Here is a 52,541-nt window from a genome sequence, read left to right on the forward strand (position 1 = left end):
GTGGGATGGTGGCCAGAGAGCGGGGATTTCCTGCAGGGATATGCAGGAGCAGATGCTTTGTGGACTTAGGGCCTGCTGAGCTGGGCTTACACAGACCTCGATAACAGGGAAGATGGGTCAGTGCCTCAACGCCTTCATCGCTTTGCTTCACAGTTGGGTGGCTAGGAGGCAATGAAGGATCTCATAACTGAGCCTCCAGGCAGAAAGCCCTCTGCTGGAATTTCACCTTTTGCTGCGGGGAAGGCAGTCCACAGAGCTCCCGATGTGCATGGCCACCCTTCTGCCTTGGCACCTCCTCCTGGCCAAGGCCTCTGATATGCCAAGGTTTTTGGTCCAGCTGGTGCCTGAGAATATCAGCCAACACAGGAGACATGCGAATGGCCCAGCAGAGACAGATCAGAGAAGCTTCTGAGCACAGAAATGTGTCCCACTGTTGCCGTGGCCCAGTGGGGATGGAGGGGGTAACTGCTCTTGCACAGAGCCTTTCCAGAGCAGAGCTGGGATCTGGCAGTGGTACAACCTTAAAGGCTCAGGAAAGCTGCCCTAGGCTTAAAGGAGACAAGGAACCACAGAGCAGCCACGGGTATTTGGGCACTGGGTGCTCTCCCAGAGCTGCAGCGGCCCATGGGGGTGCTGGGTTCACAGAGAGTGGGGACTCCTTTGTGTTGGTTGCTACCAATCCTAACTTGTGCATTACCTCAGCCCTGCGTGCCTGGACAGCACCTGGGCCATGCCAGGTGCTGAAGGACTGTATGAGGCGCCTGTCAGCCTGTGCCCATGTGTGCTGGCCATGGACCTTAGACTGGGTAATGGAGGGGAGGGGAAGTGGGGATGAAATTGTGGTATTGTTGACTCCATATGCCCACTCCTCAACCCTTTGGAGCCATCCTCTATTCGAGCCTCATCCCCAGCACAGCTCAATCCAGAGCTAGAGGAGATCCCTTCCCAGAGTGCCAGAGGGGCTGCTGACCTCATCCATTGGCAGCCATGGGCTCCTCACACAGGGCTTGGTCTCCCCATTCACAGAATGTGATCCAGGAAGCAGTGCTTCAGGCCCATCTAGGAAGATATACAGCAAGGCTGAAGGAATGGTGGCCATCTGCTGTGAAGTAGCCAAGAATATCTTCCTCAACTCCAAGGACAGGGCAAAAAAGACAACCCAGGGCAGTGAGTCCTACCCTTCCCATCTTCTGGGAATGAGGAAGGGTCCTCTTTTGCGCCCAAGCTAATTCTCCCCAAGAAGCCACCTTTTGTCATAACCAGACTGGAAGACTTGCCACAGAAGAAGGAGGACTCGGAGGCCCAGGCTTGAATGCAGCACAACTTTAATGAGTCTAAAGAAGAGAAGGAGGTGGCTCACAGAGAGCACCTGAAGCCACGACTGTCTGCCTGCCCACTCTGCAGAGGGAGAGACGCCAACAGGTCCCCGCTAGGCTGGTGTTGAGAGACAGCAACAGGAAAGGAAGGAGAGAGAGGAGAGTGGAAGAAGGAAACAATGGCCCAAAGCTCTACATAGAATGCCCTGAATCTCTGCCTCCTCTCCAGCAGCACGTTCTGAGGTCTTTGGAGGATCTTGCCAGGGGAAGCTGCCAGCAGATTTAGCAGGGTTGACACCTGTTGCCGCAGTAGCGCTGGTGATGCAGGAGAGGTCACAGCACCCAGAGTTGATGGGCACTCCGTCACGGCTGAGGATGCTGCCAACAGCAGCGGAGGTGGAGGAGCCCACAACGGTGTTCTGTGGGAAGGAGCTGAGGATGGGGCCGGGCAGGGTCACCACCACGGGGGAGGGCTCAATGACGACTATGGAGTTCTGGCACTGCCTGACGCAGGGCTCATTGCAGCTGTTGGCCAGCGGGGTTGGGCCACAGGGCTGGCAGGGCTGGCACTGGTTGTAGCAGGACATTTCTCTGGGCCAGAGGTACACCTGGGAGAGAGGGTAGAGACTAATTAGAGCACAGGTACATGTGAGGAGCAGTTTGTCGCGAGTCCAACACCCCACTGTGAGCATGTGAAAGGCGCCTGCAGTGAGGGAAAAGGGTTTCTTGGCCTCATCCGGACATGGTACTGCAAAGTGCCACCAGCCCCAAGGTGGCTGATGACTATCTCTTAAAAGAAGAGCCTCCTCAGGCAAGTCCCAGACACTCGCTGTTGCCCTTCTCCCCCCCCCCCAAGACAAGCAGCGCCACAACCCAGCACAGGATGGAGGAGCACGCATCTGCATGACCAGAAAAAGGGCGTGGGGAAAGGGCTTCAGACTCACCTGCTTCCCAAGGAGAAGGAGACAAGAGAAGTGGATGAGAGAGCGAGGAGTCGCACTGGCTTTTATGGTGGCCCTGACCTGCCCCAGGCCCAGAGGCAGCTTCTACGGAAGTGGCAATCTTCTAAGGTGCTCGTGACGAACAGAAATCATCTCAGCTAATGACATGGGCTGGGTGGTTGTTCTCCCCAACACTGCCTATTCATTTCCTGGCTCTTGCCATACCCATTCCCTCACAGAGGCGGCTTCTGAGTGCTGGGATTGAGAGGCCCCAGGATTTCCGGGGCAAGAATGTGTCAGTGCCGGCAAAAGACTCAGCTCAGGTGCCGGATAGGTGCAGGGCAGGCAAGTGATGTTGGCCTGGGGCACGCTCGTGGGGTTGCCTGTGGCTGCATTGACAGGAAGGGGCCCAGCTGCTCCCAGCCCTGCAATTCCTGGCTGGTCGCCCAAGGGCTTTCCTTGCGTGAGGACATGCTGTGTCTTTCTCTTTCCCTCCCTCAAACACAGCTGGGGCAGAGGAAGCAGCAGTCCACCATGTGCTTCCATTGAGCACACGTACCCTGGGGTACAATACTAACATTTCCGTAGCTTGCTTCAAAACAGCATATGCACACCTAGAGCTTTATAATAATATCAGCTTCTTGCAGTCTAGAGAAAAGTGTAATTTAGAAGTTAAAGGCACTGCTCTAAATGCAACAAACAGAGGGAAGACCAATTTTGAGGCACTGAGGGATCGATCTGAGTGACAGATGTCATCTACCTGGACGTGTACAAAGCATTTGACACTATCCCACATGACATCCTTGTCTCTAAATTGGAGAGACATGGATTCCACAGATGGACCACTCGGTGGATAAGGAATTGGCTGGACGGTCGCACTCAAAGAGTTGTGGTCAACAGCTCAATGTCCAAGTGGAGATCAGTGACGAGTGGCGTTCCTCAGGGGTCGGTACTGGGACCGGCGCTGTTTAACATCTTTGTCGACGGCACGGACAGTGGGATCGAGTGCACCCTCAGCAAGTTTGCCAACGACACCAAGCTGTGTGGTGCAGTCGACACGGTGGAGGAAAGGGATGCCATCCAGAGGGAGTGCCTGGGAAAAGCTGTTCCCAGCCTTTTGGCCTTGGATGAGATGCAGGAGACTTAGCTTCAGGGCCCCATGGTCTGGGGAAGGCGAGGGAACTCCCGCATCAGCTGGCATCACCACACAGGGGAAACCGTCACCGACCGGTTTGGCTCTGAAAAGCTTTTCCTTAAAAGCAAGCATCCTTGCAAAATGATTTGGCATTTGCCCAATGAAGTCTTTCATCTGGAGAAGCTGCAGCCACATGCTCTGACTGCTCTAATGTGATTCCTGACAGGTCCAGTTGGCTGTTGTCAGTCTTTCCAGGCTGCCCCCAGTCTCCCTTTCCCAGGACACTTACTTTCCTGGAAACACCGCTACCACATTTGTTGTCCCCTGTAACCTCAAAGCTTTTACATGAGTCATGACCCTGGGAAACAGCTCAGCCCCTCGAGGCTGCCTGAAGGCAGCATGGAAAGAGTTGGCCAGGGTTCGAGGTCCAGTGAGACCTGAGTGCTGTGTCCCCGTCTGCGTCCCCATAGACAACGAGGGGCTGAGAGTGTGACTGAGGAACTGCTGGGGACCTCCCTGCCAGAGCAGGGATGGGGCAATCTAAGCAGGACAGATGCACAGGCAACATTGTTAAGACAAGTCTTATGTTAAGTCTGGACAGAGACCGTCCACAGAGAGGAGGAGGCCAAAGAGGTTGGCAGCTTCCTCCTGACGACAGATTAAGGTAAAAGAGAGTTGAAAAGCTGAAGTGCCCATCAGATTCCTCCCTGATGCCTTCAGTCTGCCATCCCAAGCTTTCCATTGTTACTGCTGGTTTCCCTTCCTTCCCAGGCAGCAGGTCATCCAAGGACAGCAGAGTGCATCCCCTGCTCCAGGGGCACCATGAAGCAGAGACCTTTTGTTTTGTTTATGTGTCCAGACTCTTCTCAGTAGTGCCCACTGGCAGGATGAGAGGCAATGGGCAAAAAACAACCCAAATAACATTCCATCTGAACACAAAGAAAAAACTTTTTGCTGTGAGGGATGTCAAACACCGGAACAGGTTGTTCAGAGAAGTCATGGAGTCTTCCTCTGTGGAGACAGACAAAACCTGTCTGGACGTAGTTGTAGACAACATGGTCTAACTGAGCTGGAGGGCATTTGGGCCTCTCCCCACAATCGATGAACCCTCAAGGCTGTCAACCCCAAAGAGGTTGGCAACTTCCTCCTGAGGGCAGCTTAAGGTACAAGCGAGTTGAAAAGCTGAAGTGCAGCCTGCCTGCCCGGGAAGACACAGCCACTGACTGTTGGCACGAGCCATGAGGGAAGGAAAGAGGAGCACAGGGCACATACTCACAGGAGCCCTTGGGGGACAAGCCAAGGATTGCAGGCCTGGGAGCACTGGGGCTCTTCCTGTCAGCAGGATGAAAAAAGAAACCCACCAGAGTGCCCCAGGCAGACATCACCTGCCTCCACTGGACCCCTCTGGCACTTAGTCCATGTCTTCTGCCCACTCTGAGGCATGCTTGTCCCGGAAATCCTGGGGCCTCTCATCCCAGCACTCATGAGGAGCATCCGTGCGGGAATGGGCATGACATAACCAGGAAATGCAAAGGCAGCATAGAGGGACACAGCAACACATCCCTGGGATGTTTCCGTTCATTCGGAGCAGGCAGGAAAATTGTAGCTTATGCAGCACTGCCTTTGGGCCTCAGGCAGTCTAGAGGCCAGTATAAAAGCCAGACCAACTGGTCGCTCTCTCAACCACTTCCATCACCGCCTCCTCCTTGGGAAACAGGTGAGTTGGAACCCCCTTTTCTCCTCCGCCTCCTCCTCTAGGACGGACTCTTGCCTTCCACGACATCCCAGGTGATACCTGCTCCTTGGTCTTCTGTTAGTGTTCTGTGATCATGATCGTGGGAGAGAGCAGAGGCGAGATGGTCTGTCATGGAGATAGGCTGGGGCTGGGCTGGGGTAGCTTCTTGGCTATAGGCTAGGCAGGAGGATCCCTGGGCCTGGCTGCTGTCTGAAGAACCCTGCTGGGCTCAGGCAAAGAAGCCCTTGTTCCCCCCTGCACAGCCTCTACCTCCCCACCCAGCAGGTGCCTTGGCTTCCTGTTGGTGGGGTTGCAGGCTCTTCCTCAGTTACCCCTGTGCTCTGCTTCCCCCTGTCCTCTCTCCCAGGTTCACCTCCACCTTTGAGACATGTCCTGCTACAACCAGTGCCAGCCCTGCCAGCCCTGCGGCCCGACCCCGCTGGCCAACAGCTGCAATGAGCCCTGCGTCAGGCAGTGCCAGAACTCCATAGTCGTCATTGAGCCCTCCCCCGTGGTGGTGACCCTGCCCGGCCCCATCCTCAGCTCCTTCCCACAGAACACCGTTGTGGGCTCCTCCACCTCCGCTGCTGTTGGCAGCATCCTCAGCCGTGACGGAGTGCCCATCAACTCTGGGTGCTGTGACCTCTCCTGCATCACCAGCCGTTACTGTGGCAGCAGAAGGTGCCCCCCTTGCTAAAGCCACTGGTGACAGCTTGGACAAGCACCCCCAGGAATCCAGACCTAGATTGTCAACTGAGAGCAGAGCTCCTGGCCATCGATTTCAGAGAGGCTGAGCATCCAGTGCTGCCCTTCAAAGGAGGGCAGCTGGGGCTCTCTGAAAACATGGCCGAAGTCTAACTCCATGGCCTTCCACCCTCTTCCATCTCTGTCTTGTCTTCTGTTCTTCTGGGCCGCAAAACCCCCGGAGCCAACCTGAGGCATCTGCTGACCCCTCTCAGGACAGGCAGATGGATGCCTTGAGGGATCTCCACCGTGGGCAATGGGCACAGACTTTCTGCAGCTGCTGGTGCTCTCCCTGCACTGGCAGCCTCCTCTAGAACTGACCTTGTTTCCCACGTCAGAGTCATTAAAGTTTTCCGCATCACATCCTCTGCCTCCACGTAATCCTTTTCTGGTGTCCTTGTCTCGTGTTTCCAAGGAAGAAAGGCATTGCCTTGGGTGGTGGGGGGGAAGGTGCGGGCACAAGCAGACCTTTCATCATTGCCAGGGGAAGGGGAGGGTGGGACAGAGGATAATGGGTCCCTTCCAGTCACTGTTCCTTGGAGCTAAGGAAGACATACTCAGCTGCTCCTAAGCCTGTAGCAATCAGTCCCTGCATTCTGGCATCAGGCGTTTGACACGGTCCCCCACAACATCCCTCTGTCTCAATTGCAGAGAGATGAGTTTGATGGGTGGACTGTTCAATGGATGAGGAACTGGTTGTATGATCACCTCCAGAGGGTAGTGGTCAACGGCTCAATGCCCAGATGGAGATCAGTGACAATTGGTGCCTCTCCGGAGTCCATACAGGGACCAGTACTGTTTAACTCAGCAGGTTATTTCATGTGTTCTGCCTGCACTTCTCAGTGACTGCTTCGAGTCCACAGCAGCAATATTGAGTATCATAGAATCATAGAAAGGCTTGTGTTGGAAGGGACCTTAAAGATCAACTGGTTCCAACCCCCCTGCCATGGGCAGGGACACCCTCCACTAGACCAGCTTGCCCAAAGCCCCATCCAACCTGCCCTTGCACACTGCCAGGGATCCAGGGGCAGCCACAGCTTCTCTGGGCAACCTGTGCCAGGGCCTCACCACCCTCACAGGGAAGAATTTCTTCCTAACATCTAATCTAAATCTACTCTCCTTCAGTTTAAAGCCCTTACCCCTTGTCCTATCACTACATGCCCTCGTAAAATATATTAGAAGATAAGGAAGAAGTGTTTGGACTAATGACTATAAATGACTATAAAACCTAGAGGCAGGGATAGATGGTGGGACAGCATGGCCCACACAGTGACGGATCCTGGGCTTCCAGGCGTCATGAGCAGGGTGTCTGCAGTCCTTCTACCATATTCTGTATCTTTAAGAGAAAGTGTGGTCTGAACAGTAATGGAGTCTGACAACACATAATCCAAATTCTATTGAGGCAATAAAACAGATAATCAACAACATGCCTCTATGGTGACCCGATCACTGGTAGTAAACACATAAGCAATGCCATGGCTCTGGTGGACTGTCAGGGATACTGAATGTCCAAGTCACCTGACAGCAACAGTAAATCTCACAAATATTTCTTGAATGCGGGCAAGAGTTCCACAGTCCCTTGGCTCCACCAAGGGTAGCGTGACTTGAGAGAATACCTTACATGGATAATGTGGGCCACATCCTGCTTATGCTGCCAATGCTGGTGAAGCACAGGGTGTCAGTAGGCACTATGTTAGAAAGATATAGGATAGGATGGGATGGGATAGGATGGGATAGGACAGGATAGTTTTCTGTCAGGGACCTACGATGATCATCTAGTCCAACTGCCTGACCACTTTAGGGCTGACCAAAAGTTAAATCATGGTATTAAAGGCATTGTCCAAATTGGGAACTGCAGCGCACAGACCTTCTGTGCATGACCTATCAAGCTAGAAACTCATTTTTACACTGCCTGACTGTGTATCCAGCTATCCCTCACTTTATCAGCTCACTCATTCCGCCCATTGTCCACCTCACTTTCTATAATCTAGAAAACGCTGATCCATGTCTCTGTACAATCTTATATTGCAGGCTGATGTCAATCCTGATACATAAGTCTGCCAGATCATACTGCTTTCAACAGCATCTCACAAGGGTCTGAGTTTTTTCCATATCAACTAATGACCTGTAGTTTCTCATTCAGAGGAAGACATAAACTTTCCTGCTTCTCATTCTGCTTGTGCTTCTTACCAAATATTTTTATAATATGCCACATTATCTGCCAATGCCTGGTACTTCAGCATATCATCTTTTTAGCACCGAACTAGCTTTCTTTGTACGGCTTAGAGGACTTCATCAATTCCTATATATGTATACCTCTTTTTCACAGAATGCTAGAATCATAGGATGGTTTGGGTTGGAAGGCACCTTTAAATACCACCTTGTCCAAACACTCTGCCACGAGCAGGGACATCTTTCATCACATCAGCTGCTCAAAGCTCCATCCAACCTGATTTTGTTTTAGTCGATATTTCTAGAAGAGAAGGTCTATATGGTCACTACTTTCTTCCTCTAAACATCTATGTAAGAACAATACATCAAAAGGAACTTGCAGACATTAAAAAAAGTGTGGAGTCTGAGGGCTCCTTTTATGCCCAATCGTTCTTACATGGAAAATATGTCGGCTCTCAGCAGAACAAGTCAGGTTTGCAGGGCTCGGAGCAGATGGGGCTCTTCCTGTTCAGCCGGAAGAGCACTGAGGCATGCTTGTCCCGGAGATCCTGGGGCCTCTCATCCCAGCACTCATGAGGAGCATCCGTGCGGGAATGGGCATGACATAACCAGGAAATGCAAAGGCAGCATAGAGGGACACAGCAACACATCCCTGGGATGTTTCCGTTCATTCGGAGCAGGCAGGAAAATTGTAGCTTATGCAGCACTGCCTTTGGGCCTCAGGCAGTCTAGAGGCCAGTATAAAAGCCAGACCAACTGGTCGCTCTCTCAACCACTTCCATCACCGCCTCCTCCTTGGGAAACAGGTGAGTTGGAACCCCCTTTTCTCCTCCGCCTCCTCCTCTAGGACGGACTCTTGCCTTCCACGACATCCCAGGTGATACCTGCTCCTTGGTCTTCTGTTAGTGTTCTGCGATCATGATCGTGGGAGAGAGCAGAGGCGAGATGGTCTGTCATGGAGATAGGCTGGGGCTGGGCTGGGGTAGCTTCTTGGCTATAGGCTAGGCAGGAGGATCCCTGGGCCTGGCTGCTGTCTGAAGAACCCCGCTGGGCTCAGGCAAAGAAGCCCTTGTTCCCCCCTGCACAGCCTCTACCTCCCCACCCAGCAGGTGCCTTGGCTTCCTGTTGGTGGGGTCGCAGGCTCTTCCTCAGTTACCCCTGTGCTCTGCTTCCCCCTGTCCTCTCTCCCAGGTTCACCTCCACCTTTGAGACATGTCCTGCTACAACCAGTGCCAGCCCTGCCAGCCCTGCGGCCCGACCCCGCTGGCCAACAGCTGCAACGAGCCCTGCGTCAGGCAGTGCCAGAACTCCACCGTTGTCATTGAGCCCTCCCCCGTGGTGGTGATTCTTCCTGGCCCCATCCTCAGCTCCTTCCCACAGAGCACTGCCGTGGGCTCCTCCACCTCCGCTGCTGTTGGCAGCATCCTCAGCCGTGACGGAGTGCCCATCAACTCTGGGTGCTGTGACCTCTCCTGCATCACCAGCCGCTACTGTGGCAGCAGAAGGTGCCCCCCTTGCTAAAGCGTCTGGTGACAGCCCAGACAAGGAGCCCTGTGAACGCAGAAGATGATGCCAGACTGAAGGATGGAAATCGTGGCCATTGCTTGGAGAGGGGCTGGGCATGTCCCGCTCCTCCGGCAAAGGGTGTCAGCCCTTTGGAAGGGGCCAGCCTGGGCTCTCTGAAAACATGGCCGATGCCTCCCGTTCCCTTCCTCCACTCTCTCCTTTCCCTCCTTTTCCTTTGTCATTTTCTGCTCCCCTGGGCCATGAGGCCAGCCAAAGGCAGCTTGGGGGCACCTGCCTGCCCCTCTCCCTCTGTGGGGCACTGACTCTTGGCTGCCCGTGGTGATCCTTCCACTGCGGGCTCCTCTTGGAGACATCTTGTTTCCCTCTTTGGACTCATTAAACCCTGCTGCATCCCAGCCTCGGGCTCTGTGTGGTCCTTTGCTCTCTGGATGCTCTCTAAAGCTGTCCAGGGAGACAGGAGATCTGCTGGGAGGGAACAAACGGGTGAGCCGGTGGAGCCCTTCTCATTCCTAGAGGACTGGGAGGGCAGGACACACTCTCTGTGGGCCTGCTTCACTCCCTGTCCCTTGCAGCTCAGAACAACAGTTTCCTCTGCACATTTTTCCCTGCTCCAGTGTGAGCACTTCCCATAGGTTGCAGTCTGTCAAAACCAGCTCCAGCTTGGGTCCTGTCCACAGGCTGCAGTCCTTCCAGATAAGACTGCTCCAGCGTGGGTCCTCCAGGGGCCACAGTTCTGCCAGCAGCCTGCTTCTGCACGGGCCCTGCACAGGCCACACTTCCTGCAGGGGATATCCTAGAATCCTGGAGTGGTTTGGGCTGGAAGGGACCTCAAAGCCCATCTAGTTCCAAACCCCCTGCCATGGGCAGGGACACCCTCCACTAGACCACGTTGCTCAAAGCCCCATCCAGCCTGGCCTTGAGCACTTCCAGGGATGGGCCATCCACAAGTTCTCTGGGCCTGTCCCAAGGATGTCACGTGGCACAAAGTCAAATGCTTTGCACAAGTCCAGGTGTACAGCACCAGTTGCTCTTCCCTTATCCACTAACGCTGTAACCCCATCGTAGAAGGCCACCAAATTTGTCAGGCACGATTTGCCCTTAGTGAAGCCATGTTGGCTGTCACCAATCGCCTCCTTAATTTCCATGTGCCTTAGCAGAGTTTCCAGGAGGATCTCCTCCATGACCTTGCCAGGCACCGGTAAGACTGACCGGCCTGTAGTTCCCCGGCTCTTCCTTTCTTCCCCTTTTTAAAAATGGGGATTGTGTTTCCCCTTTTCCAGTCAGTGGGAACTTCACCACACTGGCACAGCTTCTCAAATATGATGTAGAGTTGCTTAGCCACTTCATCCATGAATTCCCTCAGGATGTGTGGAGGCATCTCATCAGGTCTCATGGACTTGTGCGTCTTCAGGTTCCTTAGATGGTCTCGAACGTGATCTCCTCTGACAGTGGCTGGTTCTTCATTCTCCCAGTCCCTGCCTTTGCTTTCTGACTCTTGGGTGGTGTGGCTAGAGCACTTGCCAGTGAAGACTGAGGCAAAAAGTTGTTGAGTACCTCAGTCTTCTCCTTGTCCCAGGTAACCAGGTCTCCCATTTCATACAGGAGGGGTTCCACATTTTCCCTAGTCTTCCTTTTATCACTGACGTACCTATGTAAGATTTTCTTGTTGTCCTTGACATCCCTGGCCAGTTTTAATTCTGTCAGGGCTTTAGCCTTTCCTAACCTGATCCCTGTGTGCTTGGACAATTTCTCTCTATTCCTCCCAGCCTACCTGCCCTTGCTTCCACCCTCTGTAAGCATCCTCATTGTGTTTGAGTTTGTCCGGGAGCTCCTTGCTGATCCCTGCAGGCCTCCTGCTGTTTTTACCTGCCTTCCTCTTTGTTGGGATGCATCGTTCCTGAGCTTGGAGGACGTGATCCCTGAATCCTTGTGTCTAAATTGGAGAGACATGCATTCCATGGATGGACCACTCGGTCTACAAGGAATTGGCTGAATGGTCGCACTCAAAGAGTTGTGGTCAACGGCTCCTCCTCCAGAGGAGGCCATGAAGCTGATCAGAGGGCTGGAGCACCTCTCCTGTGAGGACAGGCTGAGAGAGTTGGGGTGATTCAGCCTGGAGAAAAGAAGGCTCCAGGGAGATCTGACTGCGCCTTTCCAGTATCTGAAGGGGGCCTACGGGAAAGATGGTGCGGGTACTGTTTATCAAGAAGTGTAGTGACAGGATAAGGGGTAGAGGGTTTAAGCTGAAGGAGGTTCGATTTAGATTAGATGTTAGAAAGAAATTCTTTACTGTGAGGGTGTTGAGGTACTGGAACAGGTTGCCCAGGGAGGTTGTGGAGGCCCCATCCCTGGAAGTGCTTAAGGCCAGGTTGCACGAGGCTTTGGGCAATGTAGTCTAGTGAAGGGTGTCCCTGCCCATAGCAGCAGGGGGGTTGGAACTAGGTGATCTTTGAGGTCCCTTCCAACCCAAACCATTCTATGATTCTATGATTCTATGCGTAGTGGCAAGCTTTCTTGGGCCTCTCTTCCCTCCAGGGCTACTCTCCCAAGCAGGTCCCTGAAGAGGCCAAAGTCTACTCTCCTGAAGTTCAAGGTAGCGAGCTTGCTGTGCGCCCTCCTGGCTGCCCTAAGGATCTGGAAATCCACCATTTCATGGTCACTGCAGCCAAGACTGCCCTTGAGCTTTCTTGGTGAGAACAAGCTCCCGCATGGCACCTCTCCTCGTAGCCTCCTCTGTCACTTGGAGAAGAAAGTTATCCAGGAACCTCCTGGATGACTTACACCCTGCTGTGTTGTCCTTCCAAGAGATAGTGGGGTGGTTGAGGTTCTGCATGAGGACCAGGGCTTGTGAACACCAGGCTTCTCCTTTCGGTCTATAGAGGGCCTCATCTGCCCGGTCTTCCTGGTCGCGTGGCCTCTAGCAGACCCTCACCATAATGCCACCGGTCCCTGCCCTCCCTTTAATCCTGACCCATAAGCTCTTGGTCGGTGCAGCTGGTCCAGCATGGGCTCCTCCCTGGGCTCCTCACTCTCCTTCACCCCATCCCCACCTCTTTTTCACAGACTTCCCTCCTTCATTCTCGGCTCGTCTATTTCCTCCATCCCAAGCAGCGCAGTGGGATGCGGAATGGGGGGTTGTGGTCAGTGCATAACAGCTCCTTTCTGCACAAAGTGGGACTTTCCCTGTGTCGCTCATGAAGAAGCAGCAGTGTTTCAGTGGCTTGTCCTAAATCGCATGTCCCTGCCTTCACAGACACAGTTGCTAGGCCCTCAGACTCAGGATTTTATGGGGGATATGGAATTCCTGGTGCTTGACCACCAAAGGTGTTTGAATCAAAGCTCTTGGCTTTCTTGGCCTTTCTCCCTGTACATAAAGCAAGAAGTGGAGGGCACAGGAGGCAGAGACTGCATTTCAGCTGGCAAGGGCAACCCGCTACTCTGCGGTGCTCATGGACACACCAGGGGAGCAGGAGAGAGTCCCCGTGCTATGACCTGCGCATGCCCTCGTGATGAGGGTCACACAAGTACAGACCGACACACGTGTGCTCGTGCACGCCTGCATGGAGCCATGCCAAAATCTGTACGCTCACATAAAGCCAGGAAAACATCAGCAGCTGTGGCCTCTGCTGAGGAGATGCTGGGGAGCCTGCTGGCAGGACACGACTCAAGTACCCCGGGGAAGGACCGGGCCCCAGACATGCTCACGGTGTTGCCTGAGGACCTGCAGAGTCTGCACAGAGAGGGGATGAGGCCAAGGAGCCCAGCAAACGCGTCCTGACAGCACTGTTAGTGTTGCAATAGGGTCAAACCCTCCCAGCAGAAGCCCACCGGTGTGCAACAATGAGCGACCGTCAGAGAGATGTGCCATGTCCTCTCAAATGGCAGTCCTTGGGCATCCGGTGCCCACATCCTAACCACAAACAAGCCCACAGGAATGACCCAGGTGCACATCAGTTGCCTGCACAGGACGCCATCAGCACTGGAGCTGAGTCTTCTGCCTGCGCTGATGTGTTTCTGCCCTGGAAATCCTGGGGCCTCTCGTCCCGGCACTTACAGAAGCCTTCACGTGGGGAAGCACGTGGCACAAGCCAGGAAATGAAAAGGCAGCAGTGCAGGAAACCAGGACACAGCCCATGCCATTAGCTGGGATGCTTTGCATTAGGCATGAGCTTGTCAGAACATTATTACTTCCACAAGGGGCTGCCTGAGGCAGCGTGGGACTTCTATAAAAGGCAGCCCAAGTCTCTGCTCTCTCATCCACTTCTCTCGCCTCCTTCTCCTTGGGAATCAGGTGAGTGGGAAGCCTCTTCTCCTCCTCCTTTGAGATCAGGTCTTTCCTCGATGCATGTCTCCGCTGATATGGACTGCCCTAGCCCAGGGCTGGGAGCTGCTTCTCATGGGAGAGGCAAGGGCAGAGAAGGTCTTCCACAGAGAGGGGCTGGGACTTAGGTGAGGCAGCTCCTGGGCTGTGAGCTGGGCAGCGTCTGCTGGGCCAGGAGGTGCCCTGCCTCCCATGTGGTTGGGTGCAGTGCTGCTCCTCAGGTGCCCCTGTTTTCTACCTCTCCCTACCCTCTCTCCCAGGTGAACCTCTGGCCCAGAGACATGTCCTGCTCCGACAAGTGCCAGCCCTGCCAGCCTTGCCTGCCCTGCCAGCCCTGTGGCCCGACCCCGCTGGCCAACAGCTGCAATGAGCCCTGCGTCAGGCAGTGCCAGAACTCCATAGTCGTCATTGAGCCCTCCCCCGTGGTGGTGACCCTGCCCGGCCCCATCCTCAGCTCCTTCCCACAGAACACCGTTGTGGGCTCCTCCACCTCCGCTGCTGTTGGCAGCATCCTCAGCCGTGACGGAGTGCCCATCAACTCTGGGTGCTGTGACCTCTCCTGCATCACCAGCCGCTACTGCGGCAACAGGTGTCAACCCTGCTAAATCTGCTGGCAGCTTCCCCTGGCAAGAACCTCCAAAGACCTCAGAACATGCTGCTGGAGAGGAGGCAGAGATTCAGGGCATTCTATGTAGAGCTTTGGGCCATTGTTTCCTTCTTCCACTCTCCTCTCTCTCTTTCCTTTCCTGTTGCTGTCTCTCAACACCAGCCTGGCGGGGACCTGTTGGCGTCTCTCCCTCTGCAGGGCAGGCCGACAGACAACACCCTGCAAGAGCTCTTCTGCTTCTTAGTGGCTGACCCTGGTGCTCCCTGTGAGCCACCTCCTTCTCTTCTTTAGACTCATTAAAGCTGTGCTGCATTCAAGCCTGGGCCTCCGAATCCTCCTTCCTTCTGTGGCAAGTCTTCCGGTCTGCTCAGGGGAAAAGGTGGGAGAAGGGGAGAAGAAAAACTGTGCCATACATCCCTGCACAGAGATGGTCGTGTCTCCAGTGAGGAAGCTGGCTAGCAGCCTGGGCGGGATGGTGGAGCTGTAGCAGGTCTCCAGGCCAGACAGATTCATCAGGAAGAAGTGCATGGGTGTGTGGAGATGCGGGTCTCTGACCACCAGCACAATGATGAGGATCTTCCCAACCATGGTCACTGTGTATGTGGCCAGACAGAGGAGAAAGAGAGGTGTCTGGAGCTCACGGGCATCCCCCAGTCCCAGCAAGAGGAACTCCATCAGCAGTGTCTGGCTGACCCATTTTCCTCTCTGCATGCTGTGTTGTAGATCTTTCTTCTTCCCACTCGCCAGGTAGGTGAGCTGCAAGATAGAGCTCTTGTTGATGTCGGATGTTCACACCCCCCTGAGAGTTTTCCTGTTGTCTGTAAGTAAAAAGGGGAAGGGGAATCACACCAACTGCATGACAGCTGTCTCCTGGGCTGGGAAGAGCTGCTCTGTGAGGTAGTCCTCTTGAGAGAGGGCCCCAAAATAAGTGCTGTACCTGGAGAGTAGCGTGCAGTCTAATGTGAGAAAGCTGAAGATGAGAAACTGATCCCTGAGACAAAAGTAAGATAGAGAGAGACATAAAGATGATAAAGATGATAAAGGTAAAGGTAAAGAAAAAGTGGAATTTCACTGCGAGAGATGAACTGACATGTGCAAGCACCCTGAACCCACACACCTCAGCTCAGCTGAGGTATGGCAGTGCCCCCAGGCTGGCTTCTGCACAGCAGCAGCACGGCTCCAACTGAGCAGTAACAGCCTCACTGCCCGAGAGCTCAGCAATGGCAAGGACACAGAGGCAATATCTGGAGGAAGGAGTGAGCTCTGGAAGTCACCTAGGAAAGGACAAGACAGAGGCACAGGTCTTGTATAACTGACACCACGCAAACTCCCATGAGCTAAGTAACAACACTAAATTTGCCTGTGCAAATACAGTGTCTACCTGTAACCCTCGGCATGAAGAAAGCATGATTAAGAGAGGTGATTGTGACAAGAGCATGGGACTCTTAATCCCAGGGTCGTGGGTTCGAGCCCCACGTTGGGCGCCAAAAACGGACTGACATGGTTTAGCCCCAGCCGGTAGCTGGGTGCCACGCACCACTCACTCACCCCTCCCCCGGCGGGCTGGGGAGGAGAATGGAAAAACAACGGCAAAGCCTCAAGGGTTGGGATAAGGGCAGTTTACTGGGACAGCAAGGGAGAGGGAAACAATCAACAACAGTACTGATAACAGATATTCACAATGGGCGATAACAAAGAACAATTTACCGATCCAACGACTGACCAACCAGACACTCAGCCTGTCCCGGAGCCACACCGAACCCGCCCCTGCCCCACTAGCCCCCTTTTATGGTGAGCATGATGTCACATGGTATGGAATAGCCCCCGGCCAGCTTGGCTCACCTGTCCTGGCTTTTTGTGAAATTAACTCTATCCTTGCCAGAACCAGGACACTTTCTTTCTTTCTTTCTTTCTTTCTTTCTTTCTTTCTTTCTTTCTTTCTTTCTTTCTTTCTTTCTTTCTTTCTTTCTTTCTTTCTTTCTTTCTTTCTTTCTTTCTCTTTCTTTCTTTCTCTCTTTCTTTCTCTCTTTCTCTCTTTCTCTCTTTCTCTCTCTCTTTCTCTCTTTCTTTCTCTCTTTCTCTCTTTCTCTCTTTCTCTTTCTCTCTTTCTCTCTTTTTTTTCTCTCTTTCTCTCTTTCTCTCTCTCTTTTCTCACTCTCTCTCTCTCTTTCTCTCTCTCTTTCTCTCTCTCTTTCTCTCTCTCTCTCTTTCTCGCTCTCTTTCTCGCTCTCTTTCTCGCTCTCTCTCTCTTTCTCTTTCTTTCTGTCAGTTCTGCACTGACAGTTTGATATCAAGGAACATGTTGGAGCTGTACCAGACAAGTGAGATAGACAGAGCTGTATCATGCAAGTGAGATAGAGCGCTGTGTCAGTGCAGGAGAGGGCTAGGCAGGAATCTTTATCACAGAGGAAATGATTGATGACTTTTGGACCACAGAATGACATCATGTCTAGATGTCAGGAAGGCCAACAGAAAGAAAGCCTGCTTGCCGGGAGCTGAAGGCCAACTGAGCAGAAAAGACACGCTGAGACTGTTAGCATCAGGCATCAGCTACACAAAGGAGAAGATACTCTGTTTAACCTCTCCCTCTCACACCCTGCACCCCCTTCACCACTGTGAGCTGTTCTACTCCTTGTAGTATCTCCTCTCCAGTACTGGAGAATGACCAGTGTGGCAGAAAGTGGAGCCCGTCTGTTCATTAAGTCCTGGTAGATTCCTGTATCTGTGGACTGTTTTCTTCCTCTGTGCACCGTGCTTTGGGCCATTTCTCTTTGGTGGCCCTGGAGAGCAGCTGTGCTGGAAGACAACCAAAGCAGCCATGGTGACCAAAAGGAGTAATTAGCTGGATTTTCTTTCCTGAAGGAGTAAACATGCAAGAGTTTGCAGTGAGGTCTTCTGAGGTGACACTCAAAACTCAGTCTTTGTGCCAAGGCGGGAGTGGGTTGGTTCAGAAGGAGAGACAGGAGAATCAGAGTTAGGCAAAGACAATGAAGAACCTGGAGAAAAGAGGTGGTCTATGTCTGTAGGAAACTGGAAGGTGAATGAGTAGGTTCATTTGCAGACAAAAACAGGGTAAGAAAATTGTGGTCTGGGTCCCAGTAGGAGAATGATTCTCGTTCTGTTCATGCCTAGTAAAAACTCAAAGATGCGTGAGGGAGGGTTCAGGGTTTCATGAGAAAAGGGAACTTGAGAGACATAATAGTGACTATGTCACAATACGTGGGCACTACTAGCTAATGCTAGAATGCATTTTTCTGTCCCTTGTACATCTGATTCTGGTTCTGTTCATGGGAAAAGTCTTTCCCTGTGCCTTTATGTTCATAACCTCCCGGGTGGCCCGTAAAGCAAATTTAAGCAAACTTGAGGTTTTAAAGGAAGACTTTTGCAAGACCGAGCAGTCACTGAGAAGTGCAGACAGAAGACACGAGCTCAGTCAACATGCTCATGCCTTTTGTGTCTCTTTGGCCGCCTATGGGGCCAGAGCTGGAAAAACATTGTGGCTGTAGGGAGCTCCAGGACCATCTTCCACATGGCCATGGGCAAGTTTCTTGTGTTACCTCCTGCCGTGGATGACTCATCTTCTTCAATGGCTGACCCCTTAAGAGCAGAGAAAATTCCTGGTCACTTGTTCCTCCTGTCCAGATCCCAGGGCAGGAAGGGGGAGACTGGTTACCAGAAGATTTCTGCCCCTAAGGCTTGACTCAGGAGACATAATTTCCTGTGGGGTCAGGAGCTTTTTGCTTTCTTGAGGTACTGTGGGTTCTGTGGTTAGTGACTTGTTTGCCCCTGAGAGGCAGACATGCTCTGTGGTAGGCTTGAGTTGTGCTGGAGTAACTGGATGATCTTTGAAAGTGTCAGTGAGCTCTGCCTATGGAGCAATTGATGGGAGGTGACTTCTTCCACACCGGGTAAGGGATTCAGTCTTCCCATGGAACTATTCTTGGGCCTGAATGTCTGTCCTCTTCTTATTGTAGGACACTGCTTGCCTGACCCTGAATAAGGGAAGGCAACATAGAAGTCTTCACTTTCAAGCTCTGCTTCTCTAAGTGTTGGACCACACACTTCAGGAAAGCAGAGAGGAATGGGAGTGTGGGGGTCTATAAGCAATTGGCCTCACCCTTCCTTGTGAGACTTGACAATTTGACCAAGGCACTATGACTCCCAGCAGTGCTTGCTCTAACCACTGGGACACACCTTTCCTCCAGACATGGACGATCAAGTCCGCCCCTTTGAAGTGGAGCTCAACAGCCACCCGTCCCTACCGAAAACCCAAAAGGTCAAACTGCAGTCCTCCAGTGTTCTCTAGACTGTGGCATTCTAGGCTTTGCCCGGACATGTGATCAAACATCAGAGCTGGATCCACAACGTGCAGTTCCCTCCTCCTCCAGCTCTCAGGAATGTAGACAGTCTGCAATTCTATAGAAAGCAATGTCTTATTCTGCTTTGGCACATCTTTGTCATGCCTAAAGAAAATGACTGCCCAGACAAAAACAGGGAGTCCAAGCAGTGGCAGGGTAAATCCATTGTCTCTGTTGGCATCAGAGGGCCAAAACACCCCCACTGTCATAAACGATGATAACCAGTTTATCCCAAATGAAGGTCTGACTCTGCTTTGCCTGAGCAACAAGTCAAAGTAAAGGTGACCTTACAGAGCTCTGACAAACATTCCCTGTCACAAAATCTCAGGGTCCTATGGCAACTCATTATGGACATGGTAATTTCAGAGTGCATTAATTTCCGAATTGCTTACCTGGCTACGTCCTTGCAAGGTGAATCATCTCATTGGGAAGAGCTAATAACGCAAACCCACGTTGCCTCTTTGCCATAGTTCAAAACCTTTTGTGGCAAACTCAGAGCGTGTGGTTGGAAAGAGGAGGGAAGGCTCCAAGTGCCATCTTGTCAGTTCTCCCAGGAATAGCTGGCTTTGCTCCTATGCTGGTGCAGCTACCCATGCTCCAAGGTGTGGGCCGTGGACTTTGTGCTAGCTAGGGAGAGAGGGCTGACCCTGGTTATCATCTGGCTGGGACAGCATTGGAGTTGAAGGTGCCAGGTCAGCTCCAGACATTCAGCCAGACCACATCTGTCTGCATGTAAGGAAAAAATATAAGACCTGTAGAACTGCTCCTCTTGACAAAGACTCAAGAATTCCTCATGTTTGCAAAACATAAACGCACAAATGAATACATGAAACCTCGCAGCTCCCTGGTGACTGTAAACATGTGGGTCTGGAACAAGCCAGAGCCTCTGTGCAGGAACCCATGCTGCAGCAGTGGGTTGTGAGTGTGGGACAAGCCTGACTTCCCACAAGCTGCAAATGCTGAGGTGAAGAAATAGAAATGAAGTTGAGCTGATGAAGTTACTTCCAGCATTAATTACTGACGAATATACTCTCTTCAACAGGCAAAAAATGGTGAATTAGCAGGTGGAAATTTTTTATCAGCATTATCAGCACGTCACTTCACATCTGTGGTTACCCGTCCTCTCAACAGTTTTTCCTTTCTCCCCCCTTCAGCTTTGTCTGTGAGGGGCTGCAAGGTGTGCTGGGTCAGAGCACGGGTTTAATTCCTGCTGCAGAGATCTTCAAGCAGGACTTTGAGTGGATGCGTGTCAGCATGCTCAGCAGTCTCCTGCAAGCAGTTCAGGGCCTTCCCTTCCTCAGGTAGATTACATCCTCTAATGGCTTCTGTTGGTGAAAACAATAATTTGGTAAGCCTCTGGCCACCCTTGGGACATGTAGGCAACACCCCATCCTCTCTTCCTGCGATGCAACTCTTTCCCTTCCCTCTTCCCACAGTACAGGAAAATGTGCCATCCTTAACCACCACCTTCTGTCCGAGCCACCTCCCCAGCAGAGCAAGAGGACCACAAGAGCCTGTAGGGATGCTGCCCTCTAAGGGCCTCCTGTGGGCCCCAGGCTCCTCACCAGAGCCCAGCACTGGTCAGGGTCCACACCTGCAGGACATATTCTGAGGCTGCAAAGACATTTCTCAGGAGGGACAAAGCAAGGCAGGGCCTCATGGCCATTGGCTCTGGAGAAACCTTCCTTAGCTCCAAGGGACAGGTCCTGAATGGGGTCTACTCAGTATCTCCCACTCTACCTTTCCTCTGGGAATGGTGAGGGGTCACCACGTGACAGAGCCTTCGCTAGCAGCTTTAGGAGGGGAAGCACCTTCTGCTGCAGTAGCAGCTGGACAAGTTGGAGAGACCACAGCCCCCACGGTGTGCTAGAATGACAAGCACAAGGATTTCAAGGACAGGAGTGTGTTAATACACAGGCAGAAGATGTGGACCAAAGTGCCAGAAAGGTCCCATCCCCAGGTGATTGTGGCCTGGACCTAACTACTTGCATCTGCACAATCCTCAGCCAGACACCCAAAGGCTTCTGTGTGAGAGGGCATGTTATACCCTTGTTTCTTCCTCCATCCCTTCCTCCCAACTTGCTCCCTCCCAGCTTGCCAGACAGGCATTTGTTGTCACTTCCTCAGGTGAGTGGGCGGTGTTGCTGGGATTTGATTTGAGAATATCTGAGAATACTGCCAGCCTGTTTGTCCTCCTGCCCGGTCTCGGAAGTCTCTGGGAGTCCTATTGCATTGATGTGTCCGGAGCTTTATTCTACCTCGAGGTGCTCCAGACCTTCCCTGCTGGGGTGAGATCCAGCATCCCCTCATTTAAGTCCACAGTTAACTTCTGTTAATGCATGTGTGCTTCTTGTGTGGACACTTGCGCATATGGATCTCTGTGAATGCATGTGGGTGCGCAAAATTGTGCATGACTCCACATAGATCTGCATGATCACGGGTATTTGAGTGTCCTTGTGCGCCACTCATCATGAGGGAGCGTGCCGCCCAACGCAGGGGCGCTCTCCACTGCTCTGGCCATGAGCATCACAGAGCAGCAGGTTCCCCAGGCCAGAAGGAGCAGCTGAACGGTGATGGCACTGACCCGGCAGAGATCTGCCAAGTGCACAGGCTCTGTCTCCTGAGCCCTCCTTTTCCTGCCTCTCCAAATTTCACACTCTGCCCCAGCAAATTTCAAGCCTCAGCAAGGACAGGTTCACACTAGCATGGAATCTTAGTTTAATTCAACATAATAATAATTGGAGTCTTTCAGCTCTGCTGGTAAACACCTTTGCATCTTCCTCCAGGCCAGGATATGTCCCCTCTCCCCAGTGCTAAGGAGACTGAAGGAGTGGGATTAACTTTATGTACAGGGAGACGGACTGAGGAATCCTGCCCGCCAGGCCATCCCTGAGCAGATGCTTCTGATGGAGTGTCATTAATGTTTGCGACTGGACACAGGCCTCTCATGATCAAGCCAATGCCAAGTACACTCAGCAGCTCATTGACTTGGTTCTGAGTCAGGCAGGGTCTGAGACCAAGGGACGGAGGTCCTGATGTTGCTGTCCTGAGAGAGGAAGAATGGTCCCTGTAGGTAGCACAGGGAGAGCCAAAGGAGTTGACGACTGCTTTTGTTTTCAGCCACCAAGATCTTGAAATCTCAGTTTAAGTCTCAGTAACTGGACCCTGGGGGAAAATGGACATCTAATTGAAGGCCACACACCCCAAAGCCTGCTGCTATTCCCCGGGTGGATGAGGAAAATACCCTTTTCCCCTCGGGGACTTCTGGCAGTGGAAGAAAGGACACTTTAGGAGATGGTGAAATGTTGGCCCCTTTTGGGAAGGAAGTCCTCTTTTGTGCTTCTCCTTGGGCTATTCCTCTTGGTGACTTGCTTCCCTTCTTCCAGACAGACTTTCCACATCTGTAGTTATTGCACAGTCGTGCTTGCTGATGGGAAATAGAGGATACCACAGCAGCAGGGCCCTCTCTTCCCTCCCTATCCCCCACACGTGCACGGGTCCAACTGTCCCCATGCCCCCTTCCACCTCTGCAAGAGTCTCAGGCATTGGCTTTGGGCTGCAGAAAAGCATCGGGAGGGAGAATCTCACCCTGCTCATTGTCATCCCCAGGAAATCAGGGGACGCCGTATCTAGCCCCTGAGCTCTTAGACTGGGATGCCTGCCATCTCTGGAGGCCAAGACCACTCAGCTGTCCCAGGACAGGGCTGGTGGAGTGCTTGTTTACTCTTACTGGGTACTCTCCAGGTGGTCTGTTATGTTGTTCTGAGCTGAAGGAGTCGTCTCAGTTTTTCCCCACATGTCCTTCTTTTGCTCCTGTCTCCTGGGCTGGGATGGAGGAAGGGGAGGGTCCAATTCCCAAGTGTCACCACTCCTGCTTCTTAGCAAAGAGGTCTGCAAGCAGAGGGGCTGTTATCCAGATAACATCCATTAGAAATGGTGCAGCAGGCATGGGCGAACCGGGACAGTCACAGCATCTTGCCCCTGTGGGATGTCCGAGTCAGACCACAGTTTCACTGAAGGTTTCACTTGGACCCTTTGTCTTCATCCTGACCTCACCTATTGACTTATAAGCAAATGAAAGGAATTTCACAACCACATACACCAAAGTGCATGTAAAAACGTGCTCACATGCACACACAAAGAGTGCGCATATATACGTGGTTATTTGGACACACCTTCATGTATTGCCCCAAGCATGTGCACATAGATGTGTGTGCACATCTCTCACACATATACATAGGTGAAAACACACACAGTGTACCTCCACCAACACAAACGCTTACTCAAATGTGAGCACACAGGTGTTGTCCCAAAACTGGGGGGTTGTTTACCTAGTGTGCGATACGCCAATAAACACACAGAGCAGAGGTATTTTATTGCGTATTCGCACAGATATGGGTGACTGCCCCAAGCCAGCACACCGACTCTACAAATCAACAGTCATTTACACACTTAATATTAACATATTCATGTTTCTACTACATATGTATTATTTATCATTATATGATTGGTTAATGAACCTTAGCCTCCTGTGTAAATTAGTTCGCATGCCTAGTAGTTCTTTCTTTTGAGTCGGTGGTGTAATTAGGGTGGGTGGTCCGTGAAGTCGGTGGTTGGGGTCTCCCCCCGTTGGAATTACCTTTCCCCTAGTTTTCTACTTCTTTGGCAATCCTCAGCAATTCTTCAAGGTTTTTTGGTAAAACGAGCAGTATATCAGTTACGCTTCTGCCTTTTGACAATCTCATCTTAATTAACAGAAGAAGAGCACATTGTTTGGATAAACATTAACTGTCACAGGGGTAGGGCTATACGATAGATGTCTTTAGCAGCAACTGTCTTGGTTTGAATTGCATGCTACATTTGATTTTGCTGTAACACAGGTATTGGGTCTGTTTGGGATGGAGTTAGCTGCCCCCACAGCAGCCCTCATAGTGCTTTGCTTCATATTTGTAGCTAGAATGGTGTTGATGCACCAGCAAAGTTTTGGCTATTGCTGAGCAGTGCTTGCACAGCAGCAAAGGTGTCTCTCCAACCCCACCTCCTAAAGGCCAGTAGGCTGGCTGTGGGCAAGAGGTTGGGAGGGGACATAACCAGGACAGCAGACCCAGACTGACCAAAGGCATATTCCATACCATATGATGTCAGGCTCAGCAATAAAATGCAGGAGAAAGGGGAGGGGGGCATTTGTTTTCAGGACGTTTGTCTTCTGAAGGCACCACTACACGTACTCTGGCCCTGTTGTGCAGGAAGGGGCTGAAAATCGTTTGCCGATGGCAAGTAGCGAATAAATCTTTTTGCTTTGCTTCTGCATGCAACCTTTGCTTTTATTCATGAAACTGCCTTTATCTCAACCCATGACTTTTTAGTCTTATTTCCCACTGAGTAGGGGGAGTGAGAGAGTGTCACGATGGGCACCGGGAGGCCAGACAAGGGCAACTCACTCCAGTCTTTCGCCTTCGACATGGGGCTCGAGACAACGGCAGTTTTGAATTGAGTGTGCTATGGCTGTAGTAGTTTCTAACTGGCAGGCCTTTGTGTGGGTCAGGGAGTTTGCTTGCTGCACTGCTTATCTCTTTATTTGGCTGAACTTGGAGCAGGCTAATAGAAGCAAAAGCTATGTGCTTTGCCCTGGCATTGAGGCCCTTACTGTGCTGGGGAGCTGTCTTGTGGAGAGGATGAGGGAGTACACCTGCCTTTTCCCACCTGGGTTGTTTTGTTGTGCAGGCTTCGAGGACCCTGTTCACCCTTGAGCTGTTTAAGTAACAGCTCTACTAAGTAACACTGCTGACTTATTGTGGGGTTTGCGGAATCTGGTGTCATGCTGGCATAACAAGAGACAACTTTTGGGTGCGGCAACAGTGAAACGTGCCCTGAGAGGTGGCCGGTCCCTGGGTGGCAGGGTGTGTGGAAGGATTTGGGCAAATGCCAAGGACAGTCATCACCTCCCATAGTCTGGGATTTTACACTTGAACAAGGTAGCATTCCTGGTAAATTGACATGCCACCTAATAAAAGGATGCCTTGCCTACCCCAGTGAAAACCAGCAGCTTTTAGCACTGCATTGAGGCTTGGCCTGTGCCTGTCAAGCTACAATTCAGTTCTATCAGAGGACCGTGATTAAGACAGGGACCAAAACACAGCTGAGAATGCCTTGATTGAGCCAGGGATCCAAACTACATCAAAGAACACGATGGTTGAGACAGAGACCCAAGCCGCATATGAGGACACCATGATTAAGATAGGGACCCAGACACTAACTACAGTAATCGTCCCTTCCAACCCAGTGCATGATGATCTATGATTCTATTATTCTATTACTTTAGCATTGAGTTGTCTTCTGTGGAAACATCCATTTCCACTCCTGATGGCATTCCGGGCAGACTCAAGAAACAGAATAGGCATCGTCTATGACTGTGGAAGACTTTCTGGTGATAGTCCCTTAATATTAGTGTATTCACACCCACACGCACCCCCATACACACACCCACACACACCCCCACACACCCCAATTTAAAATCTTAACTTTCTATGAAATACTCTCTCTTGTAAGGCTAGAGAAGCAGTAATTTTATCCTAGAATGTGTTTCTGAGAAATGAAGCTCATACTCACTGAGATCTGAGAACTGCTGGATCCAAGTCCTTTCTGGAACTGAAATTCCTTTGAGCAGTTGACTGTCCAATTAGAATTATTAGAATTATTAGAATCTTTAAGGTTGGAAGAGACCTCTAGGATCATCAAGTCCAACCATCAACCCAATACCACCATGTCTACTAGACCACGTCCCAAAGTGCCATGTCTACACGCTTCTTGAACACCTCCGGGGACGGTGACTCCACCACCTCTCTGGGGAGCCTGTTCCAATGTCTGACCACCCTTTCGGTGAAGAAATTTTTCCTACTATGCAACCTAACCCTCCCCTGGAGCAATATGAGGCCATTTCCTCTTGTCCTATCACTTGTTGCTTGGGAGAAGAGACCAACACCCGCCTCACCACGACCTCCTTTCAGGTAGTTGTAGAGAGTGATAAGGTCTCCCCTCAGCCTCCTCTTCTCCAGACTAAACAACCCCAGTTCCCTCAGCCGCTCCTCATAAGACTTGTGCTCCAGACCCTTCACCAGCTTTGTTGCCCTTCTCTGGACATGCTCCAGCACCTCAATGTCCTTCTTGCAGTGAAGAGAATGTCCAGGTGGTCCATGCTGCACTGTCATCACTTCAGGGTACAGCGCTCACAGTCCGTCAGCCCCCTCCCAGTGGCCTCATTGTTTCACTGCTTAATTGTGGAACTGCAAGTGCCATTTGCATGAAGGCAAAACAGTCCAGCTGATGACAGCTGAACGACGTAATTTCAGTCTTTCTTTTAAGAAGGTGAACTGATAGAGAAGTTAGATTTCTTTTCCCCCACTTGCCAATGAAGTTTAGCTCTTCTCACTCTTTCTGACCTCTGAAGGACAGTGATGGCAGCAGAGTGACACACTGGATTGTGTTGCTGTGGTGGGTCGACCTTGGCTGGGTGCCACGTGCCCACCAAGCCACTCTATTACTCCCCTCGTCAGCAGGACAGGGCAGGAGAGAGGCACCCTGGAGGTGCCTTTCCTCTGAGTAGGGCGGACATGCATGGTGGAGCCATGGCCTAGTGACTCTTGGTGGTCAAGGGGAGACCTGTTTAACCTGAGGAGGGAGTCTGGCACAACTCAGCCCACACCAGTGGCAAGTACCTCCTGTCACAAAGATCTGAGTTACCGCCTGCCCGTGCACAACTCGGAACTCTCTTGTAGCTCTTGTGGAGTGCAAGGAGCAATTCAAAGGAGGGACCTGACTCATCTCCCCCATGCTGGGGCACAGGGCTAGCCAAGCTCTGGCCTTGGTGTTCATGGAGATGCTCCAAGTAGACTGGCAATCTCTGCTCTGGGGAGCTTCCCCAGAGACACTGCCCCATCCTGGCCATCATTCCCAGACCTGAGATGCTAAACACTGAATGGCAGCCCCATCCCTTCTTCCACAGATTCCTTGTGTGGATCCCTACTCCTTTCCCCGTGTCTTTCTGAATGGATAGAGTGAACATAAGCTTCGGCTCCATCCAGCTCCCGAGAACATCCAAGATGTGCAAAGGCCAGTTGGTGGGGGCACCAGCCTCAGTGAGAGGGTGGTGATCTTTCTTGGCACGATCATCACTATCACCCGTTTCACCTCCATCCCCACCTCCTACGTCTGCGTCATCTTGTCTGTCCTGAGAGTCCACTCTGTCTTGGGCAAGTGTCATATCTTCTCCATCTGCGCTGCCTACCTCAATGTAGTGGCCACCAATTATTTGCCCATGGTCTCAAGTACCCGAGGACAGAGTGGTCTTCTGACTTCTGCACCACAAAGATGCCCCTGTTGAATCCCCTCATGTTCAGCCTGAGGAATCAGGAGGTAAAAGCTGACCTCCCCAGGTTGTCTTGAGGGAGGGGACTGGGCCAGAGTCAGTAGGAATTTTCCCTCCACATGAGTCACCTGAAAACTAAGGAAGAGGAGGGAGGATCATGGACTTGTGAGTCATGATGCCAGCTAGGGAGAGAAGCTGCCTGGAAGATCACCATGACACACAAGATACTGGAAGGCTCCTGGCAGCCTTCTGTTGCCTGGCAGTGGCCTGCATGATCTGTTCCTTAATCTACAACACGACTTTTCAGGTGCCCAAGGCCCCTTTGTCCCATGTGACCTGGAGTTTGGAGGCAGCAGTTCTACAGCAGGCATGTCTGCCTGAGAGGATGCTCAAATACCTTCTGACTTAGAGGTCTGTGAAAAGCCCAGCTGCTGCCTCACTGCTCAAGTAAGAATCTCCAAGTGCTGAAAGACCTGGCCCTGGCCCTAGGGAACCTGTGACATAGCAAAGATTGCAACTTGATTCCTTTCCTTGGGACGAGCACCAGTCTATCATGTCTCTAGAGAGCCTCCCTGGGTCAGCAGTGTGGGGGTGTAAGGAGGTCTGTCTGCAGCAGCAGTTAAAGAGATTTTCTCTACTCTCCACAGTGAGGTTTGGAGACAGAGGAAGAAGATGTGAACCTGCAAGCACCAACTCCCTCTTTCTTGAAACTCTGTGGTCAACCTGTGAAAGGGAAAGCATGACATAGTCCTGTTTTTTTTCTGGCAAACCTGATGGGACTTGCAGTCTTTGGTGAGATGTGTCTTTCAGGCTAGAAGGATTGGAGCAAGAGGGGTCGCTGACCCAGGTCTCTCAGATCCTGCTGTGGATGGATAAATCCAAACCTTGTGTATATTCAGAGAGGTTCTCCTCTGTGCTTTCTGTGGAGAAATCCCCGGTGTTTTTCCATGTGCAGGATGCCAAGCTGCAGGACAGCACCACCTGTCTCTCCACTGAGCCCACACTGGTAACCACAGCATGCGCGATCACACAGAAGAAGTGTGTCTGTGTGTGTCTGTGTGTGTTCCCTGTGCAGTGTCTCCCTCCCCAGCACTGCGTGCTTGTAGACCTAAGCTTGTCCAGCAGTGGCATGCCGGGGTTGTGGTGAGGCTGGGTCTCTGCCTCCCCAGCCTGTGTAGCAAAGACAAAGGTCAGCAACAGCATGCTGGTGTGACTTTTTGGTCTGAGTTCAGATCCAGGGTCTTGGGAAAAAAAGCAAAATAGCCCAATAAAACCGTCAAGTTCAAGGAGTGCCTGGACTTGGGGGAGAGCTATTGAGGGATGCCGTATGAACCACAACAGGCTCCATCAAACCCCCTGAGATGAAACTAACTGAGGCATGGGAATGAGTATTAAGAAGATGTATCTGACTGGCTTTTCCCGCTCTCATTCTGAAGCACACTCTTGCAGAAAGGAGCCCTTGTGGTGAGACACGACTGCTCTTGTGGGTGTATTCCTAGCCAAAATAGCCCGAGGAAGGAAAAATCCCTTCCTAGCCACGCACCTGGACATCAGCCAAACCCTCGGCATGTGAAAAAGACCCATTATCCAGAGACTGGGGAAGACTGTCTGTTCTACTGGATTCCCACCCATGCCCCAAGCCAATCCATTGCTTTTCATGTCTCTCCTCCATCTCAGGGGAATCACCGTTGTTTTGCTGGCGAGAATCCCGGTGCCCCCATTTCCTGACAAAAGCCAGCTGTTCAGTCCATTTCTAGGAATGAGTTTGTCCCTCTGTGCACCGTGTCATGCTAAATCCATTTGGTGGAGCAAAGAGCTGACCTTGGAGAGCAACTGTGTGGGAAGGTGACAAAACCAGCCCTGGTGGCTACAAAGATGGTTTAGCTGAGTTTTCCTTTCTGAGACAGTAAAAGTGTATGTGTAAGCAGTGAAGCCTTCTGGAGTGACAGGCAGAACTTAGTCTGTATCAAATTGGGATGTGTGAGAAGGAGAGACAGAACAGGGACAATCAGGAGGCAAAGAGAATGAGGCACGTGAAGAAAAGAGGTGTCATGTGCCTGAGAGGGACGGAAAGGTGGATGGCCACTGAGAAGCAAAGACAGGTTCTGCATTAACCTGCTCAGTTAACATGTTCACATCTTCTGTGCTTCCTCGCCTACACCTACAGTTAGAAAACTGGATGCACGTTGTGTCTGTGGAGAGCTCAGGGGATGATTCTTCCACATGGCCGTCTGTAGGATCGCCCCCAGGATGTCCTCCCGGAGGTGGTTTTCTGACTTTCTCACACACAAACAGGAGTGTTGGTCTCAGAATGCCCCTCAGCTCGGTGTGGATCCCACATAAACATAAGCAAGAAGTAAGAAGGTGGAGGACAGGACAAGGAACACAGTCAGGAAAGAACATGGACAAGACTCCCATTTGACATCTTTCTGAGAACTGGGAAATTGCAATTATTCTTTGAAAGAATAAAATCACACAAGGGAGAATAGCATGGCTCAGAGTCAAAAAGGAGTACATTTAAAAAAAAAATTCTCATTATCGTCTTCAAACTGTTGAGAGCTACATGTCAGGAGTAGCTGAACTGGAAAAAAACCCACTGCACTTTGCTATTTTTATAGCATCCTTAAATTCCATTTATGTTCACTTTTGGTTTAAGAGAACGCATTCCTCCGGGGACAGAATTGGCTTAGTGTGGATGATCATGCAGGTGATTATTTGCAATCTCGAGCTGAAATTTGTACTGGTTAGGGCCTTCCGTCACATTCTTTTTTTTTTTTTTCTTTTTTTTTTTTGTACTTTGAGATAACCTCCTTTGTAATTTTTAGAGCCATGGCAAAGGAGAACAAGTTACACCTGTAACTGATGTCATTCCTCTGGGCTTCCCGACCTCTCTAGGTGAGCACATGGTCCCGTGTGCCATTATCTTCTCCATGTATCTTCTAACCTTGCTGGGGAATGACATCCTCATTGTCACTGCATGGAGCAAGTGTAGAAGCCAGAATTACATCTCCTGGGACTATCCTCTTTCAGTTACTAGGGCATATGTCAATCTCTGCATAGGTTAAAAGCCTTTCCAGATAAACCAAACTGCATATTGAGCTATCAGCTGTGGAACACTGAAAGTGTCCAAACTGTGTTTGCGATCAGGGCCATGCTTGTAGTAGTCATCTGGAACTTCTTCCTGTGTGAGAGGATGAGATTTTTCCTCAAAAACATCCAATCATCTCTCTGAATCTCTGTTCTTTATACAGTAGAATATTGCTAATGATGCACTTTATCATGCTTCCAAGATCAGATTGATTGACTGCACGGTCATCTATGACTATTGTTGAGCATGAGCTGTATATTTTTTAAGCTGCCCAGGAGAAACACAGTCAGTGTGGTTACTCCTCCTCTTCTCTTGCACATCTATTTGAGACTTGCTCAGGAATATTGTGTTTGATCTGGGATGATCAGGTAGATCAGGTTCCAGGGCTAAACCACCTAGGAAAGCCTGGTCACTAATGTGCTGGAGATGGGAGCTACCACTGCTGGGATCTGAGTCCCCTGACTTGGCCTCCACTGATCCTGATCTGCCACCTGCTGCTATCACCTTGTATGTGTCAAAGATGACCAAAGGGCTAGAGAACCTATCCTATGAGGAAAGACTGAAGGAGGAAAATCTTTTCTCCCTGGAGAACAGAAGGCTCGAGGGAGACCTCATCACAGTAGTCTCCTACTTAAAGGGTGGCTACAAAGAGGACGGAGGCTCTGTCATCACAAGAAGCCACATGGAGCAGACAAGGGGTAATGACAGATCTCCAACAGCCAGGGACTGCAGCGCTGGGAAAGCCTTGGCCTGCATGTGAGGAGCAGTGGCGATGTGAGCAGAGTTCAGGCTGTCCCTGCCTCAGAGCACTTGGGGAGCCAGGGAAGCTGAGTACAGACAGGGTCATCCCCCCTGTTTGTGCTATGGTTGGGTTGGTGCCTGTCCTGTACCACCGTGTCCCCAGGGCACGACCAATTCTCAACCTGTGGGGCTACCCGTGGGGGCCATGCCCACAGTGGGGAGGAACTGGAGATGCCTGGGTGCTGGCAACAGACCCCAGTGCAGGGGCGGCAGGTCTCATGAAGGAGGAGGTGAAGCCTTGGTTTCTGGGCACAGAAAGAAGGTGCCCAGCACCCAGAGGGATGGACAAAGATGGCGCCTCTGCCCCAAACTGTAGGCAGGAGGAGCGTGAGTAGAACCTCATGTGGTCCATGGGGCACTGTACGCCTGAGATGTTATTTTGAGCCATAAGTGCCTTCAGGAGTTCCTTTTCTGCACCCAGGAGACCATGGATACCTGAGGGATGCCAGGATTTAGACCACTACCTGGGACTGAAGTCTGACATCTAAAAAATCTTCAAGTATCACTGAAAAGCATACCTAAATGTTGGCATTAACAGCATTAATTAAGTAGTAGTTCACCCAGGCTCAGGGAAGATGAACACCTGAAACAAGCCATGAGAAGGTAGGGAATCACTGGGCTGCGGAGAGCTCATGTTACTGTGGGGACACTCTGCGCACTGCTGCCATCTGCCCAGTCACCGTCTGCCTGTAAATGGTGGGATGGTGGCCAGAGAGCGGGGATTTCCTGCAGGGATATGCAGGGAGCAGATGCTTTGTGGACTTAGGGCCTGCTGAGCTGGGCTTACACAGACCTCGATAACAGGGAAGATGGGGTCAGTGCCTCAACGCCTTCATCGCTTTGCTTCACAGTTGGGTGGCTAGGAGGCAGATGAAGGATCTCATAACTGAGCCTCCAGGCAGAAAGCCCCTCTGCTGGAATTTCACCTTTTGCTGCGGGGAAGGCAGTCCACAGAGCTCCCGATGTGCATGGCCACCCTTCTGCCTTGGCACCTCCTCCTGGCCAAGGCCTCTGATATGCCAAGGTTTTTGGTCCAGCTGGTGCCTGAGAATATCAGCCAACACAGGAGACATGCGAATGGCCCAGCAGAGACAGATCAGAGAAGCTTCTGAGCACAGAAATGTGTCCCACTGTTGCCGCAGTGGCCCAGTGGGGATGGAGGGGGTAACTGCTCTTGCACAGAGCCTTTCCAGAGCAGAGCTGGGATCTGGCAGTGGTACAACCTTAAAGGCTCAGGAAAGCTGCCCTAGGCTTAAAGGAGACAAGGAACCACAGAGCAGCCACGGGTATTTGGGCACTGGGTGCTCTCCCAGAGCTGCAGCGGCCCATGGGGGTGCTGGGTTCACAGAGAGTGGGGACTCCATTGTGTGGTTGCTACCAATCCTAACTTGTGCATTACCTCAGCCCTGCGTGCCTGGACAGCACCTGGGCCATGCCAGGTGCTGAAGGACTGTATGAGGCGCCTGTCAGCCTGTGCCCATGTGTGCTGGCCATGGACCTTAGACTGGGTAATGGAGGGGAGGGGAAGGTGGGGATGAAATTGTGGTATTGTTGACTCCATATGCCCACTCCTCAACCCTTTGGAGCCATCCTCTATTCGAGCCTCATCCCCCAGCACAGCTCAATCCAGAGCTAGAGGAGATCCCTTCCCAGAGTGCCAGAGGGGCTGCTGACCTCATCCATTGGCAGCCATGGGCTCCTCACACAGGGCTTGGTCTCCCCATTCACAGAATGTGATCCAGGAAGCAGTGCTTCAGGCCCATCTAGGAAGATATACAGCAAGGCTGGAAGGAATGGTGGCCATCTGCTGTGAAGTAGCCAAGAATATCTTCCTCAACTCCAAGGACAGGGCAAAAAAGACAACCCAGGGCAGTGAGTCCTACCCTTCCCATCTTCTGGGAATGAGGAAGGGTCCTCTTTTGCGCCCAAGCTAATTCTCCCCAAGAAGCCACCTTTTGTCATAACCAGACTGGAAGACTTGCCACAGAAGGAAGGAGGACTCGGAGGCCCAGGCTTGAATGCAGCACAACTTTAATGAGTCTAAAGAAGAGAAGGAGGTGGCTCACAGAGAGCACCTGAAGCCACGACTGTCTGCCTACCCACTCTGCAGAGGGAGAGACGCCAACAGGTCCCCGCTAGGCTGGTGTTGAGAGACAGCAACAGGAAAGGAAAGAGAGAGAGGAGAGTGGAAGAAGGAAACAATGGCCCAAAGCTCTACATAGAATGCCCTGAATCTCTGCCTCCTCTCCAGCAGCACGTTCTGAGGTCTTTGGAGGATCTTGCCAGGGGAAGCTGCCAGCAGATTTAGCAGGGTTGACACCTGTTGCCGCAGTAGCGGCTGGTGATGCAGGAGAGGTCACAGCACCCAGAGTTGATGGGCACTCCGTCACGGCTGAGGATGCTGCCAACAGCAGCGGAGGTGGAGGAGCCCACAACGGTGTTCTGTGGGAAGGAGCTGAGGATGGGGCCGGGCAGGGTCACCACCACGGGGGAGGGCTCAATGACGACTATGGAGTTCTGGCACTGCCTGACGCAGGGCTCATTGCAGCTGTTGGCCAGTGGGGTTGGGCCACAGGGCTGGCAGGGCTGGCACTGGTTGTAGCAGGACATTTCTCTGGGCCAGAGGTACACCTGGGAGAGAGGGTAGAGACTAATTAGAGCACAGGTACATGTGAGGAGCAGTTTGTCGCGAGTCCAACACCCCACTGTGAGCATGTGAAAGGCGCCTGCAGTGAGGGAAAAGGGTTTCTTGGCCTCATCCGGACATGGTACTGCAAAGTGCCACCAGCCCCAAGGTGGCTGATGACTATCTCTTAAAAGAAGAGCCTCCTCAGGCAAGTCCCAGACACTCGCTGTTGCCCTTCTCCCCCCTCCCATGACAAGCAGCGCCACAACCCAGCACAGGATGGAGGAGCACGCATCTGCATGACCAGAAAAAGGGCGTGGGGAAAGGGCTTCAGACTCACCTGCTTCCCAAGGAGAAGGAGACAAGAGAAGTGGATGAGAGAGCGAGGAGTCGCACTGGCTTTTATGGTGGCCCTGACCTGCCCCAGGCCCAGAGGCAGCTTCTACGGAAGTGGCAATCTTCTAAGGTGCTCGTGACGAACAGAAATCATCTCAGCTAATGACATGGGCTGGGTGGTTGTTTTCCCCAACACTGCCTATTCATTTCCTGGCTCTTGCCATACCCATTCCCTCACAGAGGCGGCTTCTGAGTGCTGGGATTGAGAGGCCCCAGGATTTCCGGGGCAAGAATGTGTCAGTGCCGGCAAAAGACTCAGCTCAGGTGCCGGATAGGTGCAGGGCAGGCAAGTGATGTTGGCCTGGGGCACGCTCGTGGGGTTGCCTGTGGCTGCATTGACAGGAAGGGGCCCAGCTGCTCCCAGCCCTGCAATTCCTGGCTGGTCGCCCAAGGGCTTTCCTTGCGTGAGGACATGCTGTGTCTTTCTCTTTCCCTCCCTCAAACACAGCTGGGGCAGAGGAAGCAGCAGTCCACCATGTGCTTCCATTGAGCACACGTACCCTGGGGTACAATACTAACATTTCCGTAGCTTGCTTCAAAACAGCATATGCACACCTAGAGCTTTATAATAATATCAGCTTCTTGCAGTCTAGAGAAAAGTGTAATTTAGAAGTTAAAGGCACTGCTCTAAATGCAACAAACAGAGGGAAGACCAATTTTGAGGCACTGAGGGATCGATCTGAGTGACAGATGTCATCTACCTGGACGTGTGCAAAGCATTTGACACTATCCCACATGACATCCTTGTCTCTAAATTGGAGAGACATGGATTCCACAGATGGACCACTCGGTGGACAAGGAATTGGCTGGACGGTCGCACTCAAAGAGTTGTGGTCAACAGCTCAATGTCCAAGTGGAGATCAGTGACGAGTGGCGTTCCTCAGGGGTCGGTACTGGGACCGGCGCTGTTTAACATCTTTGTCGACGGCACGGACAGTGGGATCGAGTGCACCCTCAGCAAGTTTGCCAACGACACCAAGCTGTGTGGTGCAGTCGACACGGTGGAGGAAAGGGATGCCATCCAGAGGGAGTGCCTGGGAAAAGCTGTTCCCAGCCTTTTGGCCTTGGATGAGATGCAGGAGACTTAGCTTCAGGGCCCCATGGTCTGGGGAAGGCGAGGGGAACTCCCGCATCAGCTGGCATCACCACACAGGGGAAACCGCCACCGACCGGTTCGGCTCTGAAAAGCTTTTCCTTAAAAGCAAGCATCCTTGCAAAATGATTTGGCATTTGCCCAATGAAGTCTTTCATCTGGAGAAGCTGCAGCCACATGCTCTGACTGCTCTAATGTGATTCCTGACAGGTCCAGTTGGCTGTTGTCAGTCTTTCCAGGCTGCCCCCAGTCTCCCTTTCCCAGGACACTTACTTTCCTGGAAACACCGCTACCACATTTGTTGTCCCCTGTAACCTCAAAGCTTTTACATGAGTCATGACCCTGGGAAACAGCTCAGCCCCTCGAGGCTGCCTGAAGGCAGCATGGAAAGAGTTGGCCAGGGTTCGAGGTCCAGTGAGACCTGAGTGCTGTGTCCCCGTCTGCGTCCCCATAGACAACGAGGGGCTGAGAGTGTGACTGAGGAACTGCTGGGGACCTCCCTGCCAGAGCAGGGATGGGGCAATCTAAGCAGGACAGATGCACAGGCAACATTGTTAAGACAAGTCTTATGTTAAGTCTGGACAGAGACCGTCCACAGAGAGGAGGAGGCCAAAGAGGTTGGCAGCTTCCTCCTGACGACAGATTAAGGTAAAAGAGAGTTGAAAAGCTGAAGTGCCCATCAGATTCCTCCCTGATGCCTTCAGTCTGCCATCCCAAGCTTTCCATTGTTACTGCTGGTTTCCCTTCCTTCCCAGGCAGCAGGTCATCCAAGGACAGCAGAGTGCATCCCCTGCTCCAGGGGCACCATGAAGCAGAGACCTTTTGTTTTGTTTATGTGTCCAGACTCTTCTCAGTAGTGCCCACTGGCAGGATGAGAGGCAATGGGCAAAAAACAACCCAAATAACATTCCATCTGAACACAAAGAAAAAACTTTTTGCTGTGAGGGATGTCAAACACCGGAACAGGTTGTTCAGAGAAGTCATGGAGTCTTCCTCTGTGGAGACAGACAAAACCTGTCTGGACGTAGTTGTAGACAACATGGTCTAACTGAGCTGGAGGGCATTTGGGCCTCTCCCCACAATCGATGAACCCTCAAGGCTGTCAACCCCAAAGAGGTTGGCAACTTCCTCCTGAGGGCAGCTTAAGGTACAAGCGAGTTGAAAAGCTGAAGTGCAGCCTGCCTGCCCGGGAAGACACAGCCACTGACTGTTGGCACGAGCCATGAGGGAAGGAAAGAGGAGCACAGGGCAGATACTCACAGGAGCCCTTGGGGGACAAGCCAAGGATTGCAGGCCTGGGAGCACTGGGGCTCTTCCTGTCAGCAGGATGAAAAAAGAAACCCACCAGAGTGCCCCAGGCAGACATCACCTGCCTCCACTGGACCCCTCTGGCACTTAGTCCATGTCTTCTGCCCACTCTGAGGCATGCTTGTCCCGGAAATCCTGGGGCCTCTCATCCCAGCACTCATGAGGAGTATCCGTGCGGGAATGGGCATGACATAACCAGGAAATGCAAAGGCAGCATAGAGGGACACAGCAACACATCCCTGGGATGTTTCCGTTCATTCGGAGCAGGCAGGAAAATTGTAGCTTATGCAGCACTGCCTTTGGGCCTCAGGCAGTCTAGAGGCCAGTATAAAAGCCAGACCAACTGGTCGCTCTCTCAACCACTTCCATCACCGCCTCCTCCTTGGGAAACAGGTGAGTTGGAACCCCCTTTTCTCCTCCGCCTCCTCCTCTAGGACGGACTCTTGCCTTCCACGACATCCCAGGTGATACCTGCTCCTTGGTCTTCTGTTAGTGTTCTGTGATCATGATCGTGGGAGAGAGCAGAGGCGAGATGGTCTGTCATGGAGATAGGCTGGGGCTGGGCTGGGGTAGCTTCTTGGCTATAGGCTAGGCAGGAGGATCCCTGGGCCTGGCTGCTGTCTGAAGAACCCTGCTGGGCTCAGGCAAAGAAGCCCTTGTTCCCCCCTGCACAGCCTCTACCTCCCCACCCAGCAGGTGCCTTGGCTTCCTGTTGGTGGGGTTGCAGGCTCTTCCTCAGTTACCCCTGTGCTCTGCTTCCCCCTGTCCTCTCTCCCAGGTTCACCTCCACCTTTGAGACATGTCCTGCTACAACCAGTGCCAGCCCTGCCAGCCCTGCGGCCCGACCCCGCTGGCCAACAGCTGCAATGAGCCCTGCGTCAGGCAGTGCCAGAACTCCATAGTCGTCATTGAGCCCTCCCCCGTGGTGGTGACCCTGCCCGGCCCCATCCTCAGCTCCTTCCCACAGAACACCGTTGTGGGCTCCTCCACCTCCGCTGCTGTTGGCAGCATCCTCAGCCGTGACGGAGTGCCCATCAACTCTGGGTGCTGTGACCTCTCCTGCATCACCAGCCGTTACTGTGGCAGCAGAAGGTGCCCCCCTTGCTAAAGCCACTGGTGACAGCTTGGACAAGCACCCCCAGGAATCCAGACCTAGATTGTCAACTGAGAGCAGAGCTCCTGGCCATCGATTTCAGAGAGGCTGAGCATCCAGTGCTGCCCTTCAAAGGAGGGCAGCTGGGGCTCTCTGAAAACATGGCCGAAGTCTAACTCCATGGCCTTCCACCCTCTTCCATCTCTGTCTTGTCTTCTGTTCTTCTGGGCCGCAAAACCCCCGGAGCCAACCTGAGGCATCTGCTGACCCCTCTCAGGACAGGCAGATGGATGCCTTGAGGGATCTCCACCGTGGGCAATGGGCACAGACTTTCTGCAGCTGCTGGTGCTCTCCCTGCACTGGCAGCCTCCTCTAGAACTGACCTTGTTTCCCACGTCAGAGTCATTAAAGTTTTCCGCATCACATCCTCTGCCTCCACGTAATCCTTTTCTGGTGTCCTTGTCTCGTGTTTCCAAGGAAGAAAGGCATTGCCTTGGGTGGTGGGGGGGAAGGTGCGGGCACAAGCAGACCTTTCATCATTGCCAGGGGAAGGGGAGGGTGGGACAGAGGATAATGGGTCCCTTCCAGTCACTGTTCCTTGGAGCTAAGGAAGACATACTCAGCTGCTCCTAAGCCTGTAGCAATCAGTCCCTGCATTCTGGCATCAGGCGTTTGACACGGTCCCCCACAACATCCCTCTGTCTCAATTGCAGAGAGATGAGTTTGATGGGTGGACTGTTCAATGGATGAGGAACTGGTTGTATGATCACCTCCAGAGGGTAGTGGTCAACGGCTCAATGCCCAGATGGAGATCAGTGACAATTGGTGCCTCTCCGGAGTCCATACAGGGACCAGTACTGTTTAACTCAGCAGGTTATTTCATGTGTTCTGCCTGCACTTCTCAGTGACTGCTTCGAGTCCACAGCAGCAATATTGAGTATCATAGAATCATAGAAAGGCTTGTGTTGGAAGGGACCTTAAAGATCAACTGGTTCCAACCCCCCTGCCATGGGCAGGGACACCCTCCACTAGACCAGCTTGCCCAAAGCCCCATCCAACCTGCCCTTGCACACTGCCAGGGATCCAGGGGCAGCCACAGCTTCTCTGGGCAACCTGTGCCAGGGCCTCACCACCCTCACAGGGAAGAATTTCTTCCTAACATCTAATCTAAATCTACTCTCCTTCAGTTTAAAGCCCTTACCCCTTGTCCTATCACTACATGCCCTCGTAAAATATATTAGAAGATAAGGAAGAAGTGTTTGGACTAATGACTATAAATGACTATAAAACCTAGAGGCAGGGATAGATGGTGGGACAGCATGGCCCACACAGTGACGGATCCTGGGCTTCCAGGCGTCATGAGCAGGGTGTCTGCAGTCCTTCTACCATATTCTGTATCTTTAAGAGAAAGTGTGGTCTGAACAGTAATGGAGTCTGACAACACATAATCCAAATTCTATTGAGGCAATAAAACAGATAATCAACAACATGCCTCTATGGTGACCCGATCACTGGTAGTAAACACATAAGCAATGCCATGGCTCTGGTGGACTGTCAGGGATACTGAATGTCCAAGTCACCTGACAGCAACAGTAAATCTCACAAATATTTCTTGAATGCGGGCAAGAGTTCCACAGTCCCTTGGCTCCACCAAGGGTAGCGTGACTTGAGAGAATACCTTACATGGATAATGTGGGCCACATCCTGCTTATGCTGCCAATGCTGGTGAAGCACAGGGTGTCAGTAGGCACTATGTTAGAAAGATATAGGATAGGATGGGATGGGATAGGATGGGATAGGACAGGATAGTTTTCTGTCAGGGACCTACGATGATCATCTAGTCCAACTGCCTGACCACTTTAGGGCTGACCAAAAGTTAAATCATGGTATTAAAGACATTGTCCAAATTGGGAACTGCAGCGCACAGACCTTCTGTGCATGACCTATCAAGCTAGAAACTCATTTTTACACTGCCTGACTGTGTATCCAGCTATCCCTCACTTTATCAGCTCACTCATTCCGCCCATTGTCCACCTCACTTTCTATAATCTAGAAAACGCTGATCCATGTCTCTGTACAATCTTATATTGCAGGCTGATGTCAATCCTGATACATAAGTCTGCCAGATCATACTGCTTTCAACAGCATCTCACAAGGGTCTGAGTTTTTTCCATATCAACTAATGACCTGTAGTTTCTCATTCAGAGGAAGACATAAACTTTCCTGCTTCTCATTCTGCTTGTGCTTCTTACCAAATATTTTTATAATATGCCACATTATCTGCCAATGCCTGGTACTTCAGCATATCATCTTTTTAGCACCGAACTAGCTTTCTTTGTACGGCTTAGAGGACTTCATCAATTCCTATATATGTATACCTCTTTTTCACAGAATGCTAGAATCATAGGATGGTTTGGGTTGGAAGGCACCTTTAAATACCACCTTGTCCAAACACTCTGCCACGAGCAGGGACATCTTTCATTACATCAGCTGCTCAAAGCTCCATCCAACCTGATTTTGTTTTAGTCAATATTTCTAGAAGAGAAGGTCTATATGGTCACTACTTTCTTCCTCTAAACATCTATGTAAGAACAATACATCAAAAGGAACTTGCAGACATTAAAAAAAGTGTGGAGTCTGAGGGCTCCTTTTATGCCCAATCGTTCTTACATGGAAAATATGTCGGCTCTCAGCAGAACAAGTCAGGTTTGCAGGGCTCGGAGAAGATGGGGCTCTTCCTGTTCAGCCGGAAGAGCACTGAGGCATGCTTGTCCCGGAGATCCTGGGGCCTCTCATCCCAGCACTCATGAGGAGCATCCGTGCGGGAATGGGCATGACATAACCAGGAAATGCAAAGGCAGCATAGAGGGACACAGCAACACATCCCTGGGATGTTTCCGTTCATTCGGAGCAGGCAGGAAAATTGTAGCTTATGCAGCACTGCCTTTGGGCCTCAGGCAGTCTAGAGGCCAGTATAAAAGCCAGACCAACTGGTCGCTCTCTCAACCACTTCCATCACCGCCTCCTCCTTGGGAAACAGGTGAGTTGGAACCCCCTTTTCTCCTCCGCCTCCTCCTCTAGGACGGACTCTTGCCTTCCACGACATCCCAGGTGATACCTGCTCCTTGGTCTTCTGTTAGTGTTCTGTGATCATGATCGTGGGAGAGAGCAGAGACGAGATGGTCTGTCATGGAGATAGGCTGGGGCTGGGCTGGGGTAGCTTCTTGGCTATAGGCTAGGCAGGAGGATCCCTGGGCCTGGCTGCTGTCTGAAGAACCCCGCTGGGCTCAGGCAAATAAGCCCTTGTTCCCCCCTGCACAGCCTCTACCTCCCCACCCAGCAGGTGCCTTGGCTTCCTGTTGGTGGGGTCGCAGGCTCTTCCTCAGTTACCCCTGTGCTCTGCTTCCCCCTGTCCTCTCTCCCAGGTTCACCTCCACCTTTGAGACATGTCCTGCTACAACCAGTGCCAGCCCTGCCAGCCCTGCGGCCCGACCCCGCTGGCCAACAGCTGCAACGAGCCCTGCGTCAGGCAGTGCCAGAACTCCACCGTTGTCATCCAGCCCTCCCCCGTGGTGGTGATTCTTCCTGGCCCCATCCTCAGCTCCTTCCCACAGAGCACTGCCGTGGGCTCCTCCACCTCCGCTGCTGTTGGCAGCATCCTCAGCCGTGACGGAGTGCCCATCAACTCTGGGTGCTGTGACCTCTCCTGCATCACCAGCCGCTACTGTGGCAGCAGAAGGTGCCCCCCTTGCTAAAGCGCCTGGTGACAGCCCAGACAAGGAGCCCTGTGAACGCAGAAGATGATGCCAGACTGAAGGATGGAAATCGTGGCCATTGCTTGGAGAGGGGCTGGGCATGTCCCGCTCCTCCGGCAAAGGGTGTCAGCCCTTTGGAAGGGGCCAGCCTGGGCTCTCTGAAAACATGGCCGATGCCTCCCGTTCCCTTCCTCCACTCTCTCCTTTCCCTCCTTTTCCTTTGTCATTTTCTGCTCCCCTGGGCCATGAGGCCAGCCAAAGGCAGCTTGGGGGCACCTGCCTGCCCCTCTCCCTCTGTGGGGCACTGACTCTTGGCTGCCCGTGGTGATCCTTCCACTGCGGGCTCCTCTTGGAGACATCTTGTTTCCCTCTTTGGACTCATTAAACCCTGCTGCATCCCAGCCTCGGGCTCTGTGTGGTCCTTTGCTCTCTGGATGCTCTCTAAAGCTGTCCAGGGAGACAGGAGATCTGCTGGGAGGGAACAAACGGGTGAGCTGGTGGAGCTCTTCTCATTCCTAGAGGACTGGGAGGGCAGGACACACTCTCTGTGGGCCTGCTTCACTCCCTGTCCCTTGCAGCTCAGAACAACAGTTTCCTCTGCACATTTTTCCCTGCTCCAGTGTGAGCACTTCCCATAGGTTGCAGTCTGTCAAAACCAGCTCCAGCTTGGGTCCTGTCCACAGGCTGCAGTCCTTCCAGATAAGACTGCTCCAGCGTGGGTCCTCCAGGGGCCACAGTTCTGCCAGCAGCCTGCTTCTGCACGGGCCCTGCACAGGCCACACTTCCTGCAGGGGATATCCTAGAATCCTGGAGTGGTTTGGGCTGGAAGGGACCTCAAAGCCCATCTAGTTCCAAACCCCCTGCCATGGGCAGGGACACCCTCCACTAGACCACGTTGCTCAAAGCCCCATCCAGCCTGGCCTTGAGCACTTCCAGGGATGGGCCATCCACAAGTTCTCTGGGCCTGTCCCAAGGATGTCACGTGGCACAAAGTCAAATGCTTTGCACAAGTCCAGGTGTACAGCACCAGTTGCTCTTCCCTTATCCACTAACGCTGTAACCCCATCGTAGAAGGCCACCAAATTTGTCAGGCACGATTTGCCCTTAGTGAAGCCATGTTGGCTGTCACCAATCGCCTCCTTAATTTCCATGTGCCTTAGCAGAGTTTCCAGGAGGATCTCCTCCATGACCTTGCCAGGCACCGGTAAGACTGACCGGCCTGTAGTTCCCCGGCTCTTCCTTTCTTCCCCTTTTTAAAAATGGGGATTGTGTTTCCCCTTTTCCAGTCAGTGGGAACTTCACCACACTGGCACAGCTTCTCAAATATGATGTAGAGTTGCTTAGCCACTTCATCCATGAATTCCCTCAGGATGTGTGGAGGCATCTCATCAGGTCTCATGGACTTGTGCGTCTTCAGGTTCCTTAGATGGTCTCGAACGTGATCTCCTCTGACAGTGGCTGGTTCTTCATTCTCCCAGTCCCTGCCTTTGCTTTCTGACTCTTGGGTGGTGTGGCTAGAGCACTTGCCAGTGAAGACTGAGGCAAAAAGTTGTTGAGTACCTCAGTCTTCTCCTTGTCCCAGGTAACCAGGTCTCCCATTTCATACGGGAGGGGTTCCACATTTTCCCTAGTCTTCCTTTTATCACTGACGTACCTATGTAAGATTTTCTTGTTGTCCTTGACATCCCTGGCCAGTTTTAATTCTGTCAGGGCTTTAGCCTTTCCTAACCTGATCCCTGTGTGCTTGGACAATTTCTCTCTATTCCTCCCAGCCTACCTGCCCTTGCTTCCACCCTCTGTAAGCATCCTCATTGTGTTTGAGTTTGTCCGGGAGCTCCTTGCTGATCCCTGCAGGCCTCCTGCTGTTTTTACCTGCCTTCCTCTTTGTTGGGATGCATCGTTCCTGAGCTTGGAGGACGTGATCCCTGAATCCTTGTGTCTAAATTGGAGAGACATGCATTCCATGGATGGACCACTCGGTCTACAAGGAATTGGCTGAATGGTCGCACTCAAAGAGTTGTGGTCAACGGCTCCTCCTCCAGAGGAGGCCATGAAGCTGATCAGAGGGCTGGAGCACCTCTCCTGTGAGGACAGGCTGAGAGAGTTGGGGTGATTCAGCCTGGAGAAAAGAAGGCTCCAGGGAGATCTGACTGCGCCTTTCCAGTATCTGAAGGGGGCCTACGGGAAAGATGGTGCGGGTACTGTTTATCAAGAAGTGTAGTGACAGGATAAGGGGTAGAGGGTTTAAGCTGAAGGAGGTTCGATTTAGATTAGATGTTAGAAAGAAATTCTTTACTGTGAGGGTGTTGAGGTACTGGAACAGGTTGCCCAGGGAGGTTGTGGAGGCCCCATCCCTGGAAGTGCTTAAGGCCAGGTTGCACGAGGCTTTGGGCAATGTAGTCTAGTGAAGGGTGTCCCTGCCCATAGCAGCAGGGGGGTTGGAACTAGGTGATCTTTGAGGTCCCTTCCAACCCAAACCATTCTATGATTCTATGATTCTATGCGTAGTGGCAAGCTTTCTTGGGCCTCTCTTCCCTCCAGGGCTACTCTCCCAAGCAGGTCCCTGAAGAGGCCAAAGTCTACTCTCCTGAAGTTCAAGGTAGCGAGCTTGCTGTGCGCCCTCCTGGCTGCCCTAAGGATCTGGAAATCCACCATTTCATGGTCACTGCAGCCAAGACTGCCCTTGAGCTTTCTTGGTGAGAACAAGCTCCCGCATGGCACCTCTCCTCGTAGCCTCCTCTGTCACTTGGAGAAGAAAGTTATCCAGGAACCTCCTGGATGACTTACACCCTGCTGTGTTGTCCTTCCAAGAGATAGTGGGGTGGTTGAGGTTCTGCATGAGGACCAGGGCTTGTGAACACCAGGCTTCTCCTTTCGGTCTATAGAGGGCCTCATCTGCCCGGTCTTCCTGGTCGCGTGGCCTCTAGCAGACCCTCACCATAATGCCACCGGTCCCTGCCCTCCCTTTAATCCTGACCCATAAGCTCTTGGTCGGTGCAGCTGGTCCAGCATGGGCTCCTCCCTGGGCTCCTCACTCTCCTTCACCCCATCCCCACCTCTTTTTCACAGACTTCCCTCCTTCATTCTCGGCTCGTCTATTTCCTCCATCCCAAGCAGCGCAGTGGGATGCGGAATGGGGGGTTGTGGTCAGTGCATAACAGCTCCTTTCTGCACAAAGTGGGACTTTCCCTGTGTCGCTCATGAAGAAGCAGCAGTGTTTCAGTGGCTTGTCCTAAATCGCATGTCCCTGCCTTCACAGACACAGTTGCTAGGCCCTCAGACTCAGGATTTTATGGGGGATATGGAATTCCTGGTGCTTGACCACCAAAGGTGTTTGAATCAAAGCTCTTGGCTTTCTTGGCCTTTCTCCCTGTACATAAAGCAAGAAGTGGAGGGCACAGGAGGCAGAGACTGCATTTCAGCTGGCAAGGGCAACCCGCTACTCTGCGGTGCTCATGGACACACCAGGGGAGCAGGAGAGAGTCCCCGTGCTATGACCTGCGCATGCCCTCGTGATGAGGGTCACACAAGTACAGACCGACACACGTGTGCTCGTGCACGCCTGCATGGAGCCATGCCAAAATCTGTACGCTCACATAAAGCCAGGAAAACATCAGCAGCTGTGGCCTCTGCTGAGGAGATGCTGGGGAGCCTGCTGGCAGGACACGACTCAAGTACCCCGGGGAAGGACCGGGCCCCAGACATGCTCACGGTGTTGCCTGAGGACCTGCAGAGTCTGCACAGAGAGGGGATGAGGCCAAGGAGCCCAGCAAACGCGTCCTGACAGCACTGTTAGTGTTGCAATAGGGTCAAACCCTCCCAGCAGAAGCCCACCGGTGTGCAACAATGAGCGACCGTCAGAGAGATGTGCCATGTCCTCTCAAATGGCAGTCCTTGGGCATCCGGTGCCCACATCCTAACCACAAACAAGCCCACAGGAATGACCCAGGTGCACATCAGTTGCCTGCACAGGACGCCATCAGCACTGGAGCTGAGTCTTCTGCCTGCGCTGATGTGTTTCTGCCCTGGAAATCCTGGGGCCTCTCGTCCCGGCACTTACAGAAGCCTTCACGTGGGGAAGCACGTGGCACAAGCCAGGAAATGAAAAGGCAGCAGTGCAGGAAACCAGGACACAGCCCATGCCATTAGCTGGGATGCTTTGCATTAGGCATGAGCTTGTCAGAACATTATTACTTCCACAAGGGGCTGCCTGAGGCAGCGTGGGACTTCTATAAAAGGCAGCCCAAGTCTCTGCTCTCTCATCCACTTCTCTCGCCTCCTTCTCCTTGGGAATCAGGTGAGTGGGAAGCCTCTTCTCCTCCTCCTTTGAGATCAGGTCTTTCCTCGATGCATGTCTCCGCTGATATGGACTGCCCTAGCCCAGGGCTGGGAGCTGCTTCTCATGGGAGAGGCAAGGGCAGAGAAGGTCTTCCACAGAGAGGGGCTGGGACTTAGGTGAGGCAGCTCCTGGGCTGTGAGCTGGGCAGCGTCTGCTGGGCCAGGAGGTGCCCTGCCTCCCATGTGGTTGGGTGCAGTGCTGCTCCTCAGGTGCCCCTGTTTTCTACCTCTCCCTACCCTCTCTCCCAGGTGAACCTCTGGCCCAGAGACATGTCCTGCTCCGACAAGTGCCAGCCCTGCCAGCCTTGCCTGCCCTGCCAGCCCTGTGGCCCGACCCCGCTGGCCAACAGCTGCAATGAGCCCTGCGTCAGGCAGTGCCAGAACTCCATAGTCGTCATTGAGCCCTCCCCCGTGGTGGTGACCCTGCCCGGCCCCATCCTCAGCTCCTTCCCACAGAACACCGTTGTGGGCTCCTCCACCTCCGCTGCTGTTGGCAGCATCCTCAGCCGTGACGGAGTGCCCATCAACTCTGGGTGCTGTGACCTCTCCTGCATCACCAGCCGCTACTGCGGCAACAGGTGTCAACCCTGCTAAATCTGCTGGCAGCTTCCCCTGGCAAGAACCTCCAAAGACCTCAGAACATGCTGCTGGAGAGGAGGCAGAGATTCAGGGCATTCTATGTAGAGCTTTGGGCCATTGTTTCCTTCTTCCACTCTCCTCTCTCTCTTTCCTTTCCTGTTGCTGTCTCTCAACACCAGCCTGGCGGGGACCTGTTGGCGTCTCTCCCTCTGCAGGGCAGGCCGACAGACAACACCCTGCAAGAGCTCTTCTGCTTCTTAGTGGCTGACCCTGGTGCTCCCTGTGAGCCACCTCCTTCTCTTCTTTAGACTCATTAAAGCTGTGCTGCATTCAAGCCTGGGCCTCCGAATCCTCCTTCCTTCTGTGGCAAGTCTTCCGGTCTGCTCAGGGGAAAAGGTGGGAGAAGGGGAGAAGAAAAACTGTGCCATACATCCCTGCACAGAGATGGTCGTGTCTCCAGTGAGGAAGCTGGCTAGCAGCCTGGGCGGGATGGTGGACCTGTAGCAGGTCTCCAGGCCAGACAGATTCATCAGGAAGAAGTGCATGGGTGTGTGGAGATGCGGGTCTCTGACCACCAGCACAATGATGAGGATCTTCCCAACCATGGTCACTGTGTATGTGGCCAGACAGAGGAGAAAGAGAGGTGTCTGGAGCTCACGGGCATCCCCCAGTCCCAGCAAGAGGAACTCCATCAGCAGTGTCTGGCTGACCCATTTTCCTCTCTGCATGCTGTGTTGTAGATCTTTCTTCTTCCCACTCGCCAGGTAGGTGAGCTGCAAGATAGAGCTCTTGTTGATGTCGGATGTTCACACCCCCCTGAGAGTTTTCCTGTTGTCTGTAAGTAAAAAGGGGAAGGGGAATCACACCAACTGCATGACAGCTGTCTCCTGGGCTGGGAAGAGCTGCTCTGTGAGGTAGTCCTCTTGAGAGAGGGCCCCAAAATAAGTGCTGTACCTGGAGAGTAGCGTGCAGTCTAATGTGAGAAAGCTGAAGATGAGAAACTGATCCCTGAGACAAAAGTAAGATAGAGAGAGACATAAAGATGATAAAGATGATAAAGGTAAAGGTAAAGAAAAAGTGGAATTTCACTGCGAGAGATGAACTGACATGTGCAAGCACCCTGAACCCACACACCTCAGCTCAGCTGAGGTATGGCAGTGCCCCCAGGCTGGCTTCTGCACAGCAGCAGCACGGCTCCAACTGAGCAGTAACAGCCTCACTGCCCGAGAGCTCAGCAATGGCAAGGACACAGAGGCAATATCTGGAGGAAGGAGTGAGCTCTGGAATTCACCTAGGAAAGGACAAGACAGAGGCACAGGTCTTGTATAACTGACACCACGCAAACTCCCATGAGCTAAGTAACAACACTAAATTTGCCTGTGCAAATACAGTGTCTACCTGTAACCCTCGGCATGAAGAAAGCATGATTAAGAGAGGTGATTGTGACAAGAGCATGGGACTCTTAATCCCAGGGTCGTGGGTTCGAGCCCCACGTTGGGCGCCAAAAACGGACTGACATGGTTTAGCCCCAGCCGGTAGCTGGGTGCCACGCACCACTCACTCACCCCTCCCCCGGCGGGCTGGGGAGGAGAATGGAAAAACAACGGCAAAGCCTCAAGGGTTGGGATAAGGGCAGTTTACTGGGACAGCAAGGGAGAGGGAAACAATCAACAACAGTACTGATAACAGATATTCACAATGGGCGATAACAAAGAACAATTTACCGATCCAACGACTGACCAACCAGACACTCAGCCTGTCCCGGAGCCACACCGAACCCGCCCCTGCCCCACTAGCCCCCTTTTATGGTGAGCATGATGTCACATGGTATGGAATAGCCCCCAGCCAGCTTGGCTCACCTGTCCTGGCTTTTTGTGAAATTAACTCTATCCTTGCCAGAACCAGGACACTTTCTTTCTTTCTTTCTTTCTTTCTTTCTTTCTTTTCTTTCTTTCTTTCTTTCTTTCTTTCTTTCTTTCTTTCTTTCTTTCTTTCTTTCTTTCTTTCTTTCTTTCTTTCTTTCTTTCTTTCTTTCTTTCTTTCTTTCTTTCTTTCTTTCTCTTTCTTTCTTTCTCTCTTTCTCTCTTTTTTTTCTCTCTTTCTCTCTTTCTCTCTCTCTTTTCTCACTCTCTCTCTCTCTTTCTCTCTCTCTTTCTCTCTCTCTTTCTCTCTCTCTCTCTCTCTTTCTCGCTCTCTTTCTCGCTCTCTTTCTCGCTCTCTCTCTCTTTCTCTTTCTTTCTGTCAGTTCTGCACTGACAGTTTGATATCAAGGAACATGTTGGAGCTGTACCAGACAAGTGAGATAGACAGAGCTGTATCATGCAAGTGAGATAGAGCGCTGTGTCAGTGCAGGAGAGGGCTAGGCAGGAATCTTTATCACAGAGGAAATGATTGATGACTTTTGGACCACAGAATGACATCATGTCTAGATGTCAGGAAGGCCAACAGAAAGAAAGCCTGCTTGCCGGGAGCTGAAGGCCAACTGAGCAGAAAAGACACGCTGAGACTGTTAGCATCAGGCATCAGCTACACAAAGGAGAAGATACTCTGTTTAACCTCTCCCTCTCACACCCTGCACCCCCTTCACCACTGTGAGCTGTTCTACTCCTTGTAGTATCTCCTCTCCAGTACTGGAGAATGACCAGTGTGGCAGAAAGTGGAGCCCGTCTGTTCATTAAGTCCTGGTAGATTCCTGTATCTGTGGACTGTTTTCTTCCTCTGTGCACCGTGCTTTGGGCCATTTCTCTTTGGTGGCCCTGGAGAGCAGCTGTGCTGGAAGACAACCAAAGCAGCCATGGTGACCAAAAGGAGTAATTAGCTGGATTTTCTTTCCTGAAGGAGTAAACATGCAAGAGTTTGCAGTGAGGTCTTCTGAGGTGACACACAAAGCTCAGTCTTTGTGCCAAGGCGGGACTGGGTTGGTTCAGAAGGAGAGACAGGAGAATCAGAGTTAGGCAAAGACAATGAAGAACCTGGAGAAAAGAGGTGGTCTATGTCTGTAGGAAACTGGAAGGTGAATGAGTAGGTTCATTTGCAGACAAAAACAGGGTAAGAAAATTGTGGTCTGGGTCCCAGTAGGAGAATGATTCTCGTTCTGTTCATGCCTAGTAAAAACTCAAAGATGCGTGAGGGAGGGTTCAGGGTTTCATGAGAAAAGGGAACTTGAGAGACATAATAGTGACTATGTCACAATACGTGGGCACTACTAGCTAATGCTAGAATGCATTTTTCTGTCCCTTGTACATCTGATTCTGGTTCTGTTCATGGGAAAAGTCTTTCCCTGTGCCTTTATGTTCATAACCTCCCGGTGGCCCGTAAAGCAAATTTAAGCAAACTTGAGGTTTTAAAGGAAGACTTTTGCAAGACCGAGCAGTCACTGAGAAGTGCAGACAGAAGACACGAGCTCAGTCAACATGCTCATGCCTTTTGTGTCTCTTTGGCCGCCTATGGGGCCAGAGCTGGAAAAACATTGTGGCTGTAGGGAGCTCCAGGACCATCTTCCACATGGCCATGGGCAAGTTTCTTGTGTTACCTCCTGCCGTGGATGACTCATCTTCTTCAATGGCTGACCCCTTAAGAGCAGAGAAAATTCCTGGTCACTTGTTCCTCCTGTCCAGATCCCAGGGCAGGAAGGGGGAGACTGGTTACCAGAAGATTTCTGCCCCTAAGGCTTGACTCAGGAGACATAATTTCCTGTGGGGTCAGGAGCTTTTTGCTTTCTTGAGGTACTGTGGGTTCTGTGGTTAGTGACTTGTTTGCCCCTGAGAGGCAGACATGCTCTGTGGTAGGCTTGAGTTGTGCTGGAGTAACTGGATGATCTTTGAAAGTGTCAGTGAGCTCTGCCTATGGAGCAATTGATGGGAGGTGACTTCTTCCACACCGGGTAAGGGATTCAGTCTTCCCATGGAACTATTCTTGGGCCTGAATGTCTGTCCTCTTCTTATTGTAGGACACTGCTTGCCTGACCCTGAATAAGGGAAGGCAACATAGAAGTCTTCACTTTCAAGCTCTGCTTCTCTAAGTGTTGGACCACACACTTCAGGAAAGCAGAGAGGAATGGGAGTGTGGGGGTCTATAAGCAATTGGCCTCACCCTTCCTTGTGAGACTTGACAATTTGACCAAGGCACTATGACTCCCAGCAGTGCTTGCTCTAACCACTGGGACACACCTTTCCTCCAGACATGGACGATCAAGTCCGCCCCTTTGAAGTGGAGCTCAACAGCCACCCGTCCCTACCGAAAACCCAAAAGGTCAAACTGCAGTCCTCCAGTGTTCTCTAGACTGTGGCATTCTAGGCTTTGCCCGGACATGTGATCAAACATCAGAGCTGGATCCACAACGTGCAGTTCCCTCCTCCTCCAGCTCTCAGGAATGTAGACAGTCTGCAATTCTATAGAAAGCAATGTCTTATTCTGCTTTGGCACATCTTTGTCATGCCTAAAGAAAATGACTGCCCAGACAAAAACAGGGAGTCCAAGCAGTGGCAGGGTAAATCCATTGTCTCTGTTGGCATCAGAGGGCCAAAACACCCCCACTGTCATAAACGATGATAACCAGTTTATCCCAAATGAAGGTCTGACTCTGCTTTGCCTGAGCAACAAGTCAAAGTAAAGGTGACCTTACAGAGCTCTGACAAACATTCCCTGTCACAAAATCTCAGGGTCCTATGGCAACTCATTATGGACATGGTAATTTCAGAGTGCATTAATTTCCGAATTGCTTACCTGGCTACGTCCTTGCAAGGTGAATCATCTCATTGGGAAGAGCTAATAACGCAAACCCACGTTGCCTCTTTGCCATAGTTCAAAACCTTTTGTGGCAAACTCAGAGCGTGTGGTTGGAAAGAGGAGGGAAGGCTCCAAGTGCCATCTTGTCAGTTCTCCCAGGAATAGCTGGCTTTGCTCCTATGCTGGTGCAGCTACCCATGCTCCAAGGTGTGGGCCGTGGACTTTGTGCTAGCTAGGGAGAGAGGGCTGACCCTGGTTATCATCTGGCTGGGACAGCATTGGAGTTGAAGGTGCCAGGTCAGCTCCAGACATTCAGCCAGACCACATCTGTCTGCATGTAAGGAAAAAATATAAGACCTGTAGAACTGCTCCTCTTGACAAAGACTCAAGAATTCCTCATGTTTGCAAAACATAAACGCACAAATGAATACATGAAACCTCGCAGCTCCCTGGTGACTGTAAACATGTGGGTCTGGAACAAGCCAGAGCCTCTGTGCAGGAACCCATGCTGCAGCAGTGGGTTGTGAGTGTGGGACAAGCCTGACTTCCCACAAGCTGCAAATGCTGAGGTGAAGAAATAGAAATGAAGTTGAGCTGATGAAGTTACTTCCAGCATTAATTACTGACGAATATACTCTCTTCAACAGGCAAAAAATGGTGAATTAGCAGGTGGAAATTTTTTATCAGCATTATCAGCACGTCACTTCACATCTGTGGTTACCCGTCCTCTCAACAGTTTTTCCTTTCTCCCCCCTTCAGCTTTGTCTGTGAGGGGCTGCAAGGTGTGCTGGGTCAGAGCACGGGTTTAATTCCTGCTGCAGAGATCTTCAAGCAGGACTTTGAGTGGATGCGTGTCAGCATGCTCAGCAGTCTCCTGCAAGCAGTTCAGGGCCTTCCCTTCCTCAGGTAGATTACATCCTCTAATGGCTTCTGTTGGTGAAAACAATAATTTGGTAAGCCTCTGGCCACCCTTGGGACATGTAGGCAACACCCCCATCCTCTCTTCCTGCGATGCAACTCTTTCCCTTCCCTCTTCCCACAGTACAGGAAAATGTGCCATCCTTAACCACCACCTTCTGTCCGAGCCACCTCCCCAGCAGAGCAAGAGGACCACAAGAGCCTGTAGGGATGCTGCCCTCTAAGGGCCTCCTGTGGGCCCCAGGCTCCTCACCAGAGCCCAGCACTGGTCAGGGTCCACACCTGCAGGACATATTCTGAGGCTGCAAAGACATTTCTCAGGAGGGACAAAGCAAGGCAGGGCCTCATGGCCATTGGCTCTGGAGAAACCTTCCTTAGCTCCAAGGGACAGGTCCTGAATGGGGTCTACTCAGTATCTCCCACTCTACCTTTCCTCTGGGAATGGTGAGGGGTCACCACGTGACAGAGCCTTCGCTAGCAGCTTTAGGAGGGGAAGCACCTTCTGCTGCAGTAGCAGCTGGACAAGTTGGAGAGACCACAGCCCCCACGGTGTGCTAGAATGACAAGCTCAAGGATTTCAAGGACAGGAGTGTGTTA

General features: G+C 52.0%; 6 protein-coding genes and 3 pseudogenes across 6 annotated transcripts; 6 read left to right on the plus strand and 3 right to left on the minus strand.

The window, feature by feature from the left end:
• Positions 1-1,598: 1,598 nt before the first annotated feature.
• LOC129200794 (feather keratin Cos1-1/Cos1-3/Cos2-1-like) lies at positions 1,599-1,903 on the minus strand. The gene is given in 2 exon segments (XM_054812054.1): positions 1,599-1,633; positions 1,636-1,903. Coding segments are annotated over 2 exon segments (303 nt in total).
• A 3,612-nt stretch (positions 1,904-5,515) lies between these two features.
• On the plus strand, positions 5,516-5,824 carry LOC129200785 (feather keratin Cos2-3-like). The gene has a single exon (XM_054812048.1). It carries the CDS (start codon positions 5,516-5,518, stop codon positions 5,822-5,824), a length of 309 nt encoding a protein of 102 aa, XP_054668023.1.
• Positions 5,825-9,255: 3,431 nt separating this feature from the next.
• LOC129200793 (feather keratin Cos2-3-like) lies at positions 9,256-9,564 on the plus strand. Its single transcript, XM_054812052.1, has one exon. The coding sequence runs from the start codon at positions 9,256-9,258 to the stop codon at positions 9,562-9,564; it is 309 nt and encodes a 102-aa protein (XP_054668027.1).
• A 4,170-nt stretch (positions 9,565-13,734) lies between these two features.
• Positions 13,735-14,496, plus strand: LOC129200786 (feather keratin Cos1-1/Cos1-3/Cos2-1-like; annotated as a pseudogene).
• A 15,664-nt stretch (positions 14,497-30,160) lies between these two features.
• LOC129200789 (cyclin-Y-like protein 1) lies at positions 30,161-32,183 on the minus strand (annotated as a pseudogene).
• Positions 32,184-33,414: 1,231 nt separating this feature from the next.
• LOC129200791 (feather keratin Cos2-3-like) lies at positions 33,415-34,653 on the minus strand. Its single transcript, XM_054812050.1, has 3 exons — positions 34,633-34,653; positions 34,077-34,178; positions 33,415-33,741 (listed from the first exon to the last, which is right to left on the minus strand). Exons 1-3 carry the CDS (start codon positions 34,651-34,653, stop codon positions 33,415-33,417), a joined length of 450 nt encoding a protein of 149 aa, XP_054668025.1.
• Positions 34,654-37,332: 2,679 nt separating this feature from the next.
• Positions 37,333-37,641, plus strand: LOC129200787 (feather keratin Cos2-3-like). Its single transcript, XM_054812049.1, has one exon. The coding sequence runs from the start codon at positions 37,333-37,335 to the stop codon at positions 37,639-37,641; it is 309 nt and encodes a 102-aa protein (XP_054668024.1).
• A 3,431-nt stretch (positions 37,642-41,072) lies between these two features.
• On the plus strand, positions 41,073-41,381 carry LOC129200792 (feather keratin Cos2-3-like). The gene has a single exon (XM_054812051.1). The coding sequence runs from the start codon at positions 41,073-41,075 to the stop codon at positions 41,379-41,381; it is 309 nt and encodes a 102-aa protein (XP_054668026.1).
• Positions 41,382-45,551: 4,170 nt separating this feature from the next.
• Positions 45,552-46,313, plus strand: LOC129200788 (feather keratin Cos1-1/Cos1-3/Cos2-1-like; annotated as a pseudogene).
• The last annotated feature ends 6,228 nt before the right edge of the window (positions 46,314-52,541 follow it).

The sequence above is a fragment of the Grus americana genome, unplaced genomic scaffold (genome assembly GCF_028858705.1).
Source record: "Grus americana isolate bGruAme1 unplaced genomic scaffold, bGruAme1.mat scaffold_495, whole genome shotgun sequence".
Classification (NCBI taxonomy): domain Eukaryota; kingdom Metazoa; phylum Chordata; class Aves; order Gruiformes; family Gruidae; genus Grus; species Grus americana.

What these genes read in the sequence shown, in the direction of transcription:
- LOC129200785 (XM_054812048.1), top strand. Translation starts at nt 5,516, where the DNA reads ATGTCCTGCTACAACCAGTGCCAGCCCTGCCAGCCCTGCGGCCCGACC.
- LOC129200793 (XM_054812052.1), top strand. Translation starts at nt 9,256, where the DNA reads ATGTCCTGCTACAACCAGTGCCAGCCCTGCCAGCCCTGCGGCCCGACC.
- LOC129200791 (XM_054812050.1), bottom strand. Translation starts at nt 34,653, where the DNA reads ATGTTAGTATTGTACCCCAGG. An exon ending in TGTTAGTATTGTACCCCAGG is followed by an intron (nt 34,179 to 34,632) that starts GTACGTGTGCTC and finishes CCACTTCCGTAG; the next exon opens with AAGCTGCCTCTGGGCCTGGG. An exon ending in TCCTTCTCCTTGGGAAGCAG is followed by an intron (nt 33,742 to 34,076) that starts GTGAGTCTGAAG and finishes CCTCTCTCCCAG; the next exon opens with GTGTACCTCTGGCCCAGAGA.
- LOC129200787 (XM_054812049.1), top strand. Translation starts at nt 37,333, where the DNA reads ATGTCCTGCTACAACCAGTGCCAGCCCTGCCAGCCCTGCGGCCCGACC.
- LOC129200792 (XM_054812051.1), top strand. Translation starts at nt 41,073, where the DNA reads ATGTCCTGCTACAACCAGTGCCAGCCCTGCCAGCCCTGCGGCCCGACC.